General features: G+C 42.4%; 2 protein-coding genes across 7 annotated transcripts; one reads left to right on the top strand and one right to left on the bottom strand.

The window, feature by feature from the left end:
* Positions 1-13266: 13266 nt before the first annotated feature.
* DPH3 (diphthamide biosynthesis 3) lies at positions 13267-20735 on the bottom strand. Of its 2 annotated transcripts, XM_073333553.1 has the most exons (3): positions 19962-20722; positions 16227-16301; positions 13267-14863 (listed from the first exon to the last, which is right to left on the bottom strand). In XM_073333553.1, exons 1-3 carry the CDS (start codon positions 20067-20069, stop codon positions 14801-14803), a joined length of 246 nt encoding a protein of 81 aa, XP_073189654.1. In that variant the 5' UTR covers positions 20070-20722; the 3' UTR covers positions 13267-14800. The 2 variants fall into 2 exon arrangements, with proteins under 2 accessions (XP_073189654.1, XP_073189655.1); XM_073333554.1 differs by lacking the exon at positions 16227-16301 and having other exon boundaries at positions 19962-20735.
* Positions 19997-58330, top strand: OXNAD1 (oxidoreductase NAD binding domain containing 1). 5 transcript variants are annotated; one of them, XM_073333552.1, is made up of 8 exons: positions 19997-20130; positions 28950-29029; positions 30459-30522; positions 35090-35196; positions 40791-40932; positions 48139-48381; positions 57048-57156; positions 57916-58330. In XM_073333552.1, exons 1-8 carry the CDS (start codon positions 20068-20070, stop codon positions 58068-58070), a joined length of 963 nt encoding a protein of 320 aa, XP_073189653.1. In that variant the 5' UTR covers positions 19997-20067; the 3' UTR covers positions 58071-58330. The 5 variants fall into 5 exon arrangements, with proteins under 5 accessions (XP_073189653.1, XP_073189649.1, XP_073189651.1 ...); XM_073333548.1 differs by lacking the exon at positions 19997-20130 and adding an exon at positions 20626-20895 and having other exon boundaries at positions 28950-29108; XM_073333550.1 differs by lacking the exon at positions 19997-20130 and adding an exon at positions 20940-21152 and having other exon boundaries at positions 28950-29108.
* The last annotated feature ends 7390 nt before the right edge of the window (positions 58331-65720 follow it).

Here is a 65720-nt window from a genome sequence, read left to right as displayed (position 1 = left end):
CTTCTTGCATCATCATGAGATGAGCTCCAGACACCTCTGAAATCCTGTCACTTGCACAAAACTCACAAGTGTTTGCAATACTGCATTAGGCCCTTTTGGTAGTCTTCACCGTATTCTTCCATTGCATTTGTTGTGCTAATGAGAGAGGGAGTAGGACCTGGCCAACTACCTCTGAATGTGATAGTCACTAATGACCATCAAACAACCGAATAGACCTTGCCCAAGCAGAGCAATGGTGTCGCAGCAACCTAGGTAAAATCAGTCCTCTCCAGATTATCTATGAAGGACAAGAAAATGGAAGATTCCCCAAAGGGAAAGAGGAGATCTGCGTGTTAGTGCACACCTTCAAAAACACAGAGGCTGAGAAGATCAAGGGTGGAGGAAAAAGGGGCGTGGCTTTCTGGGCATGAGGGAACCTTTTGATTGGCACACCAGCCAAAGTTGATGCAGGAGTCAGTGAGGAGACTCCATGATCTGGAGGAGAAGCCTGGGCTGGAGGAGTGAAGTCCAGGAGATGGGACTTGGAATTTTGAAAGGACACTGACCAGATCCCAAGGATCATTCAAAAGTGGTAAAAAAAAACCTAAGTCCTAGACTGGTTTACAGAGGATTTACTATTTTACCTACATCTGTATATCTTTTGTGCTGTCTATGAGTAAAGTATGCTTTGTTTTAGAAATCCATCTGCAACGATTGTGTCTGTTTGCTTCAAATATTACATGTTCCTGAAGGGTTAAACTATAACTAATGTACCCATGAGGGTGGAGCTCTGTGGGAGGGTATGCTTAAGCTACTGGAGTGTATTGGGATGGGTTCAATACTGGTCTTGGGGCTAGGGCAGCTGGAATATTGGGTCCCATGTACAAGAAGAGGTAGCCCGCAGAGTCTATGCCCAGGGAGTGAGCCTAGTGGCCAAAGAAAGGCCTGGAACCTACCCAGTCCCAGAAGAACTTAAAAGCACACATTCAGGGTATGGATCCAAATACAGCAGCCTGGTGTGTATCCAGCAAAGGGGAGCCTGACCAGGTCTGTGACGGCACTGCAGCAACTAACCTCTAGAGAGCACAACCTGTGAAACACCCCAAAGGCCACCTCAGGGACTTTTACCTTGCTGAATGACCACACATCTTGGACACTTATAGTGCAGAAACATTTCCTAACATTATGATTATAGAGTAGGTGGATACAGATATTGCATGTAATATTGTTACCTCTTTGCCAAGCAGTAGATGTCAGGCCTTGCAGGTCAGTTTGCCTTTGGAGGAGAAATCAGAGGTGTGGTGTATAGTACACAAACATACATCAGTCCTGGAACAGAGGTTCTCACAGACAGCCTGCAGGCAATACCTTCTTCCAGGGTTCTCAGCCCACACACCAATGCCCAATTTCCAGGAAGCAACTCTGCCTCAAGAATGGACTGTAGTTCGAGATTAAAGCCAAGAGAAAACACACTTGCTGCTTACCACATCTCCCCAAAAGAAACCCAGGCCCCAATACCAACACAGCATTTTCTTTCAAGTTTAAAATTTCCTCACAAACTAAGAAAAAGTACTTGTAAGATTATGTGTAACAGCACCATCTAGTGACCTGTCATAACAATATGCATTTTCAAAAATATAATTTCTAACGTTTTTAAAAAGTGATCTATAATTTATATTAGTCACCAGAAAGCTGTATTGTGCCAGGCTTCTGGATGAGGTAGAAAGGTAATCAGGAACTTTGATGATACAGAACAGATGTGAGATGTCAGCATTGATATTCTGTTCTATTCTAGTGTGAACCTGGGTAGTGTACAGTACAAGCTGAAGGCTGAATAATTGAATCTCTTTCTAAACAGCTGCAATATTTCTCTGCACAGACTTTGATGTGTACTCTCATGATGTTTACACAAAAGATAAGTTTTTGCTATACATACAAAGAGGAGAAGATAGACTTTCTACTCATTCTTAGGAAAAAAATACAAGGAATATTTTTAAGAGACTGTTTTTAGTAAGCTACGGTAACAGCATTTGGGTAACTGTTCAAAAGGGCCAGGCCTAAGACAAGCTACAGAGACAGCATGCAGACCATGCAGATGCAGTAAGAGCCCATTAATCCTTCTTTCTTCATTTAATCAGAAAGACAAACCTAAAGGGGATTTTCATTCTGCAGTCTTCAGGATGTGCAAGTGGTGATTTGTTCCAGTGAGCTAGAGAACCTCTCCTATTAAAGCTCCCTTTTCAGTTCCACACGGCTAAGAATGGAGGAGCCCAGAACTGTTCATTAATTGATATCCAAGAGCAATACAGATTTCTGCCACAGCTAAGAAACCCTGCTGTCTTAGTTTTGGGTTGGCTTGCATTGGACTGTTAGGTAATGAAAAAATGATGGGATTTCCAAGAGCAAGTTACCAAAAGGAACCTTTCACATCATGCTTCAGGCATATATGTGTTTCCTACAATGCTTCATTTGACATTTTCCTCTCCATATAGCATTGAACAATTGGCCAGGTGAATTGGGTGTGTTTGCGGGGGAGAAGCTGTCACTTTCTTCTGAAGCATCAGAAAAGGGGCCAATAGTCTGATGCATTACGGCAAGTTATTACAAGTAACGGTGACTCTAGTCAAAAGAACTCAGATATTTGGAGGTTATTGTCAGTCACAACAATTGTATGACTGCTAAACAAAATTGGTGTGATGTATCACTCTGTAATGACTCATTGCACTGACTATCAAGCAATAATACTGAGGGCCTTCAGAGAGCTCTAAATGTAGATGAGACATCAGTCAGAACAGTGTCACTGTGTTATAAAGCACAGACTTCTGTCTGCAAAAGTGACTTGTAATCTGAGCCCTTCTATCCCTCATGTCCAATCTGCTCTTTCAGCTAACACATGGGCATCCACATTCAATTTAGGAATAGCTGTTACAGGCAGGGAGCTCAGAATCCCCCAATTTGCTGCTGATGTCCTTTATTCTCTGATCCTGGGTAGTTCATCTGTTTGTAAAAATCTAAGAGCAATGCTGAGGGATCAGCTAATTTTTCAGTTTTTAGGATTAATATTTCTTGGTGTGAAACTATGCCAGTTTCAAATACAGACTAAGAGCAACATTCTTCTCTTATTTTAATGGGTGTAAATCTGGAGTAATGTAATCAAAGTAGCTTGAATTACTCCAGATTTAGTTACCAAGGATTTATGCAGATATAACTGCAGAGCTTGGCCAAAAGCATCATTTATAAAGTACCGGTACTTTATATCAACTGTTCCTCAGAGAGCTTTACATGCCTAGAGCGCAGAATAGCCCCAGCCTATTAATTAATATTAATAAACTGCCTTTGCAATGCAATTTAGAAACCTGTTTACAATTCTGGCATGATAATTTCATGGTTCCTTGGGATGATTAATCCATCAAACCTGAGCCTCTTTCTCCAGAATACTTTATTTTTGCAGGTGCTCCTGATATAACTGCCTAAATAGTACAAGAACGAACTAGACAAAATGTGCAGACACTTTATTTGGCATGGAAAGAAATCAAGGACACAACCCTGCTACAGTTGCAAAAATCAAAAGAGTATGGGGAATTTGGCCTTTCTAAGTGGAAATTCTACATTTGGGTGGCCTTGCTGCAATCTGTGTGGGACTGGCAGTCATTGTCTCTGAATGAAAAGCTTGGTTTTACCTGGCATACTATCAAACCCTCCCTTTGTAAGAGCTTTCATTTGGCAAATGTACTGCCAGAATTTCTCTGGCTGAGAAAGTGCTATCAAATCCTGTTATGTATAATATCATGAAAGTGGGCCTCTTAGTTTAAAACATTGAGTCAGACTAGGTTCTTCATGTTTTCTCCAACTGCTGATTTCTTTGAATTGTCCTTTAGCTAGGAAACTCCCAGATTTGAAAAATTAACAGGAAAACAAACAAAAAGGACTTAAAAGGATCAAGGAGTGTTTTATAGGGAAACATATTAAATTATTCCAACAAGGTAATCTTCTGTATCAACCAAAATGAAATGTCTGTGTGCACCTATACGTACGGCAGTTCTTACTTTCAACTCTGAACAGATGGAATAACAGCTTTCAAGACAAGGCTGAACATGAGGAAGTCACCCACATATAATTTCTAATGAAGGATAAAGGTATCATGCATAGACAATCAATACATAACACATCTATGCTCCTTCTGTATCTGGGTAGGTGTGCAGCACAGTACACTACATTAGGCTTTACTAATTAAGGAGAAAATCCTGTGCCCAGTGCCTAGCACAAATAGCTGTGCTGGGGAGAGGAATCTTCCCCGCACAAACCAGAGTAGTTTCCCCAAGCCCTTTTGCAGCCCCCAGGGAAGGAACAGCCCATATACCAGCATATCCTCCTGACCTGCCTCTGCCACAAGCTGTTCTCTCTTTGTTGCGGCAGGGTATGAAGCTGTGCACCAGTCCCCATCATGCAGGCCCCCTTGCATGGCAGAACCACATCAATTCTACTGCTAAGCAGCCTTCTGTTGTTGTGGAAGAGGGGTTTCATCTGTCCGAAGGAGTCTCTTCCTGCCCCATTACAGTGAATGGGAATCCTTACTTGTTCAAGGAAGGGCTGCAGGATCTGACCCTATGACTAGCTGCCTGCAAAGTTTGTCAACATTCAGTTGTGTATCGTGTTCTCAACAGAAAAGGTTAGCGCTGAGGCTGAGAAAGCACTTCCATGCCAAGCTCATTTTAGGTGCTCTTCCCTGTGGGTCCCAAGAAGCAGCCTTTCCCTGAGTACCTATGCAAAGGGAAGGGAAACTGAGTTATAGTTAGCCCCTTGTTCATGGTGCCCCTACACTCTATTACAGTAATTATTAATGACTCATTAACAATCAGACTCGCTATCCTTTTTTCAGGGCAGTCACTAGAATGTAAGCATAACACACTAATAAGCACTGAACAGGTCTGGTTTTCTCCTGTAAGGAGAGGGAGGTGGTACACAAGCCAATACATCACAGTAAGACCCCATTGTATAAGGCACATCACAGGCAGTATCCCCACTCCTTACAATAACAGGCCCACCAATCTCAACCAAAGAATCTGGCAACAGGGCAACCAAATAGCCCTCAGGAAAACCACTGTACCAAACAAAGCTTCTTGGGCAACGGCTTTGAAAGACCGTGGACATTTATGGAGCATATAACAAGTAATGTAAATGATAATTCCCAACACAAAGAATATGGAAGAAAATGACTTAAAAGATCCAAACAAGTAAAGCCAAAGCAGTGGTGGGGGAAGGCGAGCATAAATTAGATAAGGACAAATCTGCCTCAATGCATCAGCCTTTCATGCAGTTTCCTCCCTCCCTCCCCTGATAACAATGTCAAACAACCCATACTTTTTTCAAAAGCCTGGCTTAGCTGTGCGTACACCATAGCCCAAGAGGCATTAACCCCACTGAGCTGTGCACTCTTGTTGTGAGCACGACAAACACCTCACACCTTAACCTGCAGTATTTCCAGAGCTGAGACAGGAGTCACAATGCGGAACATTGCCATGTCCTTCGAGCAGCCCTGCTGCAAGCCAGAGAATGAAACAATTCCCGGTTGCTGCTGGCAGCCACGCAGCAGCTGAACATATTTCTGGTCCCAGGAAACGAGCACTGACTGGTGGGATTGCATTGTGATGCAGTTATGGGATGACAAGCAGTAGTTGCAGAACTTTCGAATGGCCACTTTCCAGGAAATTTGTGCAGAGGTTTCCCCAGCGCTGAAGCACAGCAACACTAAAATGAGATTTACCCTGACAGCGGAGAAGCGAGTGGTGATAGCTCTGTAGAAACTTGCAACGCCAAACTGCTACTGGTCAGTGGGGAGTCAATTTGGAGTAGGTAAATCCACTGTGGGAGCTGTTATGATCCAAGTTTGCAGGGCCATTAATCGACTTCTACTAAGAAGGATGGTGACTCTGGGAAATATGCAGGACAGAGTGGATGGTTTTGCCGCGATGGGGTTCCCAAACTGTGGTGGGATGCTAGATGACAAACATATCCCTATTTTGGCACCAGACCACTTTGCCAAAGAGTACTTAAACCGAAAGGGATACTTTTCAACGGTGTTGGAAGTGCTGGTGGATCACAGTGGCTGTTTCACCAACATCAATGTGGGATAGTCAGGAAAGGTGCATGATACATGCATCTTTAGGAATACGGGTCTGTTCAGAAAACTGCAATCCAGAACTTTATTTCTGGATCGCAAAATAACCATTGATGACATACAAATGCCAACAGTGATCCTGGGAGACCCAGCCTACTCCTTGCTCCCATGGCTCATGAAGCCGCACACAGGCCACCTGGACAGCAGTAAGGAACAGTTCAACAATAGACTAAGCAAGTGCAGAACGGTGGTGGAATGTGCCTTTGGATATTTAAAGGGTCGCTGCTGCAATTTGCTTACTATGTTAGACCTCAGAGAAAGCAATATCCCTATTGTTAGCACTGCCTGCTGTGTGCTCCATAATATGTGAGGCAACGGAAGAGAAGTTTCTGCAGGAGTGGGGTGTGGAAGTGGATAGGCTGGCAGCTAATTTTGAGCAGCCAGATATCAAGGCAATAAGAAGAGCTCAGCAAGAGCTCTGCAACTCTGGGATGCTTTGAAAACCTGTTTCAGTAATGAGCCACAGTAATGTGCGCCGGTTATCTACATTGTGCCTTCCCATACCATTCCTTCCATTGCATCAGTTTCCCTGTACCTCCCCTTCCCCTCCCCCAAACCCCAATGCTTGGAATAAATAAAGAGTAATTAGTCTCAAAATACTGATTTTTATTGTCCATAGAATCACAGAAGATTAGGGTTAGAAGAGACCTCAGGAGGTCATCTAGACCAACACCAACTAAATCCGGGGTGGGCAAACTACGGCCCATGGGATGGATCCAGCCCGTCAGGGCTTTGGTTCTGGCCTGCGGGACTGCCACCCTCGTGGTGCCACGGGCCCCGCGCCACTCTGGGAAGTGGCCAACACCGCGTCCCTACGGCCCCTGGGGGAAGGAGGGAGGGAGAGAGAGGGCTCCATGCGCTGCCCTCACCTGTAGGCACCGCCCCCTGCAGCTCCCATTGGCCAGGAACGGGGAACCGCGGCCAATGGGAGCTTCAGGGGAGGTACCTGCAGGTGAGTACAGTGCATGGAGCCCTCTGCCCCCACTCTCCCAGGGGCCACAGGGACGTGGTGCCAGCCGCTTCCTGGAATGGCATGGAGACAGGGTAGGCAGGGAGCCTGCCACCTGGCACTGCTCCAGGTAAGCAGCGCCAGGCTAGAGCCTGCACCCCGAGCTCCTGCCCTGGGCCCCCTGCTGCACCCCGCATCCCTCCTGCACCCCAACCCCCTGCCCTGAGCCACCTGCTGCACCCCTCCTGCACCTCAACCCCCTGCCCTGAGCCCCCAACCCCCTGCCCTGTGCCCCATCCTGCACTCTGCACCCCTCCCTGCACCCCTGCTCTGAGCCCCCTCCCGCACTCAGCACCCCCCACTGAAGTGCAAGCCAGAACATAATTGGAATCTCTAGCTATTCAATGAATCGGTTTGATTTTCCAGCCATGGTGAGTATGGCCCAGCAGCACAGGCAACAGGCCTTGTGCTGCAACTTGTGGGCAACCCGCATTGGGATCACAGGTGGGCAGGTGAACAGTGCCCCCTTCCCTTAGCAACGTGGACGGTGCTTGGAGACCGGGGACCAGCGTTAAATCTCCCAAACTGCAGCTTTTGTCAGCAGCCAGGGGGGAGGGGCCAGGGGGGAGGGTGCGGGAGGGGCATGAGAGAACACAGGAAACCCAATCCCCGATGCCCCCATCACTGCTTGTAGCAGTCACCCTTGGCTTGTAGATTCTGAGGTCAATGCCAATCCCTGCCACCCACACCACCGGCATGTTAGGGAAATTATGGTTGAGGGACCCGGAAATCACCATGCATTGGGGATCACATGCTCTACTGTTTGCAGTATGAACACTTGTAATGAAAACTTCCACCATCCCGTCTCGGTGTCCCTATGTGGTATCAGTCTCCTGGGGGTAACAAAGGGGGCAAGGCAGCAGATGCTGCAAGCATCTGGGTACAGACCTGGTCCTTATGCTGCTGTGCTGTGTACAACAATGATGCCAGAAGAGTTAATACTGGAGTGGCATGGGAAAAAGTCCTACCGTGGTGGAAGAAATAAGGCAGCCCTCCCTAGAAACCTTCTGCAAAGGATTGCAGAGTACCTCCATAAAAATTTCCTGGAGATCTCCATGGAGGATTCCTGGAGCACATAAACATCCCTGTGCACATAAACAGTCTTTTCCACAGGGAACTCTCTGTGTAGCTGGAGTGCACACTGGGAAGCAGATACCCACAGCACCTCACTTTTTCTTCATATTAAACATAAGATATAAGAGCATGTAACCCCTACGGTTTGATTGGCATTCACACTCACCAAGGATGCCTTCCCCACCATCACCGTCAGCCATGCTGTCCTGCAACCGGTTGGATCCCCTGCTCTCCTCCTCCTCCTCTTTCTTGTCCACAATGTCCTCCTCATTGTTACTTGAGGTGGACCGGGGGTCAGACTCCTGCGAGGTATCCATGCTGCGTTTGGGGGTAGTAATGGAGTTTCCGCCAAGAATCGCATGCAGCTCATTGTAGAAGAGGCACATCTGTGGTGCAGAACCAGAATGACTGTTCGCCTCCCTTGTCTTCTGGTAAGCCTGCTGCAGTTCTTTGATTTTCAAGCAGCACTGCTGCGTGTCCCTGGTGTAGTCCTTTTCCCCCATGCTCCGTTCGATCTTTTCATAGATGTCTACGTTTCTTCGGCTGGATCAGAGCTGTGCTTGCACACACTCTTCTCCTCACAGACCAGTAAGAACCACCACCTCCTGTGTATCCCAGGCTAGAGCACGTTTGGGACATTGAATCACTAGGATCAGCTGCGTTGCTGAGCTCTCCATGCTGATCAAACAGGAAATGGGAATTCAAAATTTCACGGGGCTTTAAGAGGGGAGTGGATGTTTCCTGTGTACCTGGCTGCTGTGCAGCAGAGTTGAAAATGATCACCAGATCCGTCACAACAGAGCATTGAGAGTTACTTCCTGGAAGCCAATTCAGTTGACATACACACTGCTGTGTCTATATTGCCTCTCTGTTGACCGATCAACATCAAATTAAGTGCTATGCCTCTTGTGGAGGTGGAGTAATTAAGCTGACATAACAGGTGAGTTAGGTAGGCAGAAAGGACCAGTGAGTGTAGACACATACATTATGAGGTTGATGGAAGGCAGCTTCCATCAACCTAAGTTTCTAGTGTAGACCAGGCCTAAGATAGCCCTACCTCTACCCCAGAGCTTATTGTACCTATGCACTGAAAGTCCCCTAGCCTGACTGTAGCAACCAAAAAGAGTATAGTAAGGGAGAGAGGCGATCAGTCGAAAGGATTAGATTATGAAGGGCTTTTATTTTATTACCACTATTAAGACCTTAACTTGTATCCTTTGCTACATAGCAGCCAGTGTGGATTGCAGACCCCATAATAAAAACCTTGTTTGTTCTAGTGCCTAGAAAAAAAGGAACAAATTCAATAGTTCTGTGCTAGCCTTGGCTCCATGTTTCCTTATTTATGGGAGTTTTGTGTCTCTGTCTTACATTAAACTCAGATATTTAAATAATGTTAAATCTGATTATCAGGCCATGGAAGTTGTGCTCCATAATCCAAGTTGTCATTTAAATTTAAAAAAAAATATATTCTAGACATTTAAATGTGAGGATAACCTTCCTAAAGCAACCAATGCTGAAAATATTTGTTTGTCTGTGAACAGCCTGCAATAAGATCTCTGCCCCTCTCAAGTGGGTGTTAACTTTGAAATCTAATTATGTAAATTTCACAGTCAGCTGTTTAAGTATGAACTATTTCACTCCTGATCATACTAATCTGCAGTTAATGTGTTTATCCAACAAACCCAGAATGCCTCCTATATCTTCCCACATTCAAAAGGCCCCAGCTGTCCACCACTTTCCAAGACAGTCATGGTCCCCAACAATTTCTATAAATACTATTTGTCAATACAAAATTCTCCAGTGTATTAAAAACGTAGGGGCAGAGTAACTAGATAATGTTGGGTTTGTATTATTCATTTTCATATTTCAGTAAACAAACACCTAAATTTTAAGCTTATTGGAATCTGCCAAAGAAAGTCCAATCTCCTGCAATGGAGTACTGCAGAATGCAGAGTTCTTGGTGTACAATTTACACAGGTTATCTGTGGAGTACAGAGCCTTCCCTATTATTAGCCTGAAGGGGAAAGTAATATGAGAAGTTATGACCTCACCCTCAGCTGGCTCTCTGTTGGTACAGGATTTCCCCATGCAGGATCAGGGCCTAAGACTGAAGATTTGTAGGAGATCTTTTAAGGCATTATCATTTCAATTTTTTTTAACGTGTGAAATAGGGTTTTGGGGTTTTTTAAATATATACTAGAAACGTATCTTTTGTGTAAACATTGCGAGGCTACCCACCAAAGTCCACGGTCAAAAATATTGCAACCGTTTAGCCTTATGGTGGACAAAATCAGTTAGGCGTGGAATAGAGGATGTGTCAAAAAATTGTTTGCAGACTTGCCAAAAAATAATAAGGGTGAATCCAAATAATAAACAACACTCTCCATAGCAAGGGGAGAGAAAAAAGGCATCATCATTACCAAGGTGGATTAGAAATTATGTAATACAGCATTGCCAACTCTTGCAATTTTATTGTGAGCCTCACAATATTTGGTGTTTTTCTTAAAGCCCCAGCTCTTGGATTCAGGTGAGTAGGTAAGAATCTCAGCTTTCATTTTTTAAAAAAAGTAAGTTTCTAGTCCCATTGGTTGCAAAGACAAACTTGAAAATATGACCCTTGAAGGCTCCAACACCAAAAGACAAATAAAAAGACCTCAATTGCTATTAAAATCATGATTTTGGGGGGCCTAACATGTAAATTTTGAATTCCTAGAATTAACAACATTGTTAATATAAATTAAAGACCGTCATGAAACTGACCTGGAGAAGAAAATGAAATAATTCTCTTTTTCAATATCCTGAAGTACATAAAACAAAAATAGAAAATATGGGGAAGAGTTATAGGAAAATTAATTAGTTTACAAAGGGCTGGTACCAATGATGAACTATATTTAGCGGTTATTCCCCTTATGCAATTAGTTTCCCTACAATTATCATCCAGTACGTAGGTCTGTATTCTTTTATTACCAGGAGTATAGACGCAAACTTTATCAATGTATTTAAAATGTCATTCACTACAATAGACTCATAAACAGCAGATCTCTTTTTAAGTCAGGGTCCCAAGAGGGAGAAACTACTGCAGGCTGTTCAGACTCAAGCAGACATTGCAGCATTAGTTTGTACTCTCTTCACAAACTTAAATGGCCAGAATATTTTTTTAAAGGACAGTTTGGATTATGAAGCACAAGGGGTAGATTCTGGGGCAAATTCCACAGCCTGGTAAGGTTTAGCATTATTTTAGTTTCTCAGTTTAATTTAAAACAGACACACAAAATTCCCATAAATAAGGAAACTTGGAGCCAAGGCTGGCACAAAACACAGAGGTAATCTACCAATATCCTTCACATACCAGCTGGGCTATTGCTTCCAGCTCTGTATTTATCATCTCTCTGAAGAAGCATAATTTATCATTTCTTGGTTTACTCCCGGTAAAAATATAAAACCTTGTTACTTTCTTGGAACAACTTGCTGTCTAGAAGCCCTCTCTTCGATTACTTAATGATAATAGTATGTGAAGCAATAAAATAGGTATAATGATACAACCAGTATCATTGACTGCACAGTCCTGTTTGTCACTTTTGACCCACTCCCATGACTACAGATTTAATGTAGCTGGAAAACAGGATTTTTCTCATAAATTTAGTACAAACAAAGGGCCTTTCTTATATTACACTAGTGGGCAGCCAGTCACCAGTAGGGTTACTGTGATTATTGGACCTAAAAATGTACCCTGAGCTCAACTGTGTGAAGTACATAAAAGTTCACAAAATGTAACAACCACCTAAGACTTTTTGCCTGCCTAGGAATTAACCATTGAAAACGGGTCAAGTTGTTTTCAATAAATGAATATAATGGACAGGTGCAAGAAAACCAAATAGAAAAATTGAATTAGTCCAAATAAAAATGGCCTACTGATATAAGTCAAGGACTGTGGTGAGATATTTAGTAAACAAGAAAACGTGGGAACAAAGTTACCTATGCCAAGTGTGGTTTTACAGAAATAGATTTAATTGGTGTACAAAATAACGAGGATAAAATGTGTCATCCACTGTTACTCCCATTTTTGGGGGGAGAGGGGGTCAAGGGGAGATCTTAAAAAGAGACTATCCCCAGCTCATCTGCCAGCTTGCCAGCATTGCAACTCATCTCAGCTGCCTCAAGTCAGAAAGAGCAGATGAGGCTAAGGGACTTTCTTCTCAAGAGGAAAACCAGCTACCCTTATCCTTGTTTAAGGAACTTTGTTTTCATCTGAGAGTGCTGAAAGTCATTGCATCATCATGACATCCAGTCTTCATATCAGTGGGGAATCTCTAATTGCCCCTTCCCTTGTTGTATTGCTTTCTATCCCCCTTCTTTACTCTCTCATTCTCTGGGCTTTTCACTGAATCCTGAAATCAACTATAGTGCATTCATCCTTCCTTGTTAAGGAGAAAGGATCCAATCAGATGACATCCATGACCAGAGCTTGAACCAGGGTGTAAGCAGCAGATGTCATGTTGACTTGTCAGCTAAAGCATCCACTTGTGATTAACCAGCTGTCCAGTCTTCCAAAAATATCCACAAAAGACATGTTTCACCCATTTATTTTCTATCCTGTTTCTACACTACCTTGTCTCTCTCTGTTAACAACAGGATAAGTGAATGCCTTTCACACATCAGGAAGATTATTAATGATGTTTTTACTCTAAAAGGAAGGAGACTGATAGGGTCTGACTAAGTTTGTATTGTATAATCACTCAACCACAGTTTCAATATAAAAGTTTGTTTTAATTCCTTATTCTCTTTTTTGTTTAATCAATAAACTGTCAACCTGAATGAATGCTTTTGCATGTCTGCCAGTAACCAAGTAAATCCAAGGTTTCTGTGAAAAATAACTCTGAGCCTATCACCGTTTAATGCTGGACAGTGAAAGAGTTTACGAAAATCTGTAACACCTTAGGCCTTTAAAATCAGTATCAATACAACAGGGCCCACTGTTCTAGGTGCTATACAATCATAATAAATGATGGTCCCTTACAATTAATGATACAGTTTTAAAAACTTTTATTTAAATAAACAAAATAAATATTTGTAAAAAATATACTTTAAATAAATCGAGACCACAGCAGTTTTTAAACATAGGAATCCAGCACCACCTTGTGGCCATCCAGTGAAACAATTATTTGTTAGAATCATAGTATCATCCAGTTCAGATTCAGAACTTTTAGTTAATGGATACATTTTGGAACCATCTAGGTTTTGCAAAAACAAGGTTTTACTAACTCTCATAATTTTTTCCATGGTTTTGTTCAGATGTAGTTATTCCCCTCTAACACATACAAACTCACTTATTGCAGGATTGGGTTAACACAGGAAAGCTAGAAATAGTGAAACTGACTTTTTTATATTCAGTGCCCAAGCTGAGTGATATGAGTAGTAAACAAACCATAGAAGTGTTATAAAGTATAAATTTGTAAAGCAGCCTAAGAATAAAGTGCTTTGGAGTTTGTTCTTTCAAGGTTCTCTCTGTCTTAAGACCACCATTTGCAAACCTGTACTCATGAAAAGACTCCTGCTGGGAAAGCACTTACTAGACCAGGGTCTACACTGGTAAAGCCTAATATAAATGTTGAGAAGTACATCAGAAACACAGCTTCACTATTCATACACTGACAAACAGCACTGAGAATAACTTGCAGCCTTATTGAGTATTTGATGTAGTAGGGTCAGATGAGTTCATCCAAGTTGTTCAGAAAAAATTGGATCAAATGCTACTCGCAGGTACACCTATTCACCCCACTGGGAGTGAAGGTGCATTCATGGAAAGTTACCAGGACTGCATGAGTATTACCAAATGTGGCCCACCGTGTCTCTCTTCACACAATCTAAACAAGGGAATCAGAAGTTATCTAGTTTGTTTTAAGTAAGTTTAGCTTGGTAGCCATAACCACGATTGCTTAAGACTCTAGGACTAAAGATGTGTTTACTTTAATGCAGCAAGCAACAGATATGACAGGTTCAACAAATAAGTTGTACCTACTGAAGGCAGAAACTGCAGCTGTTTGTTTCTAACCAGAACACTTTCTATTGCCCAAACCAGAAAAATTCTTCTACCATTCTAACAGTCCAACTTTTTCCATGTGTGAACCATTTTGTAACATATATAATTAATAGAGCCAACCTTTTCTTAAGCCCCCAACGGTTGATAATCCACGTATTTCATTCTGTGCAGATACAAGGTCCAGAGACTGGAGAATAGCTACTCTTTAGCTAGGTTTAGCATACAAATTTCACAACCTTATATGCAATGCACTGGAAAAAGCTTTTGTTGATTTGCATCCTATCCTGGAGAGCTTCTCAAAGTCTTAAAACATTTTACAATCATTTAAGAATTATATGCTTTCAGGCACAAACCCACTTATGTTTTGGCTACTAGAGACAATTGATAGTAGCCAATCACTGCACTGATATTTGAGGAGCAAACATCTCCAGAAGTACAGAACTCTGCGAGTCTTTTCCACATTGACAGCCAAACATTGGGGTTTTTTTGTTCAAGAAGAGCAGAGTCCATATAGCATTCATCAGCATTTAACCAGTTCCTTGCTTGTAGGTGCTGAGACTACTTCACCACACACAAACTGTTCCTAAAAAAACAAAAATGAATAGTGTTATAACTAATTTCCACTGCCACTCCCACAAGCAGTACAATGTAAGATAATTTTGTTTTATGGCAAAACAGTTTTATTATAGGCACGGTTGAAACTGAAGCCTGAAATTAAACTTTCATATAAAAATATGCAAGAACTGATAACATACAAGTTTGTTTAAATAGGCTTGTCACTTAGCTAACTAAAAAACATCATTGCAAATTTGGATTACGGAGGCGCTACAATTAAGGTTGTAACTAGCTTCCTCTTATAAGAACCATTTTATCTACCCTCCTACCAAAAAGGAGTTTATTTTAAGGTATGTACTGACTGGGTAAGAGGGAATTGGGGAAAACAATTAACGTGAATTTTGGAAAAAAATTTCTAATTCAATATTTATTTTCAAAGTTTGAAAAATAGTATCAACAACAACTAGCACACGTACATGGCATAGAAACTTCACATTTGATTTATGTGGGCTCCTTGACATGATCTAGTCAGCACACAGGACTGTTTCCACTAGTTTGAAATATCTATTCACTCTGGGTTTTTGAACATATGCATATATGATTAGATCTCAATGTTTATGAACTTCAAAGCTGTGCTGATGGACGGCTGGGGCAGTGAAATGTGAAACACATAAGAAAACAAAATTTATTTACAATATATGACTTTATCCTTAGAGAGCCCCTTTAATTTATAAAAAAGCCCCAAAAAATGCATCTACAATGACTCTTTTTTCTCATGGAAGATCTCCCACCATTGCTGGCAGTGGTGGCAGCATAAATGTAAACTGGCTGTTGGCATTACCACTGTTATGCCACATAATTGTCTGGAACAGATCTAGCCACATGAGGGAAAGACTGTCTGCAGCCATCTATACTAACTCTCATGCGGGTGGTACCACTGCAACCACACTGGTTGCTGAAATACAGGTAAGAAATTTCCTAATGTAGGCAGGGCCTGAGCGCAACTTCTCAGGAGACAGTGACCTACCTGGATGAGCCATTTATAGCTACCAGTGGCAGCTGTATGCCTGCAGTCAGATGTCCTGGCTCAGAACATGTCCAGACGAAAACAGTGTGTCAACCAACGTGTTATAATTAACATGTTTTTAAACTAGTGTGGAGGTTTAACATCTTCACAAGTGTTTTACACAGTCACAGCTGACCATAGGGGAGCTTGGGGTCCTCTGGGACAAGCCAGCATGCTGTTAATGTGATAAACCTTGATTGGATTTAAAGATGTACCAGACACCCATTTGCCTCGATGGTGTCGCCCGCTGCCACAAAGCCACTGAGGAAGACAGACACTTGCGTCCCCACGCTCCCGCTCACCCCTAGGCTGGCCCCATTCTCACCTGGTCATAGATCACCCTCACAATCAAGGAGCAGCTGGGGCAGGTGGCCACATCCTCCCCATTCTCCAAATCCTCCTGCAACAGATCCAGGGACACAGTCATTGCTCCGCAACTGTGCAGCACTACTGGTGTAAGGTTGCATTCCTCCGCCTGAGCCAATGTGCTGCTTGGCTATTATAAGCTTGCTCATGTGAGCTAGAGTGCTTACTAATATTTGTTACCCTCACTCTGCCCTTACTGAGGATTAGCTGCCTTGCTAGTCACAGGGACTAAAGGGAGCAAATTGGAGGGGAGGGATGGGCAGAATCTGTGTGTGTGTGTGTGGGGGGAAACCGGGACCGAATACACAGGAGGATTAAACAGCTCGAGGAAGGAGAAGGGATGAGAGGCAAAATCGGGGACAGGGTTAAGAACCAAGGTGCCGCACTGCCAGATGGTGGCAGAGGAAAACTCTGAGATAGGGAGGGGGAGAGGTGACAACATTATCCCAAATGGGAGCCATTTGCAGTGGTTACAAAACTACGACAGGGGGCTGCTGCTCCCACACCCTCCACTTCAGCACCCACTTCCCAATCTATGTTCTTAAAAATTCAGCACCCAATGCCTAGACAAGGCAGCTCTTCCCATCTGATATGATGTATTGATCTGCTAAAGGAGTGAAATATTTTTACATGTACCCTCCTCCAAAAGTTATAATTGTCACACATGTTTAGTGTTTAAAAGAATCTCATATTAGTTTATATCTCTGCATACAGCCACACAGCAGTTCACAGATTATCCTAGCTGCTGTTCTGATTACCTCGGACTGCCTTTTTCTACATTTACAGTGGATTACAAGTTTCACTCCTTTAAATGATTCTTTTAAAATGTTATTTTTGTTACTCTTAGTACTTCATCATTTACCTTTGTTAACATTGTGCAGATGGATGTTACTTTATTTGCTATTAAAAATATAAACAAACACAGTATCAGTGAAAATATTAATAGTTGCTAGTAGCTTTAGCAATCACATCTCACAACATTTCTAGTATTGTGATATTCGTTTTTAATTCTAAATTTGTGTTTCTGTTTTTTTTTATTACACAATTTTATTCTTTGGCGTCATGTGACTTCCAGACTGACTGATTTCCTGGGTTCAGTGTCAAAACTTCTTCAGTTTCCTTTGATCTGCCAATGGGGACTGTTTTTGTCAACTGTTATTTGCCTCCCTATTCAGCACCCTAGTGCTTTTTCCACATGTCACCACTTGTGTATAGAACGTGGCTCCAAAATAATCACTAAAGGCCAAATTTTTAAAGGTTGAAAGCACCTAGATACCTTTGAGAATCCCCCTAGTAGCCTAAATACCTTTAAAAATCTGGTCCCAAGGGCACTGTTCTACCTTGTATGAAATCCTTCTCACAGGCAAATTTTTACTGTTATTTTTATATGCAATATACAATAAAATATACAACCCCAAAATGGATTCTTGTGGCTCTCAATCTAACAATCGTGTTATGCACCTGAAAGTCATGCAATTTAAAAGAAAAACATGAAAAAAAATTTCTTGCTATTTGCCTTTTCGTTTCTGTGCCTTCAGGGGCACTAGCTTCATACTTGTGCTGTTACCTCTCCCAAAGAATCCATATACAGTAAAAGCTGTTTTATCTGGCATGCTGGGGGGCTGGGGCATGCCAGTAAGTGAAAAACACCAGTTAACTAAGAGGGAGGGAGTTTGGGTGCGGGGCTTGGGCGCAGGAGGAGGCTTAGGGTGCCGGATCTGGGGAGTGCTCACCTCGGGCGGCTCCCTCCAAGCGGTGACCTGTCCCAGCTGCTCCTAGGCGGAGGCACGGCAGCCAACTCTGCACACTGCGCCTGAGTGCTGGCTCCACAGTCCTATTGGCCGGGAACCATGGCCAATGGGAGCTGCATGGGCAACGCCTGCTGGCAGGGGCAGCACGCTGAGCTGCCTGCTGCGCCTCCACCTAGGAGTAGCCAGGACAGATCGAGGCTTGTGGGGAGCTGCCCAAGATAAGTGCTCCCCGGATCTGGCACCCCGAGCCCCCTCCCCTCTCTCGTACCCAAACTCCCTACCAGAGCCCACACCCCCTCCCTCACTCTGAACCCCTCCTGGCCGTTCTTCTGCCCAGGAGCGGCAGGGACAAGTCGCCATTTCCGGGGAGCCACGCGGAGCCAGGTAAGGAGCCTGCTGACCCCGAGCCAACCGGACCATAAACCAAACTTTCTATGAAGATTAGAAATACCAGCTGATAAAACTTTCCGGTTGGTACAGGGCCGGATAACAGCTTTTACTTTACCTAAAATGGATGTGCATTCCTATAACATTAAATATGGGTTTGGACCTCCAGGAATGTGACCCCCACCCATTGTAACTGAAAATTTATTAAAAATCCTAATGTCTGTAAGTAAACTCCCATCCTCTAAACACTATGGTGCACAATTTACTCTTCTATTACTTCACTTGTTGCATACATAGATGTTGATTTTTCTAGTAGATTATTTATACTTCTAATTGCATATTTCAATTTCACACCCTTTTATGTATGCTACATATTTTGTTATGATACATTTCAGTGATGTTCTTCATTCTGACATATTGACTGTTCTGTACTGCCAAAAATAAAGGATTCTTAAAAAATGAATGATCCCATTACTCTTTTTCATTGAATTGGGTGGGAGGGCATACTGCTGATCTCATCTAGTTTGCTTTTTGGTGGAACTAAAGTGCCTTGTCTGACTCTACACTACGTTTTTACAAGGGGATAGGTAATACATGTTCGTTACCATGGTGGAAAAATACACGTCTTCTTAGCACTGAGGACACAGATTACAATGCTGACTCAGGTGTTAATGGATCATTATTATTCATAGTCGACAACTCTAACACTCAGACGTTCTTGTCAACTGCTGGAAATGGCCCACCTTGATTATCGCTACAAAAAGTCCCCCCCCCCACTTTCCTGCTGGTAATAGCTCACCTTAAGTGATCACTCTGGTTACAGTGCATATGGTAACACCCACTGTTCCTCATGTTCTCTCTGTATATAAATCTCCCCACTGTATTTTCCACTGAATGCATCCAATGAAGTGAGCTGTAGCTCACGAAAGCTTATGCTCAAATAAATTTGTTAGTCTCTAAGGTGCCACAAGTCCTCCTTTTCTTTTTGGGAACACAGACTAACACTGTTTCTAAGTCATCAGAGGTATTTGTCTCTGAATGTCTGCAGCCCCACCGCATTTGTACAGGTGTCACAGATAACTAGTTAAAACTGGGGGGATAAAAATTGATGAGGAAAAGGCCTGAGAAACAAAATCGGAGGGCAGCCTGGTCATACGTTTGTGCCAAAATTACTGCAGACTCTCTGTGCCCTACCCTGCAGTGGAAAGAGGCTAAGGAGGACAGACAACACCTTCCTCCCGGGTTTTACGTACAAGAGCCCCGCGGCTAACTGCAGAACGCCAGCCCAAGAGGCAGGAATAGCCTGACTTTACCCGGGCCACGCCGGCCGCAACCCGCCCTCTGCCCCCAGCAGCGCAACGCTCCGCCCCCGGCCAGCGAGCGAGCCAGCGCGGCAGCCGCGGGGCGCACCTAGCTCTCAGTAACGGCTACCGCGGGCAGGCCGAGCCGGCGGCCGTTGGTAACGTTTCCCCAGCACTGGGGCGAGGCCCGGCGCGGACCCCGCGCCCCGACCGGGAGAGGCCGGGCTCTGTGCACTGCCGCCCCGCGCTCCGTACCCGGGTGATGAGGAAGCGGTCCCCGCACGGGCACGGGTAGCTGTATGTCTCGGTCTCCTCATCGTACTCAAAGTCCTCGATCTCCACCTCATCGTGAAACACCGACATGGCCCCACGCCGCCGGCGCCTCTCAACTGCGCATGCGCCGTCCCCTTTCCCCGGCACTCAGGTCAAGTACGCCGCCAGTCCACTTCCGGGCTTGCTGGCTGTGTGCGCCAATAGCCTGTCAAGCCGGAAGCGCACTGCGCGTGCGCCGGAAACCGTTTTCCGGCCAGCCACCGCTCATGCGCCATTCACGGTCGAGACGGCGGGGTATTTCTGCCACAGCCCTCCGCCACATACGTCACAGCCAGCGGGGAGCCAATGGGGAGAGAGCAGGGCTTGCCTCAGAGCTGGGGGGGGTGGAAATGGGGCTGCCGCTCCCCCGTGAGCGCAGCTTCAGGGGCGAGAACAGTTATTCCCCCCAAGCCCCCCGCCCTGGGGCGCAGCTTCTGGTGGGGCAGGCGGTATTTCGCCTGCGCTTCGGGCCACGGGTCCGTAGGCGCCAAGGCGAGCGGCGGGGCGTAGCCTCGATCACGTGACTATGGCACGGGCGTCGCGGAAGGCGGGCGCCCCCATCACGTGATGCGGGCGCACCGCCGGTAGGGCAGCTGGGGTGCCGGGTGCACGTGCGCGGGCGGGCGGTTGCGGGAGGAAGGGGGAATGAGTGAGTTGCCCGCGTGAGTGCCAAACAGTCACGCAGCGGCCGCGCGGAGAAACAAGTCCCCGACTCCGCCTCTTCTTCAGCCGGGGTGGCGGCTGAGGCTTGGCTGGGCCCCTCTTCTCTGTCTCCGCCCGGGGGGAGGCCCAGGCGGCCGGGACCTGCTGAGGCAACCAGTCGCTGGCGCGGGCGGAGAAGCGGAGCAGGGCCTCGCTAGAGAGCGAGGGACGAGAGGTGCGTCGTGCCGCACTGAGCGCCCAGAGCGGCGGCGGCGGCGGGGCCTGGCCTGGCGCGGGAGCCAGGGACCCCCCCCAAACCCGGGCGCTGGGCCCGCGCGCGCCGAGCTGCGTGTGAACGGCGCCCCCCTGCCCGCGACGCTGCCCTGCCTGCGCGGCGCCGCTGAGCCGGGCCCGGGACTCCGCCAGCAGAGCGAGCCGGGAGGCCGGGGGGTACATTGGGCCCAGCTGTCAGCGGGAAGCTAAGGCGGCCGGGTAGGACCCGTGCACTTCCTGCGGGCAGTGCCCTGCTCAGGGGGAAGGGGCGGAGTTAGTTTGGCCCTAGCTTTGGTCGGATGTTTCCTGTGCCGCGGGTTCCACCAAGCGTGACAGAAATATAATACAGGCAAATAGCGATATCGGTTCCAAAAGTGACATTCGTAAGTGGGTGTGAGTGGCTGAAAGCAAATGTTCCCACGTGATGCTACAACCTAATCTAGCGATGTTGGTCCCGTATAATGGGTTGCACACATGTATACACATACATAAAACCTATTGCTTGTATATGCTCATTAACAGTGACAGCAACCAGTTTTAGGATATCTCTAAAATAAAAGTTTGCAATTATGACTCTTCTATAGAAGCAACAATATGTTTTTAAGGCCCTCTTGTTATGCTATTAAGAAAGAGGAAAAGACGACTGGCAGCTTTTTGTAGGTACAGTAGAATCTGTTATGAACACCCTGGGAATGGAGGTTGTTCTGAAATAATTCTGAAATGTTCATAATTGAATAAAACATGGTTCTTTCAAACGTTTACAACTGAAAATTAACTTAATATGGCTTTGAAACTTTAGGGAAGAAAAATACTGCTTGTAACCGTCTTAATTTAAATGGAACAAGTACAGAAACCGTTTCCTTACCCTGTCAATTTTTTTAACCCCCCCTCTTTTTTTCAGAGTAGTTTATGTTTAACACACTACTGTACAGTATTTGCTTTTGTGTGTGTGTCTGCTGCTGCCTGATTGCCTGCTTCTGGTTCCAAATGTGGTGGTTAACTGGTCATAACTTCACCGTTCATAACTGAGGTTCTACTGTATATTGTTTTCTAACAGAACATTAGTGGAGTGAAATTTACAGTAGTGCACTCTACAAACATATTTTACTGTCATCTTCTAAAATGGCTTGCTGTCCTTGAGAAACTTGCTACTGTTTGGAAAAAATATATATGCTTACCGTGGTCAAACAGAATTTTAGCCCTGGGTGAGTGGGCCAGGAACGAAGCATCTCCTGAGTTACTTGCTCCGTTCTTAGAGAGGGAGCAAGCAGACTGGGTCCACTGTAGTGCTGTCCTGAGTGGAAGGAGAGGAACAAGGAAGTAGCACCACATCTCTAATAGGATGGAGGGGGAAAGGGAGGAATAGAGTGATTGGAACTGCTGCTGCTTTTCTTGGAGGGAAGGGAGAGGAGTGGAAATGGGAATAAGGAATGGAACAGTTCAAATGAAGAGGTGCTGGGCAAATGAAAGCCCTCGTGCCCATCTAGGAGGGCAGTAGCTCCAAAATAACGTATTTTGTAGAGTGCTTATTGTCAGAGCACTTCATAATCTTTTCTTTAAAGATGCACTGCAAGGCATTCAGTTTGTCTGGTTTGTTTTAAACAGTTGTGGTTTGAATGTGTTTGTTTCCCTTCAGTAGTTTGATAAAGTTGAAGCTAAATCTTCTTTCCACCTTTACTTGATAGTGCTATGGTTCATTAATAGGTAGGGGTGGTTGTCCTTAATTCATTAATGGGAACAGAAAACATCCAGAAGTAATTTCTAGGGTGGAATTTCTAGCGCAGAATTCATTCACTTAGGGAGAGGAACTCAAAACTCATTTATAGGAGAGTTTGGAATTTATTATAGGGTGATGTGTTAGAATTGATTTAGTTGGGGGTGGGAATTGATTACATAGCAATGTAAATTATGTAGGGGTAGCTTTGAGGGAGCATGCTTGGTGGAACAGATTTTTTTCTACTAACTAGTAGGGCTTAGCCTTGGTCTGTGCTACCAACTTATGTTGGTATAACTATGTTGCTCGCAGGTATGGAAGCTCTGATATGGTATGCATATATGGTATGCAGGTATGCATCCCTGAGCCATGCAGTTATACCGACCTAACTCCAGGTGTAGACAGCACTATGTGAGCGGGAGAACATAGCTACTGCCTTTTGCGGAGGTGGCGTACCTATGCCAATGGGAGAAGCTTTCCTGTCGGTGTCACAAAGTGCTACAGAGGCGCTGTAAGTGTGGACAAGCCCTACGGTCATGTTTACACTACCACTTGTGCCGGCAAAACTAATGTTAGGGGTGTGAAATAGAACACCTCCTGAGCGACTTAACTTTTGCTAGCATAAGTGATAGTGTGCATAGTGCTATGTTGGTGGGAGAGCTTTTCGTTGTGGTTTTATTATGTTGACAGGAGAGCTGTCTCCTCTTGACGTAGAGTGGCTACACGAATGATCAGTACAGCTATGCCTCTACAAGCTCGCTGGTGTAGACACGGTCTTAGTCTTTAGCTGACTATTGTGTGTGCTAAGGGAATCTTTCAAGCCCTGAGTATTGCAGCTCTTACAGCAAAACTCAGTCTATTTTTTTGTGTTCACTGTAATGACTTACTATTCAGCTCATGTTTTGGCCTTGCCTTCCCCCATTTTTAAAGTCTTAGTTTAAAGATAAAAACCACTCCCCTCTTGAAGGAAATGGCACTGTCAAGCAGGGCTGGCCTTACCATGAGGTGAACTGAGGCGGCCGCCTGAGGTGCCAGACTGTGTGGGAGTGCCACTAGGACCCAGGGTGTAGAAAATTGTGTCTGCTGCTGGTGCATATGTACTCTCTCTGCTCTAGATGCACAGAGATGGTGGAGTGCTGTGCTGGAGGAAGGAGGGCACAAGAGACATAAGAGGCAGGCAGGAGAAAAGGTGAGAGGGAATAACAAAGCAGCAGGAGTTGCAGGGAAAGAGAAGGAGGAACCTTTTATGTACCTTTCTAGCACCCCCAGGAGCCTGGACTGATTAACACCGGCTTCTCAGGGAGTTTCCTGTTTCCTGCTGCTTCCCTGAACCCACTTGAGGAGAACAGGCAGTCAACTGAAGTAGCAGGAACCAGTTAGGCTCTTAAGACGCTGATACCTTCCCTCACTCAGGCCCTGCTACCAGCCTGCTTATTTGTCCCCTTTAACTGAGTGTTGAGAGCCACTATAGCTGGCACAGAATAGCAGTCATGAGTGAAAGAAGAAAATGTCCCTCTGGGGCAGGATTCAGAAAAAGAAAGAAAGCAAAGGAAGCTTTTCTATCTAAGCAGGAAGGAACTCTCCTGAGATACATAGACACAAATGTTCACAGTGAGCCTTCTGCCCCAGTGAGGATGTGAGTGGTGAGGAGATGCCTGATCTTCCAGTTAGAGCGCAGGTGACCTGGCAGCTACTGCAGCATCTGTATCTCCATCTCAAATGGATGTAACCATGCAGATTTCTGAAGAAAAGTGTAGATCAGAGAAGAGTGTGGTGGAGGTGCAAGAAACAGCTGCTGCTGAGTTTAGTTCCTTAAGTCTAAATGATCCAGGACTGTGGACCCACTTGAGCAGTAGCCTGAGGGACTTCCTTGTACTGCATGGGCCACAGCAAGTGAAAAACTTCATGTTCCCCAAAGACAATGAAAATAGAAGTTTCCATCCAACACATTACTGGTGTGAAATCCCTAATGGTGACAGAGTGGAGAGGCCATGGCTTATGTACTCAAAAACCCAGAATGCTGCATACTGTTTTTGTTGCAAACTCTTCCAGTCTAATGTTCCAGCCACATTGGGTTCTACAGGAACAAAGGGCTGGAAAAATCTGGCTAGAAATCTGGCATGCCATGAGAAGGCAGCAAATCACCGGAGAGCATTCCATAGGTAGAAAGAGCTTGAGATGAGACTAAGGTTAAAGGCCACCATAGATGATCAGCATCAAGAGAAGATTGCATCAGAGTCTCTTTACTGGCAAAATGTTCTGAAAAGGCTCATTGTCATTGTGAGAGTGCTTGCTACCGAAAAGCTAGCACTGCGTGGCACTTGAGATCAGCTGTATGTGCCAAACAATGGAAACTTCCTTAAAACTGTAGAGCTGATGGCTGAGTTTGATGCAGTACTCCAGGAGCAACTAAGCGGAGTCACCACCCAAGAAATGTACGCACACCACTACATTGGAAAAACAATTCAAAATGAGATCATACAGTTACTGGCAACAAAAGTCAAACAGAAGATTGTGGCAGATCTGAAGTCAGCAAGATATTACTCGGTTATTCTGGACTGCACACCTGACACGTGCCATATGGAACAAATTACTTTAATGGTGCGTTTTGTAACAACAACAACAGAATCTACTGAAAATGTCCTTGCAATGGTGACTGTCAGAGAACATTTTCTAGAATTTATTGACATTGATGATGCTACAGGAGTTGGTATGACAAATGTGCTTCTTAAAAAGCTGGAAGATATGGGAATTGCGATAGCTGACATGAGAGGTCAGGGCTACGATAATGCTGCCAACATGAGAGGAAAGAGCAGAGGAGTGCAGACACGCACCTGAGAGTTAAACCCTCAAGCTTTTTTTTGTCCCATGCAGTTCTCATTCATTGAACTTGGTGGTCAGTGATGCAGCATCAGCTTTTAATGAGGCTGCTGAATTTTTTAATGTAATTCAAAGCATCTATGTATTTTTCTCTGCATCAGCTCATTGATGGCAAATTTTGAAGCAACATTTGGGAACATTCTCTCTGACACTGAAACCACTGAGTGCCACACGATGGGAAAGTCGAGTGGAGGCAATAAGGCCTATCAAACACCAAATTGGGAAGATAGATGATGCCATAGTTACCATTATGGAGGATAATGCTATGACAGGAATTGTTCATGGGAGGACAGTGGCAGAGGGCAATGGAATCACCAGAAACATACGTAACTTCAAATTTCTGTGTGGCTTAGTGTTGTGGCATGACTTACTGTTTGAAATAAACGTTGTAAGCAAGAGACTCCAAGGTGTTGACCTTGATATATCTGGAGCAATGGAACAACTGGACAAAACAAAGTCATCCTTACAGTCTTACTGGTCAGATGAGGGATTTCAAAATGTTCTGAAGAGTGCACAGAAGTTGGCAGAGGAACTTCACACTGAAGCTATTTTCCCACCAATTCAAGAATACAAGAGTCACCGAAGAAGACGACATTTTGATTATGAGGCATGGGATAATCCCATAAGAGACCCCAAACAACAATTCAAAGTTGAATTCTTTAACCAGGTGCTAGATTGTGCAATACAGTCAGCTGAATGTTTCATGCAGCTCAAGGGACACAGCAGTATACTTGGGATGTTGTATTCCAAAACTCCTCACTATAGCTGAAGAAGACCTACACCAGCAATGCAGGGCACTAGTCAGTGTTAACACATAATGACATGCATGATATTGATGCGAGCGATTTAGGTGATACATTTCAGCAGGATCAACTCCAAAGGCTGTTCTGAAATATATGTGCACAAATAAGATGACTACCCTCTTTCCAAATGCTTTTGTTGCACTGCGTATACTTCTAACACTTCCTGTAACAGTTGCCAGTGGAGAACACAGCTTCTCCAAGCTGAAGTTAATAACACATCTATGCTCCACAATGACACAGGAGAGACTGGTCGGCCTTGCAACCATCTCAATAGAGCATGAGCTGGCCCAGACTGTGGACCTTCAGGAGGAAGCAGTTCAAATCTTTGCAACCAAGAAGGCACAGAAAGCACTACTTTGATTATTCAAACAGATAAAAATGCTAGTGTTTACTATGCAGACAAGAAAAGTTACGTTTGCTGTGCAGGCATTTGAAAATTAAGTGTTACTTAAAATTTTTGAACAAGGCATTTGAAGTTGTTAGTTCTCCTTTATTGGGACAGGTAGCAGAGGAGTAGAACAGGAAGAAGGCAGAATTGAGACCTTTCTAAATTTTGGCCCAAGTGAGGGGGCATGGAAGCATCAATTTGAGCTCCCCGCCTCAGGTGCCAAAATGTTGTGGGCCGGCCCTGCTGTCATTTAAAGGTGGAAAGAAGGTTAGCTTCAGTGTTATCAAACTACTGAAGGGAAGCAAGCACATTCAAAACACAACTGTTTAAAACAAACCACCCAAACTGAATCCCTAAAAGTAAATTGCAGTGGGATTCTGAAGTTAGGCCATTTACCAGCAGATGTTGTTATGGTTAGTAGAACTGGTTTTTAAGGATATTGGAGGATTAAACAAGAAGCATCTCTGAAAAAGGACAGTGATGTTACTTGTTTTATAATTTTGTCGATTATGTCAAAAAGCCTTAGATATTCTGATATCCGTTATTAACAGTTGGCTGTTGATTTTCTGAAATGTACTTAGCATCTTTGCTATTGTGGTGATGTCACATGATGTTACAGTTATCTGCCAGTAGCAGGGTTTGAAGTTAAGGGAAAAAGCTACCTGCTGTCTATTCCAGTCTTTTCCTATGCTGACATATTCCAGTCTTTTCCTATGCTTTTCTTTTTGCAAATACAGACTAACACGGCTGCTACTCTGAAACCTGACGTATTACTGTGGCTCTTTGGCAATGTACATTGGTAAATTCTGGCTGCTTCTCAGGCTCAGGATGGCCCCTGTTCTAAATCATATACTGCAGGAAAAAGTTTTGATAAACCATTGTTCAGTCCTGGTGCCTTATGACAAGACACTTTTATAGAATCCTATATTAAAAAGTTGCAGTGAACTGTGCAGATAAACGCTACAAAGTTATCACTAATTGAGAAATGTTAAAAGTAGCAGCAGCAGCAAACACTTCTTAAATCTGAAATTGGGCATTTTAAATAAATAATAAATGCATTCTATTTCTGAGGGATCTACTTAAGAAAGCTCTGCCTTCGATTTTCACAAGAGTATAAACAGGAGACTTTATTCGGTAACCAGCCAATGCAGTTCTTAGTGAAAGCCTAGGAACATACAGTATAATCAGTCAGGCATACCGGATTGTTGCCATTTTAAAGAATTCACAGTGGAAAAAAAAAACCTTTCTAAAATCAATACATAAATCCAGTGTATGTCAAAGTAAGATTTTTAAATGTGAATGAGAGATTAAGAATACTTGTAGAGCTGCAGGAGGCTGCAACATCAGTAAAATGCATCCTGAAAATGAGATCAAGAGTTATGGTAATCCAATCTCAAAAAAACCAGAGGCATGTACTAACAGAAAGACATATTGGTTCATTGGGGGCCTAATGCTGAAAGTGAAGCCAAGGGGGTTTCCTAGTTTGTTTTCTTGTACTATTCTTGATCACTTTGCTTTTGTCTGGTCAGTTGGTGCAGCTGCCTGTTCAGATAGTAAGTGGTTTTGAATCTTAAAAGCTATATTCTCACCGTATTATGTAACTGTCTGCACCTTCAGATGAAAATGTACTGCTCAGGCTTTTATAAACATGAGTCTTATTGAGGATATACAAATCACTATAGTGCAATATTATGCTTATTGTATCATCATGCTGTACATTCATCGTTTTTAAAGGTAATTTTTGAATCGTTAGGAAAGATCAGGGTGTGTGCAAGTGTCCTAGGCACTTTGCTTTATAAGCTTTCCCTTGCTGTCCAACCAGTATGCCCTCAGTGATGACCTGGAGGGACAACTTGTAAGGGTGAGAAGATAGTTGTCTCCGTGCCTGTTCAATTCTTTGCTATCTTTGATATTACAATTTTGGTTGTGATTTCTATGCTCTGGGCACCTGCCCCTTGGGAGCAAACTGTGACCAACCCATTCCACATGGACGGCTGAATGAGAAAAAAAACTTTAAAAAAAAAAAAAAAAATTAACTAGAATTTGATGGATATAAAATATATACTCAAAATTAACTATGTTTATAGTTTAGGATAAAGGGGAGATTGTTTACTGGATATTGGAGGTTTTGAACTGTTTTCAAACCTGATGCCTGTTGATTTACAGATGAAAGCAATCAAGTTGAATAATAAGAAACTGTTGAATAATTATTTTAAATTGAATTTTTTCAGGAGCTGGTGACTTTGACCAGGGAACACCATGGCCCACACTACCATTTTTGCTGCTTTTGCTGTTCCTCAGTTACTGAGAGGTACTGCTCGAATTTTCCCCACTCTTTCTGCATTGTTACGGTTGAAGTACTCTGCTTTGTTACACTGCACAATGAATGGGTAGGTTATCAGTCTACAAACACGACTAAATATTTTGTTTTTAAAGAGATTGTGATGATAAATGTCATGAGTGTCAGAGGCTGAACAAACTTTAAAGAACTATAGAAATACTCTATCAATCACCTGGTTGTATTTTAAAGACATTAGTAAATAAGGCTGGCTGTCAAACAAGAATTCCATTCACAAAAAATGTTGAGGTGTTCAAACTGGGTTTTTGAAATCTTTCAACAATTTTTGTGAAAAAACATGAGGGAGACATGAATAACCTAGTGCTTAGGGCACTTACCTGGGTTGTGGGAAACCCTGGTTCAAGTCCTTGCTCTGCCTGACCCAGATGAGTGCCCTAACCACCAGGCTATAGAGTTAGTCTCTGTCTATCTCTACTATTAGAGTTGTTCCATTTTGTATAACTAGGTAAATATTCATGGACAAGAGGTTCTACAGCCCAGTGGTTCTCAACCAGGGGTACATGTACCCCGATGGTACTCAGAGGTCTTCCAGGGGGTACATCAACTCATCTAGACATTTGCGTAATTTTACAACAGGCTAGATTAAAAGCACTAGCGAAGTCCGTACAAACTAAAATTGCATACAGACAGTAACTTGTTTATACTTCTCTATTTACTATATGCTGCAATGAAGTATAATGTTTATATTTCAGTTGATTTTATAATTATATGCTCAAAATTAGAAAGTGAGCTATTTCAGTAGTAGTGTGCTGTGACACTTGTATTTTTAGGTCTGATTTTGTAAGCAAGTAGTTTTTTAAAGTGAGGTGAAACTTGGGGTACACAAGACAAATCAGACTCCTGAAAGGGGTACAGTAGTCTGGAAAGGTTGAGAGCCACTGGTGGTTAGGGCACTCACCTGGTATGCAGGAGATCCAAGTTCAAGTCTCTGCTCTTAATCAGGCAGAACATGGACTTGAACTTTGGCCTCCCAAATTACCGGTGAGTATTCACCAGGCTTGGTTGTTACGGGGTGTGTGTGTGTGTGTGTGTGTGTGTGTGTATCTCTTTCTCTAGTTGTGACCAGAATTTCCACCCTGGACCAGAGAAACCTGTGTGATGAAAGTTTTGTCAAAACAAATGTTTCTGTGAAAAGTTTTGTTTTTGGAAAACGAGTATTTTCTGTTGAAAATTTCCCAACCAACTATTAGCATTCTAAGATTAAATCTGAGGTGAGATTAGTGTCTGACTTCTTTTAATTTTTGTTTAAATTAACATAGTGTAGAATGGCAGATTGATTAAAGTGGTTACATTGTCAATAGAAATTTCTACCTTTTAAGCGAAGCACTAATACTTTGCAGTTGCAATAATGATGTTAATCTTGATTTGCTTTTTGTTGAAGCACAATGAAATCCAAAAGGAAAACAGATCATCTGGAGAGAACGGCAAATAACTTTCGACAGGAGGTTAGTGTTCTGTTCTACAGAAGGGAAATATTTTTTTTGTGTTATGAAGAGACTAGATAATCCTATTTGATGGTGATTAGGCTTCTTTTTTTTCTATGAGATTTTGTGCCATTTGTCATTTTTCTTTTTTGTATTTATATTACGAAGACACTGTTATAAAAGGGCATGTTTTCTTTTGGATGGGTGAAACAAAATGATGTTAAAGAATCAGTGTCTGTCATTCCTTTTTGACATGTTTAATCAGGAATTAGTCGTCCCCTAGTTCAGTTTGGATTGTTTTAGTTAAGGAAATCTTAGGCACTTATTGTTTTGTAGTACCATCTTTGATACATAGGCTTTTAAGGAACCATGCGATTTTCCCCTGTTTTTAATTTTATTTTCTAGTGTTTTAAAGGTTACCTGGAAAGGAAGAAAAATAGCTCTTGCCTTCTTATTTTATGATGTATAAAGAAGGGCTGAAAAATTCAGAGATCATTTGGTGAGGGAAGGATTTTTCTTTCCTTGTGTTAGGTTATAAATGTAAGGAATGTCAAGTCTTGTCCTTCATCAGAACCAAAGAACATCTTCGAAAGGTATCTGATACGTACAGTAACTCCTCACTTAACGAAACATTAACTGGGACGTCATTATTAGGTCGTTGGTCTATTAGAGAACATACTCCTTTTATGTCCTACATTGTTCCCTTAGAATGTTGTTTGGCTCCCGCTGCTCCACCCACCCGGTGCTTCTGCTGGGGAGTGGGGAGAGAGCACGGGGGCTTGCCCCATTCCGCCTTCCCAGCGCTCCTGCTGGAGTCCACTTGCCCCGACTTCACTCCCTGCTGGAATGCCGGGCAGGCGGAGTGGGGCAAGACCCCATGTCCTGACCCTGCTATGCCCCTGCCTCAGCCAAGCTTCACAATCGTCATTGGTGGGTACAGTATTACATGGTTTGTTTAAAGTTATTTAAAATTTATACAGTATATGTATATAATGTCTTTTGTCTGGTGAAAAAAATTTCCCTGGAACCTAACCCTCCCTGTTTACATTAATTCTTATGGGCAAATTGGATTTGCTTAAAGTTGCATTTTTCAAGAACATAACTAGGATGTTAAATGAGGAGTTACTGTATTGTGAACTTCCCTATACTTTGATTTAAGGGATGAAAGTGCTGTATCTTTAACATACAATTTTTTTCTTTTGTTTGTAATAAATTAGTTTAAATAAGTTAACAAAAGAGTTGTAAATATTCTGAATATAAATAACTTGCTTTCTCCATTAATAAGGTTTCACTACTAAAGTGATTCTACATCCTTTTTTGAATTTCAATGTGTCTGGGAAGTGGAGGTGTGTTAAGGGATGGGCATTGGTTAGCTTGAAGAGGGTATGAAGAACTGTGCAGGACAAGTAAAGGAAGGATGGTTCAGTGCTGCTACCTCAACTTTCTGGAACATCTGGGAAATTTTTCTCCCATGCTGAATTTATTCTTAGTTGTTACATGTTGTCACTTGATTTCTGACCGGTTAGAAACTGGTCAGTTCAAATCTCCTGTTTAGCTGTATATCCTATGTAATTCGCTTCCGTCTCCACATTACCTTGCTTGGTTTTTGTAATACTTTGGAAAGATTAGTGTAGGATATTTGTGTTGCAGTAATGTGGATGAATACACTAACTATCACATACTCAAGGATGTAGCATAAGTAGCAAGTGCAAGAAAGAGGAGCTGAAACTTTGTCCTCCTTCAGTGAAATCCAGATTAAAAGACCCAGACATTCATTTTTTTTTTTCTTCTGCCAAATCTTGATCTGGGCCAGTTGGTTACTCTTATGGATGGTGAGAATCTTCTTTGAAGGTCCTTGATCACCCTACATCAAACTTAGTTTTCTGCACCAACTTACTACTGAATAATAATTAAAATTCCAGTGTTTTGTCAAAAAGGCCAAAGAACAACTCGGGGGGGGGGGTGTTGGGGAGGGAAGGGGAGAAGGGATGTCAAAAGTGTATGCACATTTCCTGCACTAAGACCTTTACATAGGAGAAACATTTAAATAGCCTACCTGACACTTGTCTCGTTAACCAGTGTGACTGCATTTCCTGTTTAATATTGTCTATTAAAGTGGAAAAGAAAAGTACACTACTCTAATTTTGTTTTAAGTTGGCAAGTGTTCTGTTTTTTTACTGGACAGTAGACATGTTCAAATGTTATTTTATGGAGAAATTCATTTCCTGTCATGTGTTTTAAATCAGAGCAAGACTGGTTAAAGTTTCATTTGTTAAATTATTTGATCTCGTACAGATGAGAAATGGCACAATCATGTGTTATAGGAAACATCAGACTGGGAGAGCTATTGCAGTAGATGGCATTAAACATTTTTAAAATGCTTTACAGCCTAGGACATAGACTGGCCTATTTACTAAACTAGTTATAGTAATTCTGTTTTGCTGAATTTTCAACAATAACTAAAAAGTCTGTGGGGGAAGGAGGATGGACAGGTATCATGCAAGTTAGCTGTTAATATTATAAAACAAGAATTGTATGTTTTGATACACATTGCTGACAGTCTGTTTGTATCCCTGTATTATTGAACATTAGTATGATTGATTGTTTTATCCTGTAGATCCGGTTTCTGAAATTGTATGGAGGGCTGGTTAGGGGAGGCTGTGCCTCCCCACACAGTCAGGTGTGGGCCAGCCCCTGCCCCCATCCAACCCCCCCTGTTCCCTGTCTTCTGATGGCCCCCCTGGAACCCCTGCCCCATCCAACCCCCCCCTCCTTCCTGACTGCTGCCCCCATTCAACCCCCCTTGTTCCCCGCCCTCTGACCACCCTGACCCCTATCCACACCCCCGACCACCACTCCGAACTCCCCTGCCCTCTGTCCAACCCTCCTGCCCCCTTACCAGTAAGGGTTCAGCATTCAGGAACATCTTAAGGCTGCCCTCCCTGGGACCCTTTCTACCACCCACTTTGTTTTCCAAGTTTTGCTCTCTGTTGTGAAAAGGTAATAGAAAAAGAGTCTAGCAGATCAGCTCATCTTCTCTAAGAGTTGGCTTGTGTAGTACCCCTCACAGGAGCTGGCAGGGTAGCCTTCTCTCTGCCTTGTAAACAGCTCTCACCTTCTGAGCTGTTCGGCTTCCTTTTAAGCTCCACCTTAATTTGGAGCATGCTCTGCAGCTGCGGCTGGGCTGGGTCATCAGAGCACAGAATTGCTCTTTAACCCCTTCAGCTCTTGTATGAGGTTTCCCATCACACAGAGAAAAAGTTTGGGAACCACTGGTGGTAGCCCCAAATTCACCAAAGATCACCTAACATCCAATTTAGCAAGCACAGTAATAGTCCCATGAAAACTGATGGAACAAGTACCTTGCTGAGTCAGGGCCATAGTGACTGTTTATAGTAGTTCCATTTTAGAGATTTTTGGATATCTGCAAAGAGTCTTTATTTTGAAGATTACGATTTCCACTGTCATTCAGTTCACACTATTTGCGGTGTGTGAATGTTGTACATTATAGATGTTCAGTAAAAATAGCCAGATGGGGATAATGTTGCACGTTTGTATCTAGATCAGGGATGGGCAAATTTTTTGGCCTGAGGGCCACATTGGGGTTCCGAAACTGTATGGAGGGCCGGGTAGGGAAGGCTGTGCCTCCCCAAATAGCCTGGCCCCTGCCCCCTATCTGCCCCCTCCCACTTCCTACCCCCAACTGCCCCCCTCAGAACACCCGACCCATCCAACCGCCCTTGTCCCCTGACCGCCCCCTCCCGGGACTCCTGCCACTAACCGCCACTCTCGAAACCCATCCCCTATCCAACCCCCCCAGTCGCCTGTCTTACCCGACCCCTATCCACACCCCCGCCCCCTGACAGGCCCCTCAGGACTCCCATAACTATCCAACCACCCCCTGCTCCTTATCCCCCGTCTGCCCCTTATCCAATCCCCCCACTCCCTACCACCTTACCATGCCATTCAGAGCATCAGGACTGGCATCCGCGCCGCCTGGCTGGAGCCAGCCACACTGCTGTGCAGTCTAGAGCACTGGGGCAGGCCGGCGGCTCTCGCAGCCACACTTCACGGCAGGAGCTCGCAACCCCACCACCCACAGTGCTGGCTGCACGGCGAGCTGAGGCTGCAGAGAAGGGGGAACAGTAGGGGAGGGGCTGGGGGCAAGCCTCCCTGGCCAGGAGCTCAAGGGCCGAGCAGGAGGGTCCCGTGGGCCGGATGTGGCTGGCTGCCCGCAGTTTGCCCACCTCTGATCTAGATTTATCTTACTTTTGTTTTAAGAGGTAACCAATAATCTAGAATGTATATAGTTACATTATTTTAATCCAGATTAAATTGAATTTTATACACAGGTTTAGATTAACCCTGATTAAAATTACCAAAAAATCTTGGAGTTGTAGTATACATTTAATGAGGTGTGGTTTTCTGTGTGATTCAATTATTATTTTGCCACTGTGGTGGATACTTCATAATGTTTTAAAATTATGAAATGCTATAGTTAATGACGCATAACTTCCACGGACGGTCTCGAGCACATTTGCTGAAAATGACACCACTGTAATATAATGATTCATTCTTATTTCTCTAGGTTATATCTCCAGCAAAAGTGTGTGGCATCACCAATGAATCTGAAACAGTTAAAAGACTTCGCTTGGCTGTCACAAATAAGGATTTTACTTTTAAAGCAGGACAGTGGTAAGACTTCTCCCTGATTTTGTGGTGGGAAAATTGCTTACAGAAAACCCAGGATGATGAAGTGATAAAAGGAAGATACTGGGATAATGCATCTCCATTATATTTATATAACATACTATTTTAGTCATAAATGATATATAAAACAGCTGATAAATTCAACCTCATAATTGTAAACTGTTTTATTAAATACATCCATATTTTCATACAAATAGAAAAAAATAAAAATTAATATTTGCCAGTTTTCATTTTCATTCCTTCAGTGATGACCTATGGTTTATATCCATTAACTTTTTGCTAAATGAACATCTTTACACACTACTTGTATTCCATTACTCTAGCTGCACAGTGGAGCAGAGACTGAGTGCTGCAAATTTGAAAGTTAATTTTAATTTGGTTTTACAGTTTTCTAATTAAAAAACCCCAAAAAGTAATGTTGACCTTTGTCCCCCTAACGTTAGATCTGCTGGGTTAGTTTGGGTAGGCATATACTTGAAAACAAACTCAATTCACTGCTTAGGCCATTCTATGGATTAACTGTTGTGACACTTCCCAGGGATACCCAGGGCTTTATGGCTCCTTGCTACCACCTGTCTTTATCATGAAGAATCCTTGTCTGTGACTTTTGGGGGTCAGCTCCCCAATTCCACTGGCCATGAGCAACACAAGTACTCCCCTCTAAGCCTTACAAGTCCTGTAGTTACTCTACAAGTAGTAATTAGCACACACTAATCCTCTAGCCCTCTAATCATTTCACTGGAGTGACCAGCCCCTCGTTCGCTGGTTGCTTGCAGTGTTCACAGATTTGCTTCTTCCAAAGAAACAGTACATCCCAGTTTACCAATTCCACCTCAGATTGCTGCTCTACTGAACATGGAGCTCTTAGATATATTTATGGTGAAATCAGGAATAAGTTTCTTTAACAAAGCATGGAGATTCAAAGTAATAGCAAATAGAAGTATTGGAAACAAAAATGGTTACATATAAAATAAAACTATAACACGCATGCTAGACCCTAAACATAATTAACAAGATATTTCATGTCTTATTAAGCTTTGCTCACCCAAAAATCCTTGCAGCGATTTATAGCTAGGCTGGCTGTGATCCTCCTTTTACGAGATAAGCATGCTGTCAGCTTGCCTTCTTGGTGAAGGACCTGGGGGTTTGCTTGCATCCAATATATAACAGACCCATCCTTTTTATTTATTCATAAACCAGAGCACCCCTCACCTAGGTGTTTGTTGCCTCCTGGGAATTCACTCTCTTGTAGATTTTGTACGCTCTTAGTTAGCGTGTGGCTCAGACGGTAAATAGGCATCTATTGTGAGGTATACAACACACAGATGACCAGACAAGGACATAGGTGTCTGTTACCTCCTGCCTGAATGGAACATTTCTGCGTTATGTCACCTGCCTTAATTCAAGACCTCAAGAATGTAATTTTTAGTATAGATATATAACTCCTTAAATATTACTTTGTGTACATTTTGCGCTGAGTATGATGACCAGTGGGTGAACTATTATGCATACATCTGACGGATACCTGTAAAAACCTATGCACCGCCTGTACCCTCTGGCAGTTGGCACCAAGCAGTCCCTGGGTTACAATTGCTATTTAAACAATGTTACGGTTTTAGGAGTGTTAGAATTTTTCAGGATCAGGTAGAATTTCATGTTTCAACTCAAATACTATTTTGTAGGATAAGTTATAATCTGGACCTCTCACTCTTGACAGTGAGAGACAAGGTGGATGAAGTAATATCTTTTATTGGACCAAGTTCTGTTGGTGACAGAGAGAAGCTTTCAGGCTTACACAGAGCTCTTCTTCATTTCCCAGATCTGAAGAGGAGCTCTGTGTAAACTCGAAAGCTTCTCTCTATCACCAGCAGAAGGTGGTCCAATAAAAGATATTACCTCACCCACCTTGTCTCTCTGATATCCTGGGAGCAACACTGCAAACAACTCTTCACAGTGGTCCTTTAACTTTTTTTTTTTAAACTTCCTGTTGGCTTAGTCCAGCTGGAAACTGCTTTTTCTGGAATCAAAGTTTAACTGCTAGGGTGTTAACAGCATGTGCTACCAGTGTAGTCTTAATATCCAGACTTTTACATTTAGAACCAGAAAAACAAGATGTTGATTGCAGTAATTTTTGTTTGTGGAGCAATTTGTTGCAGTTTTTGCACATGTGGAGTGACGCATATTAAATTCTTGCTTGCCAGTTCTTCGAAAAACACATTTAACCATCAAAAATGTTTTAGCAATTATCACTCTGAAAAATGAAAGCTTTAATTATAATTACTCTTTTCATATTTTTTTTCCTTGAAAGTATTCTAAGGCTGTTTTTTGGCATGGCAACTTCTCTGTACTGGAAGCTATAAACTGAGGTCATGTTTTCTGAGGAACAGTGCCAAGAATCAACAATTTCCTGAATAGAAAACCCTAACATGTCCAGTGACATGTGATAGTGAGATGCCAGAGCTAAAGTTTGTCTTCACAGCATAAACACAAAAAATGCAGCTTTCATAATCTTGGTTTACATAAGCAAAAAAAGTTGATTTGTTGTCCCAGGATATAATAGACTTTTGTTGTCTATCAAGTTACAAGTAATAATTAAAATAAACAAGAAGAGATTTATTACTGTAATAAGGCATTTTGAATGTGACAGATTGTGCATGCATATGTTTGTTTGTAAGTATCATGAAGGACAAAGGACCAGTAACTTTGAACTCATCTTAATACTTCTAACTTCTTATTCCAGCAACTGTTGGATATTTATCTCTTTTCTGAATCTTTGACTTCAAAAAAACTTTTAAGAGACAAAGGAGGATATGTGACTGAGACATACCTAAAAGTTTACAAATTCTCTTTCCTCTTTTTAAATGCAGCATCTTCCCTTATCTTGGCTTCCCCTTGTTGGATATATATATATATTTCTAGAATTACTCCACTTAAACCATCACCAGTAGTGTATTACTTTGGAAGTCCTCCCATGTCTTCTCATACACTGTTAAAGTAAGGCAAGCCTTCAGAAGCAGCAGTCAGTTTAAGATGATATACTACAACATAGTACGTAGCCTACTAAAACATCTGCTGTCCGGAGTGAGCTAAGTTTAAAAAATTATGTATTTTTGTTTTAAACTACACACTTGCATAAATACTGTTTTAGAAGGTAAAATCTTTACTTAAAAGTCATGCTTTTTAATAATTTTTGAATTTAATGTGATCTCAAACAGGGTTTTAAGAAACTAATAATTTCTGCTGTCCATAACCAGAATACTTACTTTGGCATGATTGTGGACCATGATTTGTGGTTTAAGTGCCCTCCATCCTAGTCTGAGCATTCCAGTTTATTCCTTTCCTGGAGACAGTGGTACAGAGCTTTAGTATCCTCAGTTGAGGTGTTCTTTGGTATAGTAAGTATTACAGCACAGAATTGGATCATCTTTACTCAACTTCCCAGTCTAATTACTTTAGAGCCTGTTTACCAGAAGTGCTCAGTACCGACAGCTCCATTTGAAGGCAATGGGAGCAGCAGGCACTGAGGACATCTGAAATTCAGGCCCTTAATTTCTCTAGATTAGGCAGTCTCCTCAGGCCTCCTGTTCTGTAAAACAATGTTTCTCAGCCTTTTCAGGTAGGCAACCCAAAAAATGATGACCGTATATTTACTATAAAAGAGTAAAAAATGTATTAATGATAAGCCTATGTAACGTGTGTGTGTGTGTGTGTTTGAGAGATTGATGAAAAATACTTCTCTCTGAAGGGCAAGGGTGTGCTGTGAGTGGATATGAAAGATTTTCTGTGCTTTAGATAATAAAATTGTCAGTGCCTTGCCCCACCTGCCGTTTTATAATCTCTTTTGGGATCACAACCCACCAGTTGAAAACACTGCTCAAAAACACCCATGCAATAGAAGTTAAACCACACTATTGCCATCCTCATTTAACTAGCCAACTTAACTCATTGTGCATTATCTGGGGCTATTAAAGAAGCTGACAGACATAATTTTGATCAGAACTGAATATTTACAGCATTTTGTGCGGGGTGTCATCTCAGGCCTTAATTGACTAATCAGTCATTCTCCCATATTTAGCAGTCATTACCACTGTGCTCAGTTCACAAAGGGAGCAGCCCAACTGACTTTAACATAAAGTTTATAATAAGAGTCCAAATTTTGGTGTTTGCAGCAGAGAAGTGGGAATATTATTGATTACTTGAATATTAAGGCAGCTCTCTTTAGGAGTTTGAAAAGCACCAATAGAAGATTCCAAGTTAAGACCCTGATTTTCAAAGATGATGGAACACCACAACTCCCATTGACCTTGGTTGATGCTCATCACATCTGAAAATTACCCCTAGTTTTCTGAAGTTATTTAAACTGAACTATGAGTATCTGTCTTTCATTTGTGAGTGCAGCTGGATGAAAATGGAAGACAAAGAATTGTAATGTTGTTGAGCATTGAATTTGACTTTTAGCTGCTCTGAAAGTAACATGACCTTATTTTTCAATACGATGTGAAACACATTTACTAAGACTCCAAATTTTTTTAGTAGGCTTCTTATATTTTATGATATATTGTTGTTCTATAGCTTTATTAGTATCATTTGGGAATGATCCACATGCACAGAGAGAACCCCTGATGGCAAAGGCTTGTCTTGTAACTTGCCAGCCACTGATATACCTAGCATTCTATAACATGTTAATTTCTGAACTTTAAGTTCTTAAGCATGTGTTTTAAATTTAGTTTAGACCAACACACATTATAAAAATGCTTCTTGTACATTATCAAAATGTTGTATGTCACTAGAGGGTGCTGCAGTTTAGCATGTGAAGCACTATCACTTATTTTAGTAGCTTTCATTTTTTGACATTTAAAAATAAATAGGTATGTAAAGAATTTTTTACAGTCCTTTTTCTTACTCTCAGAAGAATGTATGTGTATGCCATTAAAATCTGTTTTCCTAAATTAGTTTTCCAATCCCTTTCCCAGTAAGGTACAATAGTTTGAAAATGAAAGGGAGTATCTGTGGTGCTGAAAATGGTGGAAACTGAGTCATCTGGCTGGACTATATTGACTTTTTAAATACATAGCTAGACTTAAGTAAATGACTAATACTTAAATGACTAATAGTATTAGTAAATGACTAATACTTTTATACATTGCACTTAAGCCTCAAGAACAACCTAGAAATGTGCCAGTATAATACAGATGTAATTTACTTTCTGGCAATCTGGAAATAAAAAGAAATAATCCTGTCCCTTTACATTCATAGGGGAAAAGAATTCTGATTTGATGGCATTACTCAAGCTGTGTGTTCGGATGCCAAATGCTTCTTATTATTAAGCTAGTAAAAACAAGTGGTTACTCAACTTTGTAAAAAAGTTTTGTTCAGTTATTTTGTTATCAAAACATACAAATACAAAAACTGCTAGTGCACTATCTCTGTTGGGTTCTGAACCTTATAGAAATCAAAATGCACACGTTTTGGTAAACACAGAGTAGCTGAGATCAAGCCAACCGCTTTGTGTTGAAGGAAACTTGGCGAACATTCTCTCACATTGTTTTTAAAGTTCCTTTTATTTAATTGTTTCTTAGGGTAGATTTCTTTATCCCTGAAGTTGCCGTAGTTGGTGGATTCTCAATATGTTCCAGCCCTGGTCTACTGGAACAAGAGAGAGTATTGGAACTGGCAGTAAAACATACTGTACATCCTCCTGCTCACTGGATTCACACTCAGGTAAACGATATTTGCAGATGATTACACACTGAACAAGTCATTTTTCACTTAGAACTTGATTCTGTCCCGTTGAAGTCAGTAGAAAAACTCCTATTGACTTCAGTGAGTAGGGTATGGGCCCTTATTAATACACAATTTCTAAGCATCTCATTTAATTGGCCCTAACTTTCATCATGAATAAAATAATCTGCTTTGTAAGAGGCCGTGAAATAACGTAATTCGTGTGTGGTAACCTGAGTCTAAAATTGTGATCTTCTAACTTGTTGGTGCCTCTCTTCTGAATCTGGCTCTTAGATACAGCTTTGTTATATTACATAGATATATCTAACATCCTGTATTTGTAGAACTTTCCAGCAATCATGTCTAACTGAAGGGTCACAGTTAGTAAGTTTAAATGTTTATACAGTTACAAATGGTTGACAGACAAAAATCTTGTTATAAAAGGGACCCTTATGTCAGTAATAAATAATTAGTAAAGCAACACAATACTTCAGAGCTGACAAAATCCCAATACTCTGGATTACACTTTGAGACAATTTAAAGCCTCTTTTTGTTTGTTTTTTTTCGTTTTTGGTCATGCCAAGAGTGGTCTGATTCTTTTCTCCCCTGCTGTTTTGTGATGGGTGGTACTTGAGGCCTTGGAGCATTTTTTACATTCTACATTTTTACATACATTCTCCTATTTACCACAGTTTAATTGTGGTCACGAGATTTCCTTCCACGCTGTTGCTCTTTCGTTCAGATATCATTCCTCCTACTTACTATCCTATGCCTGTCGTCCATAGTTCTCTAAGTATGGCTCCAAGGTCTAGGCTAACAGAGTCTTCCAAGGTTACAGCAATTGCTGCTCTGTTTATTGACCAGAAGAGTCACAGTAAAAATCAAGCAGTGAGAATCCCCAGGTTGATCCTAACCCAGCAGTTACCATGTGACCTTGCACTGCACTTCTGCTGCTGTTAAATCAGGTTAGTTTCATGCATCACTGGACTTCAAAAGAAATGACTTGTTTTGAAAGGCTATGTAGAAAATGTAGGACCAATGTCACTGGCTACACACTTAATGATAGGAAACATCCCTGTATACTATTCCTTTGGTGTTGCTCAGTACGTACTACTGAAAGCCTAACTTAATTTTCCATTTCTGAGGCATCTCTGAAGCTGTTATCCCTCCTTAACACTGCTGTTGAATTTTTTAGGTGAATTCACAGGAAAATACTCAGTTCACATGTAAACTAGTTCAAACGCTGATGCTGTAGAAGAATCCTCAGGATATGAGCTGAGTTTTCTATTAAGCAAGTGCTTTATTTCTGTAATGAGGGAAGGGGAAGGAAAAAATTTAATGACCTCTTTGGATCTTGTGACATTTATTTGGTAGAGAAGCCGTGAGATTTAATTAATTAAGGTTAACTTGTAATGCATTTTGAGATTCCAGGATATAGGACACTTTAGAAATGCTAAATATTATTTGTCTTATTTACTTATTGCACCTGATTTTTTCAAATTGATTTTTTCATATTTAACTTTTAATACCTTATTTATAATATATTTCATCTGCACATTTCTAGTACACTTTATAATCTTAACAACTTCAAGAAGATACACTTCTGTGGATGAAGTTGTAGTGTAGTTTTTTTGCTTTTGATCCATCTTCTTTTTCTCTCTGCCTAAGCCATTTCAATGCAATGCTTGCAATTTTAGTAGAATATGCTAATTCTATGCTACAGGGTGATGCTTCCCCACCAAATCATCCCAGAATTAATAGTCTTCACTCACATGGTGACTCTTAATAATAAGCTTCTTCTCTAATGTGGTTCCATTAGTAGAGATGCCTAGGTGTGTCTTGCTCATCTGTCAGTCAGGTTATTCCATTGGTCCCTGAACTGCACAGGGGGCTGCTGGTGTAAAAAACAGTTGCCTAAGTCAGAGCCACGCCCCACCCTGAGGCCTGACTGTGCTCATTCTACAAGAGGCCAAGGTGGTGAGGGATACAAAGTGGACAGGGATGGGCACTTTTGTCTCTTCCTGTTTTATTTTCTGGGAGAAAGTCTGTCTTCCCCTATTCCAAGTGGTACTTGACCTCTTCTGAGGCCTGGAAGAAAGAAGGTGCCTCTGTGAGGCATGGAAGAATTGAAAGAGCCTGCCAGTGTGTTGGGAAAAGGAGGAGGAATTGGGCTCAGAAATAACACATACGGATTGTCTAATACCACTTGACTGACAGATAAGAGGAATTTACTCATTTGTCCACATTACACAGTGCAATTAGCAAGGAAAGAAACATTTTGGGCTTTAGGGTGATGATGGTAGCCACTGAAGATGCAGCACACCAATACGTGATATTAGCTGGCATGATATGACTTTCGAAGACCAATCCTTACTGATGATAAATCCGACTCCTCCAACATTTCTAGCACCATCTCCCTTTCCGAGCCTCACAGCGCTTCCATCCTTCCAGTTGACTTCCAACTCCTTCTTTCGTCAGGTTTCGCAGACACCGAGGGTATCGCATCTTATCCTTTTCTTCTTCTCCATCAGATGGTTTAACGTTTCCTCCCTTGCCAGTGACCTACAATTGTAAGAGTACACAGCAAGGGTTGTCCTTTTCCATGTTGGCCTAGCACCTGACATTTTTAGCAACCTCTCATTGCTCAATTTTTCCTCCACCACTGTAAAACAGTTCAATGATGCGCAGGGAACTAAGACCCATTTACTCATGTTGTTTTAGCCATTAACGTCAAGCCATACCACTGGCTAGGCGGGCAGGCATGCATACCTCCTCAAGCTTAGCTAGCCTTCAACCTCTAAGGAGAATGAAAAGCGCTCTTTCCTCTGAGAGAGCAATCCCCCTCCCTGGATTGGATAGTCCGAAACCTTTGTAGCATGGTTAGACCTACCAGGGCATATGCCCCGCTACCATAGCTGTCAGACGGCCAGGGTCACAGCTGCACCACGATGAGGTGGTGAGGTAGGATTTTGCAGTGGCTTTTGCATCTTCAGATGGAGTCAAAAGCGACCCTCAAGGTCATCCAGGCCTACAGTTCCACAAGTGCAGGTGAGGACGAAGAAGTGGAAGAATTCTACCGAGAGCTCGAAAGAGCCCTTGCGCAAAAGTTCACTTACACTGTCACGATGGGAGATTTCAATGCCAAGGTCGGGCGAGGGAAAGCTGGCGAAGAGTTCATAGGGAGATATGGCAGTGGCGAAAGGAATGAAAGAGGAGAGAGCCTGGTAGCGATGGCAGAAACGAAAGAACTGTACGTGTCAAACACCTGGTAGAAAAAGAAGACCGCAAGAAGGTGGACATGGATCGCACCAAACGCGAAGAGCAAGAATGAAATTGACTATATTTTAGTCAATAAAAGGCGCATCGTTCAAGATGTCTCTGTGGTGCAGCCTTTCAACACTGGCAGTGACCATCACCTGCTTAGAGTGAAGTTGATTTTCGACAAAGCAGTGGAAAAGCAGGTATAACAGATGGCAAACGAGAAACAGTGGCTGAAGACATTTGATGAAGCAAAGCTAAAGAAAGCGATTTCTGGGTTTGACTGGAGCCAGATGGAAAAGTGCGAGGAGAACTATAGTATCTTTGCTGACAAGCTGAGATGTTGCATAAAAGCAGCTGAAATTGAAAAGCTGAAGAAGGCGAAGAGAAGACTCTCGAATGAAACAAAAAGCTTGTTGGAGAAGTGGAGAAATGTGAAAAGGAGCTCTGATAATAACCTCAAGTACTCCATCCATTCTGTGCAAGCTTATATGTCAAAAACTGAAGGACAACTTTGAGAACTTCCGAAAAGAAAAGCTCCTCAAAACAGCTGACTCATGCAAGAGCCTCAGGTCATGCAAGCAGGAATTGATGCAATATAGATTGAGCGTAACAGCATTGAAGAGCAAGGACGGAGAGACGGTAATTGACAGACCAGGGATGGAGGAGGTCTGCAAGGACTTCTCTACAGAACTGTTCAAATCAAGAATCGACGTCCCTCTCCCAATGCTCCAAGAGTCAGAAGAACGCATCCCCCCAGTAATAGTCAGCGAAGTCCGAAGCCCACTACACCAGATGAAGAAGGGAAAAGCTCCAGGCAAAGATGGAATAATGTCAGAAATGATTTCTGCAGGAGGCAAAACGCTTTGGAAGGCCCTCACTTTAAGATTTAGTCGATATCTTGGAGAAGGAAAGATAACATCAAACTGGAAGGAGTCGAATACCATCTTGCTGCACAAGAAGGGCGATTAAGAAAATCTTTACTACTACTACTCTGTATACCTGCTCTCTCACATCTACAAGCTCTTTACAAAGAAGAACAGTCTCTCACAGAGTCTGGATGAACAACAGCCGAGAGAGCAGGCAGGGTTTTGAAGAAATTTCAGCATGATTGACCATATATTTACCCTTAGGCAGCTCCTAGAAAGAGCGAGGGAATACAGACTCCCGCTGTCCATTGCTTTCGTCGACTATGAAAAGGCCTTTGATAGCGTCGAGTTTAACGCAATATTAAAGGCACTCGCAGAGCAGGGCATTAACATGCAGTACATCAGTTTGTTGAAGGAAGCAAATACTGGATGTACAACAGACATTACTCTCCTCAAAACTCTCCTCCGCATCCCAATCGAGAAAGGCATAAAGCAAGAAGATATGATTTCACCGAAACTATTCACTGCCTGCCTCGAAATGGTTATGAATAAGATCAGTTGGAGGAGTGGTGTCAACATAAACAGAAAACGATTATCCCATCTCAGATTAGTGGACGACATCGTACTAATTGCCGAAAGCACCAACCAACTGCAGAGCATGCTACGAAGACTTGACAAGAAAAGCAGTCAGGTCAGCCTGAAAATGAACCGCTGAAAAACGAAATACATGCGATCAGACATCTTACGAAAGCCCGAATAACGGTAAGAGGAGAAGAAATCGACAAAAATGGTACAGTACATATATTTGGGCTAAGAAGTTAATATGCGCCAAGACCTGAACGGAGATCTCTCACGAAGGATTTGGGCAGGATGGTGTGCGTTTAATTCCATCAAAGACATCCCCAAAGGAAAAATCGACAAGACCACACATACAAATATCTTCAGTTCAACAGTGCTGCCAGCCATGCTGTATGGCAGTGAAACGTGGGCACTGACGAAGAGAGAATAGCAGCTGTCTGTAGCTGAAAGGGCAATGGAACAAGCTATGTTGGGAATTTCCCTTCTGGATCACATCCCAAATGAAATGATCAGAGAACACAGAGGTGTGAAAGGTATTGTTGTGGAAAGCAAACATAACAAGATGCGATGGGTGGGCCACACAGCACGGCTCACGAACAATAGGTGGACCACAATCATTGCTGAGTGGTACCTGCGAGAACAGAAAAGACGACCCGGTTGGCTTCCAAGAAGATGGGAAGATTACATTGTTAAACGTTTTGGATGAATGTGGAGAAGAAAGGGAAGAGCGCAAGAAGAATGGCAGACGTGTTGTGATCAGCGCAGTCTTAATGACAGCTGAAAACCAATTGATCCAGGTGATGGTAGTCACCTTTATGGGCCTCCTGCTTCCTTACAATCCTAGTTGTATGTAACACTCTGCTTCAAAGGATCTTTCCTCATCTTGGTACAGGTAGTCTTTTGGGGCATGGACCTTTACTTAATATATGCCTGTCGCTGATGGAAATCTACTCTTCATAGACGTGACTGACACAATGTCACTTAACTCTAAGCCCAAGATTCGCCTTTTTGATTTTGCATTTACTTCTTGGTTTGTAAAGCACTTAAGACAGTAATTTCTCCGTCTGTTGGAGCCTGACAAGTGACTAGCTTAATCTTCAGGTTCACTTCATAAATGGTTTTGTAGTAGTAGCATCCCACCAAAATGACAAATAAGGGTCAGTCTTTTAGCCTCCTGCCTCAACATTTTCTTTTTAGTTTTTTCTCACCTTAACATGAAGTGATTTGGCCTCGTCTGTTTCAATTGCTATTTCCTGATAGTAGAAGCGACTTTCTGGAGGCAGCACTTTTTGTCTGTGACTGATGAATTGCTGTTCCTGGAAGATTTTTTTCCCCTTTTCTTGTATTTTTACCTCTCCTTTTTTTGTTTGTCCCTCTTTCCTGTTCTTCCCCATCTGCGTGGTCTAGAGTGAGAACATACGATTCTGATCAGGAGTTCTGTCTTCTGTTCCTGGTACTGCTGCTAACTCGTGACCTTGGACAACTTGCTTAATTTCTCTATCTCCATTTCCCCCTTCATGCAAGGGTGTCAGTCTGAAATTGAAAAAGCTTTCTCATATTCCAAGAGAACATTATCCCAGTGTCAGAGTAGCAGCCGTGTTAGTCTGTATTCACAAAAAGAAAAGGAGTACTTGTGGCACCTTAGAGACTAACAAATTTATTTGAATATAATCTTTCGTGAGCTACGAGTTGTAGCTCACGAAAGCTTATGCTCAAATAAATTTGTTAGCCTCTAAGGTGCCACAAGTACTCCTTTTTCTTTTTATTATCCCAGTGTGATATACTTAAGGCAGTTTCACTTTTCCATGTAATAAACTTTCTTTGCAGAGTTGCTCCCAGAAACTACCTCTATTCATATGTGGCTGGAATTTTGATTTTGTGGGGGAAAGGGTTACCATGTGATTTTTGTAGTAGTTTAATAAAGCAGATAGAAATATCACTATAAGAGAAGTTTCTTTTAGGAGGTTCTCTCCTTTTTTTGGAGTGGCAGTGGGGAAGACTGTCCTTTTAGGTCCACAAAACTGCAACATGACTTCCTCCTGTAGCCTGACTCCTTTCCCCTTAGCGGAGCCTTTCTGAGAATAAGGGCCCTGGACTTAATGGGAATCTCAGACTTTAACCTTGGATCTTCACAACAACACACATTTTCATTGTGAAAAAATCCTAACATAAATCACTCCTTAGTGTGAAATATCCTGCATCAGCCCTCATGGGGGAATGTCATCAGTCCTTCTTTATCAGGGCAGTGCCTTGGCCTGAAGGCAAAAAACAGGCCCCTTTAGGGCACTCAACCAACTGACTTCAGATAACTGGGTTGATTTTGAGTGTGTGTTTTTAAAATACTTGGGCTTCCCCTCACGGGTAAAATATGTAAAAACTAACATTGATTATCTTATTCTGAAGCCCAGCTTGTCTTATGATTTAGTGATGAATGACAACTTGTATTTTGTCCATTGCTTTTAGTTAAAGTTAAAATATTATCTTTTTTTTCTGCCCCTAGTGCTCCCTTGACTCAGTAGTGGCTCTGCGAGTGGGAGGCAATTTCTTCTTTGATCCTCAACCTGCTGACTCCCCTGTAAACCTTGTGCTGATTGCAGGGGGAGTAGGAATCAACCCATTGTTTTCCATACTGCTACATGTAGCAGATTTTCATAGAAATCAAGAGAGTGAAGAAAATGGGTATAAAATGGGAACAGTGAAGCTGTACTATAGTGCAAAAAACACAAATGAACTCTTATTTAAGGTAGGTAAAAGGAAAGAGGTTTTTTTTAATTGTTTTTTCTTTTCAGAAGGCTTATTGTTCAGTTTGTTTGTATTAATGTAGTGAGGAGGAGTGCTACTCATAGACCAGGCCCCTCTTGCGCTAAGTGCTCTAGAAACACAGAACAAAAAAAACTGTCCCTGCCTCAAGAAGCTTGCATATCTTTTTTCCTGCTCCCATTGACTTCTGTGGTGCAGAATCAGGCCCTGTATGTGTAAATGTTCTGCCTTTCCCCCCTTGTTGCTATTTTTATTGAACTTAAATACCTTTGATTTGCTTTCTGTTTGCGAACATCTGACCTTATGATCCAGTGTAATGGTTGCCAAAGAGACAATTGAAAGTTAGTCACAGGGTTGTCAAGTCGATCTATAAAACCAGTTTGTCAAGGTTCCTCCCCCACTCTGAACTCTAGGGTACAGATGTGGGGACCTGCATGAAAAACCTCCTAAGCTTATCTTTACCAGCTTAGGTCAAAACTTCCCCAAGGTACAAAATATTACCCCTTGGACAGGCCGCTACCACCACCAAACTAATACTGGTTACTGGGGAAGAGCTGTTTGGACGCGTCCTTCCCCCCAAAATACTTCCCAAAACCTTGCACCCCACTTCCTGGACAAGGTTTGGTAAAAAGCCTCACCAATTTGCCTAGGTGACTACAGACCCAGACCCTTGGATCTTAAGAACAATGAACAATCCTCCCAACACTTGCACCCCCCCTTTCCTGGGAAATGTTGGATAAAAAGCCTCACCAATTTGCATAGGTGACCACAAACCCAAACCCTTGGATCTGAGAACAATGAAAAAGCATTCAGTGTTTTACAAGAAGACTTTTAATAAAAAATAGAAGTAAATAGAAATAAAGAAATCCCCCCTGTAAAATCAGGATGGTATATATCTTACAGGGTAATTAGATTCAAAAACATAGAGAACCCCTCTAGGCAAAACCTTAAGTTACAAAAAAGATACACAGACAGAAATAGTTATTCTATTCAGCACAATTCTTTTCTCAGCCATTTAAAGAAATCATAATCTAACACATACCTAGCTAGATTACTTACTAAAAGTTCTAAGACTCCATTCCTGTTCTGTCCCCGGCCAAGACGACTACAGACAGACACACAAACCCTTTGTTTCTCTCCCTCCTCCCAGCTTTTGAAAGTATCTTGTCTCCTCATTGGTCATTTTGGTCAGGTGCCAGCGAGGTTACCTTTAGCTTCTTAACCCTTTACAGGTGAGAGGAGCTTTCCCCTGGCCAGGAGGGATTTCAAAGGGGTTTACCCTTCCCTTTATATTTATGACACAGTTCTACTGGAAAATGTCTTCTGAAAAATTCTTGCTAAAATTACGTACAGGCCCATACATGTTCGTGTATCTTCAAGGTGCCCACATTTGCAAAAATTGCAGAGTCAGGAAGCAACATCAGTACATGCGGGGGAACTTCTAAACTAATATAGGCTTGTGGCATTAACCACAGTTGCAGTTGAAGCACAAACGTTTCCAAAATAAGCCTTTCAAATTTCTAGTCAAAAAGCTGTGATTCTTGTACAGATCTAGACAAATTACCTCCTCAAAGACAATTAGCCAATTTTTCAAAAGTTGCATCTTATTTTTGATGCCTCTATTTCTGAGTACTCTTCTTAAGACACTGATTTATCATTCCTGATAATCAGACCTTTGGTATTTAAAGCTGAGTATATGAAACTAGAGACCACTCTTGAAAACAAATTGTATAGTTACACTGATGGAATTTCAATGAAGCTTGATTCAGCTTTTTTCCGATTATGTGATTCACATTCTTGGCTTGTACAATAAGAATTTATCAAACTGATCAAAATGTTGCTCCAAAACATTTTTGCTCCATGTAAACCATAACTGAATATTGAAGTATTACACCCTGTTGAATATATCTGTACACATCGAATGGCTGAACATATTTATTGGTATTGTTTCAAAAGATTTGGTGAATGTAGTGCTGCTGACTGTTGTTGGATTGATAGCCCCGCAGATTGATGTCCTTTCCCCACAGAACAGCAGCATGTGTTATGCAGCATTATTTTTCAGCATGCAGAAGAGGTACAGGTGAAGTGTGAAGTGCAAGTTTGTCAACAGTATCCCGCAAATGTGTGTCAGAATTCTGGTCCAGAGATTAAAGGGTTATTTGGTCTCCCTGTTCATTTGGTTCTTGCCCTCCCAACAGAGGTAGCAGCAGTTCTCCTCTGCTTTTTTGTGATGTGAACATATGCACTAGGACAGGTGGGAGGGCCACATCGGAGTATAAAAATTGCATGGCGGGCCATGAATACTCACAAAATTGGGGGGTTGGGGTGCAAGAGGGGGTGAGGGCTCCGGCCGTGGGTGCAGGCTCTGGGGTGGGGCAGGGGGTGGAGGGTGGAAGGGCTCCAGCTGGGAGTGCAGGCTCTGGGGTGGGGCTGGGATTGAGGGGTTTGGAGGGCAGGAGGGGGATCAGGACTAAGGCAGGGGGTTGGGCCCGGGATGGAAGAGGGGGCTCAGGTGCAGGTGCAGGTGCACCTCCCATCAGGCTCTGGGAGGTGCTTACCTCAAGCAGCTCCTGGAAGCAGCAGCATGTCCCCCCTCTCGCTCCTATGAAGAGGCACGACCAGGCGGATCTGTGTGCTGCTCCATCTGCACGCGCCACCCTCGCAGCTACCAGAAGCAGCGGCATGCCCCCCTACAGCTCCTACGTGGAGGAGTGGCGCCGGCCATGTGGCTCTGCGTGCTTCCCCGTCTGCAGGTACCTCCCTTGCAGCTCCCATTCGCCGTGGTTCCTGGCCAGTGGGAGCTGCAGGGGTGGTATTTGAGGCGGGGGCAATGTGTGTAGGAGCTGGAGTGGGGACATGCCACTGCTTCCAAGATCTGCGCAGCAAGACCCTGACCCCACTCCCCGGCGAGAGCTTGACGGCCAGATTAAAAGGCCTGATGGGCTGGATGTGGCCCACGGGCCGTAGTTTGCCCACTCCTGCACTTGGAAGTGGAGTAAATTATACATGGGCCACTAAACAGCTGTCATATAGTCATGGCTTGTTCATTACAGAACTGGGCTGGATTTAGTGACCTCATGGTGAAAAGTTCTCATTAACAATCTACTCATTGCTATTATTTTTAATGTATCAATACTATTTCAACCAATGGAAGGAAACTTTTTCAGAGGTATAGTGTATTTTTATCTGTATGCTCTGCCTTACTGATGTACCCTGTATTTTTTTTTTTTACTGTACTATTGTTGACCTGCTATGTCAGACATGCCAACCCTCCCTTATTTTTGGTAATCTCTTGATTTTTTTTACATGTAATTATGAAATTACTATGTCAGCCTTAAATCTTTCAATTTTTCAAGTGTGCACACACGCATATATATATATTTTTTTAAATGTATGCCTGTCACTAACCACCACTCAGGTCCTACGAATATAGCAAATAGTATTGTGGCTGCTGTGGCACATGCCCAGACTGCACAGTGAGGGTCTGATAAGAGGCAAGCCATGATGGTTTAGAATGGGTTGGGGCACTGCTGAATTAACCGCTCAAACCACAGGCTGTGTGTTGGGCTCTAGCTGCCCCGTGTATACCCTGCTGGACTACGTTAATGTGCTGTATATACCTAGAGCATGCCAGGAGGGGCCGCCTGCAGCCGTGAGAGCACAACATGCAGCCTGTGCTGTGGCCCTACAGATAGTCACTGCAGCTTGTCTTCCATTAAACCCTTACCAGGGAGTCTGTAGGGGAAGAGAAGCCAGAGGGGTTGGAGGAGGCAATGACAGTAAGAGTAGGAGAGAGGGAACGTGACAGAGGAGAGAGAAGAGGAGGATCATCATCCTGGGAAGGAGGTCCAGGGCGAGGACTGACCAAGATAATTGAGGCTCTAAGTGGCATAGGCGGGCAGCTTTCCGCTTCCCTCTGCCTGCCTTTGACCATAGACATGGAAGGGATGGGGGAGGTCCTGGTTTCTTTAGGGGGAAGGGAAGGGAAGGGAGGTGGGAAGAGGTCCAAGCAACTTCCCTAATTTTTTTCCATAAACATCTCTAAAAGTCTCAGAGCAAAGTTGGCATCTCTGTTATGTTTTGATTATATCTGGATGTAATAAGCTGAATCTATAACATTTTTAAATGTAACCAAATTAAAAATAACATAAATTTCACACCCAGAAATGTCAAGAGACTGAGAATTTTCTTGCATAATTTGAAAACACAAAAAGTCACTTTTTTTTTTTTGCATGAAATTTTGCATATGTGAATTTCAAATAGCTGGGTTTGATCAAATTTATACTCAAGAGTTTTGACAAAATTAAGTAGAGATGGTAGCACAAGGCTGGGAATAACGCTTTCTTACATCAATGGGGTGCCAAGGCTAAAAAATATTAGCAATTATGAGGTGCTCAGAATTTGCTAATGCTAGGTGTGTAAGTACCGATATAGATTTTCTTCAAACAACATTTTTTTAAGTTGCTTCTGTTTCCTAACTCAAAAATGTGAAAACACAAGTTAATTGGGGGAAAAAGCTGTTAGTTCTGTGTTTTTGCCAGCCCTAGTTTTGATCAACCATCATGTTGGTGCTACATCTCATAATACTGTGTTCGTTGTTTAGTAGAGTAGAGTCCTTGTGATAATACTTTGCCATCATCTCAATGTTTGTGTGACAGTTTAAGAATTGAGTAGTACAGCACTTGGATGTAGGGTCGCTGATAATACTGTTAATGTCCAATCAGCACAGCTTCCATAAGGGAAAATTGTCTCTCTCTAATGAGTTAGGTTTCTCTGAAGAACTCAGTGGCTTTTGGTCATAAAGGATTGAAGAAAATAAATACTAGGTAAAGGGCAAAGATCTGTGTGGATCTGAAAAATGGCTGATCAGTGTGATCTGCTCCTCTGAATGTGGATAAGTAAATGGGTTGAATGCCTGAGGCTGGGGTCACTACTGGGTTTGGTTTAATATATTAATGACTTGGAGGAAGTAGACAGTGAATGGGTGAAAACTTCAGGTGAAACAATATTTTGGTTTGCAAAGACTGAAGTTTAGGAAATTATCACATTAGGGGATTGAGTAGCAAGATGGCTGAGGTTAACCAAGGTAAAATGCAAGGTGAAGCCTGTTAGTATAACATTGTCTAAAGTGCTCATATCTGCCGGTAGACTCTGACTTCTGTTATTCTCCTGAGTGAAAAAAAGAGAGTCAATCTGTGTTGGTCAGTGAAGGTATCTATCCATTGCATAGCCAAATTAGAATAAAATAATTTCTTGCATATGAAATGAGTAAAATAATGCAGAAGCTGTTGTGACATTTGGCAATGATTTGCCCTCATCTAATGAAATGTCTGCATGTTTGATCACAGCACTTTAATGATATAGTTACAAAGGCAAGGAAGATGGCTATAAGAATGTCAGGGCTACTTGTATCCAGTGATTCTATAGTGGGGTTGTTTAGTGTCTCAGGGACAGGAGTTAGGGACTTAATATATTAAACTATGCAAAGAACTGATGAGTCTCTCTTCTTAGTTACTAAAACCCTGTTGCATAGTATGAGATGACGCTATGAAATTAAAAGACAGGCTATTTAGATATAAAAGGTAATGTTTCTTACAGTGTCTGTAAGAAAAAAAAAAATCTGGAAACTGTATGATGCTTGCAGCAAGTCCTCTGTTTGTCATGCTATTTAGATTACAAGGTCTTTGGGATGCAGACCATCTCTCACAGTGGGTCTGTATAGTGCCTAACAGAAAGGGGCCCCTTATTGGGGCCTATAGACTTCATTGTAATACAAACAATAAGCAATACATTGAAGGGGGGAAGTGGGTAATTACATCATCCTTGTTTCTCAGTTGTGCTAGGCAAGTCAAAATTAATCAAACCTTATGCATCCAGTTGAAAGGTAGATTGTCTGCAGGACACAGTAAAAAATTTTCCTTCTACACGCAGTATTGCATAATTAAGCCAGATGCATCCTGCGGGGCAGAGAAGATGTTTGCTTCCACTAAAGCATCTAATGTTCTTTGCTGCTGGGGGCAGAACAACACACTTGCATCAATAGCTTCATTCAGTAGAACAATTACTAATGTTCCTGTGTGTTTTATAAATAAATATATACCATTTTAATGGGGGTGGGGGTGTCCATACGTTCTAGAAAATCTACCTCTGCAATTTTGTGAGAGCATAGCCTTTGTATTTGAACATTTTTGCAAGAGAACAGAGTGTGATAATGAGATGTGACTAGAGATTGCATTGCCATATTTGAATGATTTATTATGCATGTTCTTTCTTCATGATCTCTTGAAATTTAGCATTCCGAATATGTATGAAAATGCTTTGATAAATTGGTACACCAGGATGGGGCACACATGATCATGGCTTGGTGCTCCTTGTTATCATGAGACAACTCCATAGTAAACTCCCCAGGAAACCTTTAGTGCTTCAGCAAGGATACAGAGGACCCTTTTACCCCCAAGAAAAATACTTGTGAAGTAGACCTTCCTTTCTGTCACCTTGTCAAGTTACAATAAATCATTGCTCTGACAGTTACTCTTTTGCATGCTCTTAAGCAACTTCATAGGCAGTTACTGTTGCTTAACTCTTTGAAAATGTAGCTCTATGGTATATTACCCACTATATACATTATGCCATATTAATGTAGTTCCTGCCAGTCTCTGCTTAAATAGCTGTCTCAAGTTTCTTTAAATGTGAACGTGACTGTTTTTCCCTTCCCACCTCCCAGTCACTATGTGAAGGGAGATCTTTTCCCCAGTGGGGAATCTCATTGTCCAGCTGCCATATCTGTTTTGTACATTAGTTGTCAGTTGGCAGATTCAGCCAGACAGAATAAAGAAAACCACCTCTGGCGCAAGGATGCTGGGGAAGCACTGCCTTTCTCTGCACCAGTTTTTGTCCCTGAGGTTTGTGTAGAATCATGGCCTGCACTCCTTGAGAGTGAATGTATAGGCAATACATGTACAAGTAAGGGGGAAGTCTGTGAATCTGCTTGGGAACCTGCTTAGCCAGGTCCTGATGTCTCCAATCTTTGGGAGAAGATTTGTCTCAAAAGTACCACAGAACACTGCACAGTTCCATATTATTGCTAACTTCCGTTCTGAAGATATGCAGGGAAGTAAAAATGGGTCCGTATGAGGGGTATTGGCAGAGCTGTTTGCAGAATTGTCTGCCTGTATGCCTTATTCTATTTGAAGTCCTCTTACTTTCATGAACACTGAAGTTCACCCCCAAAATTAAAAACAAGTCTTCAAAGTGAGTTCAAGAACTTCTCTATATACCTCTCTGTATATACACTGCAGTCAGTCTCGTTCTTATTGACTGGGAGACCCATGACAGTTTGCTCATACTAGTGGGTAAACAAACAAATGATAAAACAATCCAGGATACTATCACAGAATAGTTTGGTTTTACTTCATAATAATCTAGCAAATATACTAGAATATACTTTCTTTAAAATGAATTTGTAGAGCACTACCAATGCCTTTTATAGTTATGAAAGCCCTAAGTAGCTTAGAATCTAGATCGGGGTGGGCAAACTACAGCCCGGGGGCTGGATCTGGATTGCCGGCAGTTTTAAGCCGGCCTTGGAGCTCCCACTGGGGAGTGGGGTCTGGGGCTTGCCGCACTCCAGCTGGGGAGCAGGATTGGAGGGTGCTCCACGCTGCTTTCGGAAACGTAGGAGCCAAAGTGGGGACATAGCTGCTGCTTCTGGGAGCTGCTTGAGGTAAGCATTGCCTGGAGCCTGCACCCCGAGCCTCTCCCCGCACTCCAACCTCCTACCCCAGCCCTGATCCCCCTCTTACCCTCTGAATCCCTCGGTCCCAGCCCGGAGAGCCCTCCCCCTTCCCGCACCTTGAACTCTTCATTTCTGGCCCCACCCTGGAGTCTGCACCCCCAACCCCAATTTTGTGAGCATTCATGGCCCACCAAACAATTTCTATTCCAAGATGTGGCCCTTGGTCCAAAAGGTTTTCCCACCCCTGATCTAGATAGTAACTGATGAAGTCGTAGTTGTGAGACCTCATTACAGCACTTGTCTAGTACGTTTTCACTGAGGCTTGGCATGAGGCCACTGGGGTTTTGGTGAGAATGATCACATTTGTGGATTACAGAATTGAGAATTAGTGAGTTTCTACTCAGAGTATTAATAGGATTAAAATTTATCCTGTAGGTGGTTTTAATTTTTTTAAAAATAGGCCAGTAACATTACCAAGTGAAGGTGGTTCCAGGCTTGGACCTAAAGCACTGAAATGTACAACTTGTTCATTTTAAAGTAAAAACATCAGGTTTCTGGAAGGTGGAGAGAGGAAATGGGGACCACTTTGCCTTTTTTGACAGCTTCACAGCTGCAAGAGGAGAAGCCACAAAAGAGCGGAAATAGTTATAAGATGCAAGTGTGGATTAATTACAAACAGTTGCAGAAATGGAGAAAAACATCAGGAATATAATTGGTTGCATATTCAGATTCCAGATAAAGAAGTCCTTAAAGTTCTGGCTTGTTAAAACTCAAACCATCAAATTCTTAAATAGAGAGTATGATGTGCAGAATCTTAGTAGATAGTACAATCAACCATGTTCTGGGATTCTGTGTACACATCTGCTTTGATTTAATAGACTCTGTGGTATGACCAAGTATGTTTAACATTCCAGAATAATATCTTTGGTTTGATGAACGAATTTCCTGGAAAGATCACATGCAGTTTCCATGTTACCCAACAGAGTTCACAAATCTGTGAAGAACTTCAGCCGTATATCACTGGTACGTACTTTGTTGATGCCTAGAGATGTTAAAGTAATTGATTCAGTGGGAGTTATGACTTTAGTGTTGTTCAGCCTATACTTTTAGAGAGGTTTGATGTGCATAATATAATGCTTTACAATATCTAAAAAATTATCATACAAAATGGGTAGGAGCCCAGTGGAGAATGGGAAAATTTGTACATGAGAAACATGAATGATTTAATTTTATGTACTTTTTGGTCCTCTGAATTATCTCAGGAGTGCTTGCACAAGTTCTGTGTTACACTTATGGCTGAATTGCTTCTACTTGCTGTTAATTCTTATTTACATTTCATACCCAGTCCACTCCCCTGTGTGTTCAACACTTATATTTACTTTGCTTAAAGCTGAAATGACAAAGCAGGATAAATCCATGGCCTTTAAGGTGTCCTTGGCATAGAGAGAGAGATCTATTCTCAACGAAATATGGGATATTTTAGTTTTACAGTATTGTGTTACTCTTAATGGTAGTTGAAGAACTAATGTCCTGTAAATTGACACTGTATTTTCTTAAACACTGATCTACGCTTTCAGCTTACTAAGTGGTTTTGGATGCCTCTGTGTGGGTGTGGTTTCCTAATTTGAGCAACCTTAAACAGGCCTGATTTTCAGAGAACCAGTGTCAAAATGCCAGAATCACTACTCCATGTTAGATATTTATACAGTCAAAAGGCAGTGACCTAAAGTTTCTATCTTCATATGAATTTCTGTTCTTAACTACGTATGTTCTCTTTGGTAGAGGGAAGAATATCTGAAAAGGAACTAGAAAAACATGTGTCTAAGGATACTTTATGGTACATCTGTGGTCCACCTCCAATGATAGAATCTATATCCAAACTACTAGAAAACTTTGGTGTTTCTACAGACTGCATTTACTTTGAAAAGTGGTGGTAGCAACAGCTACTTAGCGGAAAATAAAAACTGAAAACTAATCTATGTATTTTGATAGATAAAAAGTGCCTGAAATGCACAGAAGATGGACTCTACTATGACCTCACTGACTGCAAGATTTCACTTTAGGCACATGAAATCTTCTTGTATCTAGTATCAATTCTTAAATTATCCTATAATGCACTCTGATTTGGGTCATTATTGTTTTATTGCTTTTGAAAAAAAGCATAATGTATTTTATATTAAAGACATGAGCCATTTGATTTTTGTATTTCACTCATTTGCTATTGATTGATTTGTGTAGTACTTTTTTTTTGTTAATTAGGCAGCTTTTTAAACATTCAAATACTATTTTCATTACAATTATAACTTGCAATTAACTAAATGTGTAAAAATGACCAGATGTAGTCTGTAATGTTTTAATTCAGACCCTAATTTTGTAAGCTAAGCAAGGCCAGACTGGGTCACTAGTTGGTGAGGGTCTCATCTCCCAGCTTTGCAGATATTGACAATACCAATATTGGCACAATTCCTAGAGTCCTATTTAGATACCGCAGCCTGATAAGGGTGCTGTTTTCCTGAGACAGCTCTTCTTCGAATGAGATTTAAAATAGTTCTTGACCACTTCCAGGTATTAAAGATCTTATAATTATATTCAAAAGACTTGAGCAGTCTCACCTTTTCTTGGGCTAATTCTAAATTACATTCTGCTTACCTAAACTTTCTTTTATTTAATGGGCTAATTTACCCATTCACTTTCTGTTGTACAAGGGAAAAACCCATTTAGAAGGACTTCTGTATGCCACTGCCAACTGTGTTGGTGGTAAGTTAAATGATCATTATACTCTGGTATGAGTATAGTTTGTAATTATGTGAAACGTTTTGAGGCCAACAAAGTGCTAAATAAATTGCATAATACAGTAGAATGTCAGAGTTATGAACTGATCAGTCAACCACACACCTCATTTGGAACCAGAAGAATCAAGCAGCAGCAGAGACAAAAGAGTGCCAAATACAGTACAGTACTGTGTTAAATGTAATTACTAAAAAAAAAACTAAAGGGAAAGCAGCATTTTTCTTCTGTACAGTAAAGTTTTAGAGCTGTACGAAGTCAATGTTCAGGTCTTTTGAAAGACCAACCACAATGTTTTGGTCAGAGTTATGACCATTTCAGAGTTATGAACAATCTCCGTTCAGGCCCAAGGCGTTCATAACTCTACTGTAGTATGATTTGTTAAGATACTTAAACATGCATGTGATTTGTTTGTTGAAGACTTTTCTCTTTCCTAAGATTGATAATGAGCTTACTGATTTTCTCAGCATCCATGCAGAAGAGAGGATTCCTGATCCGAGGAAGATCACCCCGGAAGGATTCAAATCATCTTAAAGCTTTTTTCACTCTGGGCCTCAAAGACTGAGAAGAAGTCTCATTTACTGCTACTTAAAGCATAGAGTTAATAGGAGCAGTGTAAGCTTACCTTCCAACAGGAGCGATTCCAAATTATAGTGACTCTCATTGACTGACTTAAAGCTCACTTAGACACCTCCCCCTACCAAGCCTGACAGTTGGTGGCTCACCTACAAATTTAGGAAGCTTCCTACTTCCAAATTCCATGGGAAGCACAGCTACATATAAACCACTTAGAGCTTAGTGCCATCCACTTGGCATTCAAAGCCTTCCTACCTCCATCCCAGATAGCCACAAGCCAGCTGCTGACAGACAGCGCATTATGTTAGGAGACAGGAAGGACCAGGTTCTCTCTGCTCTGCCAGAAGCCCAGTTGGCTCTGGTCTTGGTGTATTTACCACCAGATCACACCACTGCTCCTGCATCTGCCAGACCGTCAGAACTCGCTAGCAGATCACTTCACCAGACAGGTCTCAGACAACACTGAGTGGTTGATCAAGAACCCAGTGCTACAGGGAGTCTTTCACAAACAGAGCTCTAGACCTATTTATTTGCCACAACAAGAAATGCCAAGTGTTCCGCTTGAGCGGGGAGCTCCAGTCCAAGCTCACGGTCAGACACTTTTCTCATCCCCTGGATACTAGGATTGAGGTATTCCTGCTCCCCGATCTCCATGATACTTAGGGACTTGAGAAAACTAATGCAAGAGGCAGGGGTGATTATTGAGACATCTGGCCAGCAGTTCTCATATTTCGATCTGATGAACCTCTCAACACGTTGCCTCAGTGGTTCTCAACCTTTCCGGACTACTGTACCTCTTTCAGGAGTCTGAGGCAGGGCTCAAGCCCAAGCCCTGCCACCTGGGGCTGAAGCATGTAACTTAGCTTCATGGGTCCCAGGCAGTTGCCACCCCGTAACACCAGCCCTGCACTTGCAACACCGCTAAACTCATCCCACAACTTCCCTGGGGGTCACAACCTCCAGGTTGAGAAACACTGATTTAGAGTTAATGTACCCCCTGGAAGACCTCTGCATACCCCCAGGGGTACATGTATCCCTGGTTGAGAAACACTTTTATGTGCTCTGCCTGACAGACCCTACACCCAGACCCAGCTTTTTACATTTGACTGCCTAGATGCTTGGCTGGATGATATCACCCAAAAGAGTCTGTTCACCTAAAGTTCAGAACATTGTGCAGCAAAGCAGGAAACCCTCAGCTGGAATGACTTATAAAGCTAAGTGGAAGAGTTTTCTATGTGAGCATCTCAGCATCCATTTCTTTCACACCAGTTTCAGCACTATTGGCCTATTTGCTATCTCTGAAGCAATCTGGACTTTCTGTAAGCGACAGAAGTATTCATTCAATGGTAATAGCTGTGCATTACCCTCCTACCCAGTGCCACATATTTTCTCATCCTAAAGGGCCGGATTCTTTAAGGGATCTATTCATGTTTTTCCTCCAGGCAGAAGCCTCCCCCCACCCCCCTTGAACCTCAATATCATAGTAACAGTATTGAGGAGTCCTCAATTTCAGCTATTAGCAACCTATTCCCTTTACCTCTTATTGATGAAAATTGCCTTTTTAGTAGCCATTACATCAATTTTAGGGATAGAGGAGATTCAGGCCTTCATGGCAGGTTCCCCTTATAAGGATCAGGTTACTTTCAGGCCTCAGCCCAAGCTCCTGGCCAAAGTGGTTGCAACGTTCCACATGAACGGCGGATGGAAAATTCGTTACTGATTTCTCTCCCAGTCCATTACTAGCAGGCTGTAGGGACCAGTAAGGAGAAATAGTAGGATACTACTGTTTACACGTGGATCATCTTATTTCCAAAGGATGCGACACAATAATAAAGAGCTAGCTGGTAGTGTATTGATATGGGGCCATCTAGCAACCTTAGCAATTTCCTGTGCGGTAGTTGCTCTTTGGGTTCAGGTTGCTGCCCAAGAGCATTAGGTTTTATATTGTCACCTGTCATTGTAATAACTGGTTCCTGTAGCTCCTGTTGCTTTTCCTGGAGCCAAATATGGTTCTCTGATGCACTATTTTATACTTCTGCCAGCACCATCCCTATCTAACAGCACCCACGAATGGGGGTTTCCTACTGCCCCTAACAACAGTGGGGCCCCTGGAAAAATGAACCACACCACCTCCCAGCACTCTGGGAGAAGGGATTAGAACTATTTGCTTTCCATGGGTCAGGGCTGTGGGAAGGCGTCAGGTGTGCGGTTTGCATTTGACAGCCGCCATTCCCACAGACAGCAAATGTAAGTTCAAAGGGGTCCGTGTGGCAGCCTGATATTGCTGTTTTAAAGAAAAAGTGTCTGGTTTGCTCACACCAGAAGTGCAGAGGGAACAAAGCAGTTGTCCACATAAATAAATGTCAGGATCTGTTGTGTTAAAGAGATCAGAACTAGCGTTTCAAGGCTTAGTTTGGAGGGAAGCCATCATCTTCCTGAAAAGTGAGATTCTGTGCCATTGGCCGTGCTAGAGCCCTACGGAAGAGGCCAGAAACCAGTTTCCAGTATGCTTTCCATTTCCCAATTAAAAGTCAGTCTTTAAACATGGATTCCCATTGACTCTTAAGCTATTAAACCAGTTTACACTATCACAAATATCATCCCTTTCACACCCTGCTCTCTCAAACGTAAACATTAACAGAAAGTTAAACGAAGATGGCCACTTAACAAATGACATTTCATATCCTTTTGTTTTTGTAATTATCACCTCCCCAGCACCTCTGGCATCCCATGTTACATGCAGATTGAGACAGGGAAAAGGACATGTCTTGTTTATTGTAAATGGTTATATACAGCTGAAGTATTACAAAAATAATTTCAGCAACATGACCATCTGCACTAATAGGCTCAGAACTAACAGATGTAATTCAAAAAATAATCAGATTCATAATACATGTTTTCTTTCCTTGTGACCTTTTAGCCTGTTGGTGAACGCACAGGTTTCCTTTGATTACCCTGAGCACAGAACATCTTAAATTCATACACAACATGGCTGTTCAAATTCTGACCTACCTGGAAAATTTTCTTGTGGTCCAAAAATCCCCATGTAATTGCTACACTAAATTATGTTCTTTAGACTGTGGCAAATTGCCAGCACTACTTTGATGGGTCTTGCGCTTTCTCTTTTTGGGGAGGGTTCAGGGCACCATTTCTTGCCCAGTATAAACTGCCCCACTAGTGTCCTAGAGGAGGGGAGTGGAGAGGGAGGGACCCAGGCCTGCTCTCTACTCTGGGTCCCAGCCCAGGGGGCCTTAGGGATAATGGTAAACTGCTTGAACTAGCAGTTCCTTCCCCTGGGCTTCTTCTTTCTCCTGCCCACCCTCTGCACAAACCAGGTGTCCCTTTACCTAGGGTCTTGGTCTTCTTAGCCCACCGCAACATTTCTCCGAACTCTCCTCTGCTTCCCTCCAAACTGCTCTCTGCTCCAACTCCACTCCACTCTGCTTCAACTCCTTCCCTTGTCTGATTGGAGTAGGGGGGTTTTATCAGGTGACTGGCTTCAGGTGCTTTAATTAATATATAGCAAACTTTCTTCCCTCTACGGGGAATAAGGCTCCCTTCTAACACTCTCCTGCTGCCCTCTGGCCATGCTGTATCACAAGACTCATCACTAACTAGTTGTCTGTGGTGATTGTTTACTTATGAAGAGTTTGGCATCTTTCTTCTGCATCTTAATAGTCTAATAGTGAAACACCAGCATTTTCAAACCACATAGTAATTTATAATTCATTTGCTCTGAAGCCATCTTAATGGAAGAATTATTCGTGCAGCATACAGACATTCAGGCCAGTAGCAAAAGTGTTTATTTAGCCTATAGTGATAGGAAACACGAAGAAACCTCTGCTCTTTAAAGGGCACAAATTTAAAGAGAAACAACAATCATTCTGCTGATTGTGTTGAAGAACCATAGCATTTCATTTTGGAAAAGTGTTCTTCAAGCTTTGTGTGGTAAACAGGGATGGGCTGTTACTAGAAAAAGTGAGACACTTGAAAAAAAAAACACAATTTTGATGAGCTACAGCTCACTTCATCCAATGAAGTGAGCTGTAGCTCATGAAAGCTTACGCTCAAATAAATTTGTTCATCTCTAAGGTGCCACAAGTACTCCTTTTCTTTTTGCGAAGACAGACTAACACGGCTGTTACTCTGAAACCTGACAATTTTGATGAATTCTTATATCTTTTTAAAAAATGGTTTTCAAGGTACCTTGTGTTGGTACTATTATTAAATTAAATCTATTCCTAATTCCCTTTGTATCAATCACCATGAGCTCATTTAGTATTGTGGGTGTGATGAGATACTCTTATAGGCCTTCCATTAATTAACTAGAAAATGTTTTATGGCTAGTTACCATTAGCACATCACAGATATCCACTGCCTTCGCTAACGGAGTTTTAGAACAAATAAAAGAAAGCTCTTAAATTGTGAAGACTTTTTCCTCATATGGATGAAGTGCTGAACATGGTAACTGACTCCAGTCAACAGTATAGGTACACTGCTGCTGCTGACAATTTTTGCACTGGTAGTCAGCCCCACTTAAATGAGACTCATGTCACCATTAGCAGGCTGGACCTAAATGAATTAAACTGTGGGTAAAAGCTATAGAAAGTTTGCTGGTTTAATAAAGGTACATTTAATGCTAAAATAGTCACATCAGACCTGCGCATCACTGGCATGGTGTGGTATTGGCACACCCTTTGGCTGAGCTTTCACTGCGCCAAGCACACACAGACCAGGATTTAACTCACCTGGAAGCCCTTTCCTCACTGTGCAATCAGGGCTCTTTGTTGTGATGTCAGCCCTCTACAAGGCATACAGCTCACCCTCTGGCATGGAGCAAGTCCCTGGGTTGCTCAACCTTGGTCTTCCCTTGGCTTCTTGTTCAAGACATAGGCATAACAGGTAGCAGACAGGCCTGTCCCACTGAGTACTAGAATCTGTTGACTACAGCAAGGTAATTCTCTGTCCCAGCTAGCTCTGGCTTGAGGATGGTGCGGGGAGGGGTAGGAAAGGGGACTAGCTACTCTCCCTGCCTCTTGCCTCTGAGAACCAAATTGGTTTGTGGGAGAACTATCTGAAGGGGGGACACTACTGTAAAGCTGGGTGCTTGTAGTTGGTTATGTTCCTCTGGCTGAGAAGCAAACTGGAGCTCTCGTTCCTACAATGCACAAAGCAACAGAGAGACCTTATCCCCTGCAGCTGGAAGCCAACTCCCTTATCTTGCCCCAAATACCATGCTTGTTTGGATTGGATACCCGTGTCTGGGCAGTCCCAGCCATTTGCAGGCTAGACTGAGTATGATTGGTTGTGTAGGCATGTCAGTCAAACTCCTCACCTAGCAATTCCTTTTCTCTGGCCCAGCAGCTCCCATTGTCCAGATTTCAAGCACAGCACCTGGGCAGTCACTTTCACGTTCTTTGCCTCTGTCCTGCTCTCTTTCGAGTCTCTGAATGGCAAGGAGAGCTAACACTGACTAAATTAAACAATTGCATGATCTTATCATTGGAACCTTGCTCTCTCTCCCCCTTTCTCCACCCCCATCACAGCCACCCTTGGGACAGTGAATGAGAGTTTTCAAAGTCAATTATGGGATTTACCCAAACAGGTCCTGTTCATTTCAGTGGAATGTGTGTGGATAAAGCCCTACTTGCCTTTGAAAATGTCAACCATTGCACTTGGGTACTGGTAAGTAATAAAAATCTGTGACTATGAGGTGTCTTGGAGTGGAAATCATTGCCAAAATTGGCCCTCTGAATATTTCAGGATTTGGAAATAGTACACACAAACTGCTAGGGTGTGAAGAGGTCAAATGCTCCCAGAGAAAGGGTTTTTAAATTTTCAGTAATTATAACCCAATAAAAGAATAGAGAACTGTTTTTTCTAATCGTCACTGAACCTGCAAGTGACTGAAAAGTACATCAATTGAAAAAAAATGTATTGTACCTTCTGGGGCAATATCTCCTCAATCTTGTCTACATGGAGGAAGTGGCATCAGTTTAACTGCAGGTATAATTTTAAGTCAATATAGTTAAAGTGGTACAAACACTTTGTGGTTTCAAAGCGGTTTATTGCAGTTTAGATTAAACAGATTCCTAATTGATTTAACATAGACCACATTAGCCTAGTTTAAATTGAAATTAAACAGGAGTTTAATTAAATCAGTTTTAAATCACACCTTTAATCTGGTACAAGGGTTTAAACTCAGATCCTTATGGATATTTAGG

This window comes from Lepidochelys kempii, chromosome 2 (assembly GCF_965140265.1).
Source record: "Lepidochelys kempii isolate rLepKem1 chromosome 2, rLepKem1.hap2, whole genome shotgun sequence".
NCBI lineage: Eukaryota > Metazoa > Chordata > Testudines > Cheloniidae > Lepidochelys > Lepidochelys kempii.
The sequence above is the reverse complement of the archived record's forward strand: the minus strand, read 5'-3'. Positions and strand labels throughout refer to the sequence as shown.

Coding starts and splice junctions, on each gene's coding strand:
- OXNAD1 (XM_073333552.1), top strand. CDS start 20,068: ATGGCCCCACGCCGCCGGCGCCTCTCAACTGCGCATGCGCCGTCCCCT. Junction 29,030..30,458: donor TGTTCCTCAGTTACTGAGAG/GTACTGCTCGAA, acceptor TTTTTGTTGAAG/CACAATGAAATCCAAAAGGA. Junction 57,157..57,915: donor ACTTCAGCCGTATATCACTG/GTACGTACTTTG, acceptor TCTCTTTGGTAG/AGGGAAGAATATCTGAAAAG.
- DPH3 (XM_073333553.1), bottom strand. CDS start 20,069: ATGTCGGTGTTTCACGATGAGGTGGAGATCGAGGACTTTGAGTACGAT. Junction 16,302..19,961: donor ACCGCTTCCTCATCACCCGG/GTACGGAGCGCG, acceptor GATCTGTTGCAG/GAGGATTTGGAGAATGGGGA. Junction 14,864..16,226: donor TGAGGGTGATCTATGACCAG/GTGAGAATGGGG, acceptor TTGTTTTTTTAG/GAACAGTTTGTGTGTGGTGA.